Source organism: Carcharhinus amblyrhynchos, unplaced genomic scaffold (genome assembly GCF_965287045.1).
Source record: "Carcharhinus amblyrhynchos unplaced genomic scaffold, sCarAmb.v2.hapA chromosome_208, whole genome shotgun sequence".
In the NCBI taxonomy this organism is placed as follows: Eukaryota; Metazoa; Chordata; class Chondrichthyes; order Carcharhiniformes; family Carcharhinidae; genus Carcharhinus; species Carcharhinus amblyrhynchos.
Genome location: NW_027649948.1, coordinates 1 through 72,089, shown reverse-complemented (window position 1 = coordinate 72,089; position 72,089 = coordinate 1). Strand labels below are relative to the sequence as shown.

At 47.5% G+C, this 72,089-nt stretch overlaps 1 protein-coding gene across 1 annotated transcript; it reads right to left on the bottom strand.

The window, feature by feature from the left end:
* Window positions 1-27,321: 27,321 nt before the first annotated feature.
* Window positions 27,322-71,399, bottom strand: LOC145338877 (sodium-dependent neutral amino acid transporter SLC6A17-like; the record flags this gene model as incomplete). Its single annotated transcript, XM_080183279.1, has 9 exons — window positions 27,322-29,113; window positions 30,088-30,250; window positions 38,624-38,783; window positions 46,844-47,036; window positions 49,089-49,281; window positions 56,027-56,268; window positions 62,167-62,277; window positions 62,891-63,072; window positions 71,273-71,399. Coding segments are annotated over 9 exons (1,737 nt in total), but the record flags the coding sequence as incomplete, so codon positions are not given.
* Between the last annotated feature and the right edge of the window lie 690 nt (window positions 71,400-72,089).

Below are 72,089 nucleotides of genomic sequence, written 5' to 3'. Positions count from 1 at the left end.
ATGTTACTAGGATGTCTCAACATCGACAAAAGGACGAAGGGGCTGTGAATGGTGATCAGATCAGAATGTTTCAATGGCAGAACAAAAGTAAGTAGAGTGTCAAAGGGCAAAGTGAGACGTGACAGATTGTCTGAGTGGAGCGGGTAGCACGGGGTGGGGGGGTGTGGGGGGGACCGCAGTGGAGGGAAAAAGATAGAAAGAGAAATTGAAAAAGTGGAGAAATGTAAATTTTAAAGATCAAATCGAGGTAGAAGTTCATGCTCTGAAATTGTTGAACACAATGTTTAGCCCAGAAGGCTATAAAGTGCCCAATCGGAAGATGAGGTGCTGTTTCTTCAGTTTGCATTGGGCTTCATTATGATCTTCTCAGGATGATTTTCTGGACCATTACATTGAGGAACCAACTGGAGAGCAGGCCAGACTAGACATAAGAACATAAGAAATAGGAGCAGGAGTAGGCCATCTAGCCCCTCGAGCCTGCCCCGCCATTCAATAAGATCATGGCTGATCTGAAGTGGATTAGTTCCACTTTCCTGCTTTCTCCCCATAACCCTTAATTCCCTTGTCTATCAGAAACCTATCCACCCGTGACTTAAAAATATTTAGCGAGGTAGCCTCCACCACTTCAATGGGCAGAGAATTCCAGAGATTCACCACCCTTTGAGTGAAGAAGTTCCTCCTCAACTCTGATCTAAACTGCACCCCCCTTATCTTGAGGCTGTGCCATCTGGTCCTGCTGTCCTTTCTAAGCGGGAAGAATCTCTCTACCTCTACCCTATCCATCCCCTTCATTATCTTATACGTCTCTATAAGATCCCTCCTCATCCTTCTAAACTCCAATGAGTACAGGCCCAGTCAATTCAGTCTCTCTTCATAGTCCAATCCCCTCACCTCCGGTATCAGCCTAGTGAACCTCCTCTGCACTCCCTCCAAAGCCAAAATATCCTTGTGCAAGTGCGGCGACCAAAACTGCACACAGTACTCCAGCTGCAGCCTCACCAGTGCCTTGTACAGTTGCAGCAAGACCTCCCTGCTTCTATATTCTATCCCCCTCGTTATGAAGGCCAGCATCCCATTCGCCTTCCTGATCACCTGCTGCACCTGCAGACTGGGTTTTTGCGACTTGTGCACAAGGACCCCCAGATCCCTCTGCACCGTAGCATGCTGCAGCTTTTCGCCCTTTAAATAATAATCCCTCCTACTATTATTCCTGCCAAAGTGGATAACCTCACACTCGCTAACATTATACTCCATCTGCCAGGTCCTCGCCCACTCACTCAGCCTATCCAGATCCCTCTGCAGACTTTCCACACCCTCCACACAATTTGCTTTTCCACTTAATTTTGTGTCATCAGCAAATTTCGTCACCCTACACTCAGCCCCCTCCTCCAGATCATCTATATAAATGGTAAGCAGTTGAGGCCCCAGCACCGATCCCTGCGGCACTCCACTAGTCACCAACCGCCAACCAGAATAACACCCAGTGATACCAACTCTCTGCTTCCTATTAGACAACCAATCCTCTATCCACGCTAACATCTTACGCCCAACTCCGTGTACCCTAACCTTCTGAAGCAACCTTTTGTGAGGCACCTTATCAAAAGCCTTTTGGAAATCTAAAAACACCACATCCACTGGTTCCCCTCTGTCTACCGCACTAGTCACATCCGCATAGAAATCCAGTAAATTCGTCAAACACAACTTCCTCTTAACGAATCCATGCTGCGTCTGCTCGATCAAACCATTCCTTTCTAGGTGCCTCGCTATTTCTTCTTTGATGATGTATTCTAGCATTTTTCCAACTACCGACGTTAAACTAACCTGCCTATAATTCCCTGCCTCTTGTCTGCTACCTTTTTTAAACTGGGTGTTGCGTATGAGAAAGGAATAATTGACAATCTAGTTATGTGAGACCCCTTAGGGATGAATGATCATAACATGAAAGAATTCTTCACCATGTCATTAAGGGGAGGGTAATTGCCTTTCAGAGAACTAACATTCAACCAATCAAAGAGAAGTACCTTGCTTCATAATCTAGTTAAAGAGTGTATGAGAGTACCATCTGCTGACAGCAAACTTTATTGGTTCAATCAAAATAACCAAATAATCAAATTAGGGATGTCAGAAGTTGCAGCGAGACATTGACAGGATGTAAGACTGGGCGGAGAAGTGGCAGATGGACTTCAACCCAGATAAATCTGTAGTGGTCCATTTTGGCAGGACCAATGGGATGAAGGAGTACAATATGAAGGGTCAGACTCTTAGCAGTGTAGAGGATCAGAAGGATCTTGGGGTCCAGGTCCACAGACTCTTAAATCAGCCTCGCAGGTAGAGGATGTGGTCAAGAAGGCGTATGGTGTACTGGCCTTCATCAATCGAGGGATTGAGTTTAGGAGTCGGGAGGTAATGCTGCAGATTGATAAGACCCTTTTCAGACCCAACTTGGGGTACTGCGCGCAGTTCTGGTCGCCTCGTTACAAGAAAGATGTGGAAGCTATTGAAAAGGTGCAGAGGAGATTTACAAGGATGTTGCCTGGATTGGGTGGCATGCCTTATGAAGATATGTTGAGGGAACTCGGTCTTTTCTCCTTGGAGAGACGAAGGTTGAGAGGTAACCTGCTAGAGGTTTATAAAATGTTGAGAGATATAGATCGGGTGGATTCTCAGAGGCTATTTCCCCGGGCTGAAATGGTCGCTATGAGAGGACACAAGTTTAAGGTGCAGGGAAGCAAGTACAGAGGAGATGTTAGGGGTAAGTTTTTCACTCAGAGGGTGGTGAGTGAGTGGAATCGGCTGCCGTCGGTGGTGGTGGAGGTGAACTTGCTGGGGTCTTTTAAGAGACTCCTGGATGAGTATATGGGATCTAATGGGATTGGGAGTTATAGATGGGCCTAGTAGGTAGGGATATGATCAGCGCAACTTGTGGGCCGAAGGGTCAGTTTGTGCTGAAGTGTTCTATGTTGTAACCCCCTGAGACTGTCTCTTTAAAAAAGAAATGAGTAACTTTATTTATCTGACTATTTATCTAACTAGTTTATGTATCGAACTAACAGGGAATAGGTTAACTAAATGATTCACAAAGTGAATAAATCACTATTCTAATAGAAAGCTGTTTAGATAATTACAATTCCCACTTATTAACAAAAGAATGGAGTTTTTAATTTAATGCTGTCAGATTTGTTTACTTCCCAGAATCCTCTTTCTTCTGTTCTTCACGTTGTTAGGAGTTTTCTATAGGCCCCCAAATAGTAATAGAGATGTGGAGGAGGAAATGGCAAAGAAGATTATGGATAAGTATGAGGTCACATGGAGTTATCATGGGTGACTTTAACTTTCCAAATATTGATTGGAACCTTCATAGGTCGAATACATAGAACAGTACAGCACAAACAGGCCCTTCGGCCCACAAGTTGCGCCGATCACGTCTATACCTACTAAGCCATAGACCTATCTATAACCTCCAATCCCATTAGATCCCATATACTCATCCAGAAGTCTTTTAAAAGACCCCAGCGAGTTCGCCTCCACCACCACCACCGACGGCAGCCGATTCCATTTACTCACCACCCTCTGAGTGAAAAACTTACCCCTAACATCTCCTCTGTACTTGCTTCCCTGCACCTTAAATCTGTGTCCTCTCGTAGCGACCATTTCAGCCGGGGGAAATAGCCTCTGAGAATCCACCCTATCTATGCCTCTCAACATCTTATAAACCTCTATCAGGTCGCCTCTCAACCTTCGTCTCTCCAGGGAGAAGAGTCCCAGCTCCCTCAACCTATCTTCATAAGGCATGCCTCCCAATCCAGGCAACATCCTTGTAAATCTCCTCTGCACCCTTTCAATAGCTTCCACGTCCTTCCTATAGTGAGGCGACCAGAACTGCGCACAGTACTCCAAGTGGGGTCTGACAAGGGTCTTATAAAGAATAGTTTGGATGGGACATTTTTTGTCCCGTGTGTGCAGCAGAGTTTCCTGACACAATATGTGGATGAGCCGACAAGAGGTGGGACCACATTGGTCTTGGGACTGGGTAATGAACTGGGCCAAGTGTTAGATTTGTTTGTAAGAGAGCACTTTGGAGATAGTGACCACAATTCGGTATCCTTCATTATTGCAATGGAGAGGGATAGGGTCACACGACAGGGCAAGGTTTATAATTGGGGTAATTATGATGCGATTAGGGAGCATAGGATGGGAACAGAAACTGTCAGGTATGGGCACAAACGAAAAGTGGAGCTTTTTCAAGGAACAAATACAGCATGTCCTTGATAGGATGTCCCTGGCAGGCAGGGGGGAAATGGCCGAGTGAGGGAACCGTGGTTCACAGAGGAGGTTAAATGTCTTGTTAAGAGGAAAAAGGAAGCGTATTAAAGGATGAAAAAAAAGCAAGGTTCAGTTGGGTTACTTGAGTGTTACAAGGTGGCTAGGAATGAGTTAAAGGAAGGGCTTAGGAGAGCTAGGAGGGGACACGAGAAGTCCTTGGTGGGTCGGATAAAAGAAAACCCCGAGGCTTTTTACTCTTATGTGAGAAGTAAAAGAATGACCAGGGTGAGGTTAGGGCCAGTCAAGGATAGTAGTGGGAACTTGTGAATGGAGTCAGAAAAGATAGGTGAGGCGTTGAATGAATACTTTTCTTCAGTGTTTACTAAAGAGAGGGGCCATGTTTTTGAGGATGAGTGCATGATGCAGGCTGATAGGATGGAGGAGGTCAATGTTCTGAGGGAAGATGTATTAGCAACTTTGAAAAACCTGAGGGTGGATAAGTCCCCTGGGCTAGATGGGATGCATCCTAGGATACTTTGGGAGATAAAGGATAAGATTGCGGAGCCTTTAGCTTTGATCTTTGGGTCCTCACTGTCCACGGGGATAGTGCCAGAGGATAGGAGAGTGGTAAATGTTGTTCCTCCCTTCAAGAAAGGACATAGGAATGACCCTGGTAATTATAGGCCAGTTAGTCTTACTTCAGTAAGTTAATGGAAAGGGTCCTGAGAGATAGGATTTATGACCATTTGGAAAGATGCAGTTTAATCAGGGATAGTCAGCACAGTTTCATGAGGGGTAAGTCCTACCTATCAAATTTGATTGAATTCTTTGAGGAAGTAACTAAGTGTGTGGACGAAGGTAGAGTAGTTGATGTCGTAGACATGGATTTTAGTAAGGCGTTTGATAAGGTTCCCCATGGTAGGCTCATAAAGAAGATAAGGAGGTGTGGGATAGAGGGAAATTTGGCCGATTGGATAAGTAACTGGCTGTGTCATAGAAAAAAGTCTGACAACACCAGGTTTTAGTCCAACCTATTTATTTGATAATATACTCGCAAGCTTTCGGGGTTAGCCCCTTCGTCAGGTGAATGGAGAGTTCTGGCCTCAGACAGAGCATATAAAGAGGACATAGAAGACAGAGGGTGGTGGTGGAAGGAAAACTTTCAGACTGGAGGCCAGTTACCAGCGGTGTACCACAGGGATCAGTGCTGGGTCCCCTGCTATTTGTGATTTTTATCAATGACTTGGAAGAGGGGGCTGAAGGGCGGGTTAGTAGGTTTGCTGATGACACCAAGATTGGTCGAGTAGTGGATGAGATGGCAGGCAAAGAGACATTGATAGGATGCAGAGCTGGGCTGAAAAGTGGCCAATGGAGTTTAACCCTAATAAATGTGAGGTGATTCATTTTGGTAGAACAAACTTGAATGGAGATTACAGAGTCAACAGCAGGAGGAACAGGAGAGATCTTGGCGTTCATATCCACAGATCTCTGAAGGTGCCACTCAAATGAATAGAGCCGTGAAGAAGGCTTATAGTGTGTTAGCGTTTATTAACAGGGGCATTGAGTTTAAGAGCCGTGGGGTAATGCTGCAACTATACCGGACGTTGGTGAGACCACATTTGGGATATTGTGTGCAGTTCTGGTCACTTCTCTATAAGAAGGATGTGGGAGCATTGGAGAGAGTGCAGAGGAGATTTACTGGGATGCTGCCTGGTTTGGAGGGAAGGTCTTATGAGGAAAGATTGAGGGATCTGGGGCTTTTCTCTTTGGAGCAGAGGAGGATGAGAGGTGACTTAATAGAGGTTTATAAGATGATGAGGGGGATAGATAGGGTAGACATGCAGAGACTATTTCCTCGGGTGGATGTAGCTGTTACTTGTGGGCATAACTATAAGGTTCATGGTGGGAGATATAGGAGGGATTTCCGAGGTAGTTTCTTTACTCAGAGAGTGGTTGGGGTGTGGAATGCACTGCCTGCTGTGATAGTGGAGTCGGACACTTTAGGAACTTTCAAGCAGTTATTGGATAGGCACATGGAGCACACCAGAATGATAGGGAGTGTTTGATCTTGGGATTGGACATAGCTCGGCACAACATTGAAGGCCGAAGGGCCTGTACTGTGCTGTACTGTTCCATGTTCTATGAAACGAGGCTTTCTCTTAAGACATAACTTGTGGCTGTCACATTGTTTGTATCTCTCTCTCTCTCTCCCTGAGAGCTATGGCAGTTTTTAGCAGAGGCAGTTTTCTGGAGTGGTTTTATCCCCCACCTATCACATATCAAAATTTGTACAATAGGTTTGGTTAACAGGTTATCAAAATATAAAATTCAAATTTGATAGGCTGCTGTGATTCAAAGGCCTACTTGAACTTGATTGGTTAAAATTCAAAAACATGTTCTTATTCAAATGGTAAAGCCCGTTACCAAAGCAACCCTGTTGTTTTTGCCTCTCAATGTTCCACTCTGGGTACTGGGTGCATCTGTAGCTCTTCATTAAAATAAAAAACAAAACCACCTTTTAAAACAGACAATTTTACAACTCTTAGTGTTTTACAAGTAATGATAATTTTCACAAACATTAACTTCACAACAAGTTGGGTGATATAGTTGAGAGTGAGACTAGGTTCTTAAATCCAAATAAAGTAAACTATAATATTATGTGGTGTGAGTTGGCTATGATAGATTGGGAAATGTTACTTCACGTGATGATAGTGAATCGGTGATGGCAAATATTCAAGGAGTACATGGGTGAACTGTAACAATTGTTTAGTCCAGTCTGGCACAAAAGGAAAACTGGAAATGTGGCCAAACCATGGCTTACAAGGGAAATTAGAGATAATATTAGATCCAAGGGAGAGGCAGACAAATTGGCCAGAAAAAAATTAACAGACCTGAGGATTGCAAACAATCTGGCATTCAGCAAGGGTAGAGAAAGGGATTAAGGAAAAGGATTGAGTGACAGCAAGCTTGTGTGAAAAATAAAAGCTGGCTGTAAAAGTTTCCACTGGTGAAGAGGATTGGCGGATACAGAAACAGGGGAATTTATAATGGGGAACAAAAAAATTGGCTGACAAACTAAGTCTTTTTTTGATTTGTTAATGGGATGTGGGCATTAGTTCCTCATCCCTGAGAGTCAACCACATTGTTGTGATTCTGGAGTCACATGTAGGCCGGACAGGGTAAGGATGACAGATGTATTCCCTCAAGCACATTAGTGAATCAGGTGTGTTTTAACGATAATCGACAATGGTTTCATGGTCATCAGTAGATTCTTAATTCCAGATATTTTTTATTGAATTTAAATTTCACATCCACTGTAGTGAGATTTGAACCTGGTACCCAGAGCATTACCCTCTGTTTCTGGATTACGAGTCTAGTGACAATACCACTCTTGGATGTTTCGAGAGTAGCCTAGTGCTTCACGTCGTTTGTGTACACTTAAACTGGACCAGCTGATGGGCACCACGACAGCTCAGTGACTATCACTGTTAGCTGTGCAGATACATGGATTTGGGCCTGTGTCTGTGGGAGTTTGCGCATTCTTGCGTGGGTTTTCTCCGGGTGCTCCGGTTTCCTCCCACACCCCAAAGATGTGCTCTTAGGCTGATTGGTGTAACAAATTGTCCCTAAATTAGTATCCCCTCAATCTGGTTTCCAATGTGGACTGCCATAAGTGTAGGCAAAGGTCATGGGTGGAAGAGGGATTCACAATGTTGAAATGGTGGCGCGGGCTCGTTGGGCCGAAGGGCCTTTCTCCCATGCTGTGTTGTTCTTTGTTCTTTGTTCACTATGTCACTGCCTCCCTATATATACTTTGGTTCTGTCTTCACAAAGGAGGATATAAATAATGTCTCAGAAATGTTAGTGAACACAGGGTTTAGCAAGAGGGAGGAACTCCAGGAAATCTGTATTAGTTAAGAATGGTGTTGGGGAAATTGATGGGATTGAAGGCTTATAAATCCCCTGGGCCTGATACTGTACATTCCAGAGTACTTAATGAAATGGCCCAAGAAATAGTAGATGCATCAGTGGTCATCTTCCAAGGTTCCATAGACTCTGGAATAGTTCCTACAGACTGAAGGGTAGTGAACGTCACTCCAATATTTAAAAAGGGAGGTAGAGAGAAAATGGAATTATTGACCAGCCAGCCTGACATCAGTATTGGGAAGAATTCTAGAATCCATTATCAAAGATTTTCTAGCAGAGCACGTGGTAAACAGTGGCAGGATCAAACAGAGTCATCATGGATTTATGAAATGGAAATGAAACTTGATCAATCAACTGGATTTGTTTGAGGATATAATTAGTAGAGTTAATGGGGGGAGTCAGTAGATGTGGTTTATTTGGACTTTTAGAAAGCTTTTGACAAAGTCCCACATAAGAGATTAGTGCATAAAATTAAAACACATGGAATTGGGGGAAATGTAGAGAGGTGGACAGAAAACTGGTTGGCAGACAGGAAATAAAGAGTAGGAATTAATGGATCTTTTTCCAAATGGCAGGCAGCTACTAGTGATGTACTGCAGGAATCAGCCTAGTAAATCTCTGCGCTCTCTCTGTAGCAAGAAAATCCTTCCTCAAATAAGGAGTCTAAAGCTTCACACATTATTTCAGGTATAGCCTCTCCAAGGCTCTGTATAATTGCATCAAGACATCCCTGTTCTTGTATTCAAATCCTCTCACTATGAAGACCATCATTACGTTTGCTTTTCTAAATGCCTGCTGCATTTGCACACTCACCTTCAGTGACTAACCCTAACCCTAACCTGAACACTAACCCTAACCCTTACCCTAATACCTTAATACTCATTCAGCTTGGGTTAGGGTTAGGGTTAGGGTATTAGGGTTAGGGTTAGAGTATTAGGGTAAGGGTTAGGGTATTAGGGTTAGCGTTAGGGTTAGGGTATTAGGGTAATAGGGTTAGGGTTAGGCTTAGTCACTGAAGGTGAGTGTGCAAATGCAGCAGGCATTAAGAAAAGCAAACGTAATGATGGTCTTCATAGTGAGAGGATTTGAATACAAGAACAGGGATGTCTTGATGCAATTATACAGATCCTTGGAGAGGCTATACCTGAAATAATGTGTGAAGCTTTAGACTCCTTATCTGAGGAAGGATTTTCTTGCTAGCGAGGGAGTGCAGAGATTTACTAGGCTGATTCCTGGAATGGCAGGGCTGACTTATGAGGAGAGGTTGAGTCAGTTAGGATTATATTCACTGGAGTTCAGAAGAACGAGAAATGATCTCATAGAAACCTTTAAAATTCTAGCTGAAGTAGACAGGGTAGATGCAGGATGGATACAGGTAGACATTCTAGTACAGAGATAGGGAGAAATTTCTTCACCCAGAGAGTGGTCAGCATGTGGAATTCACTACTGCAGAAAGTAATTGAGATCAAAGCACTGAATGTTTCCAAGAAACGGTTAGATAGTTCTTGGGGTGAAAGGGAGCAAAGGATATGAGGGGCAGGTGAAGGCAGGATCAGATCATTAAGTTGGATGAACAGGCATGAACATAAAGAATGGTGAAGCAGGCTGGAAGGAGCCAATGGCCTCCTCCTGCTCCTATTTTCTAAGTTTCAATGAACGTCAGAGTTTAGGTCATCAGATTTATTGGGATTTGTGAATTTTCAGTCCTTTTCTAAGTGTTGTTCTCTCACTTGGAGAGGTAGTTCTGACTTTAGATACAGCATGGAATAAGCTGGAGGGGAAAGAGACAAACAAACATTGTGCACAAAATATAAAAATTTGGACTGGCTTTACTAGAGATTGAGGCACTGAGAATAATGAAGCTAGGAGCCGGGAGGGAAGATCTGAATGCCATCGTCACTGGAGCGAGTGAGCCTCTTGTCTGTTAACCCTGTTCCAACACTGAATGAAATCAGGGCACTATTCCAGCTTCCTACACTCACCATTGCCCTTCATTCCCTTTCATACCTCGAGAATACGGATTAGAGTGTTTATATTAGAGAGACTCCAAAATATTCAAACAGAGAATTGTGCAAATAGTTTCCAGATTACAGTCATGGAGATTTACAGCATGGAAACAGCTCTTTGGCCCAACCTGTCCATGCCATCCTTTTCTTTAAACTCCTAAGCTGGACCTGCATTTGGCCCATATCCCTCTATACCCATTGTACCCACATAAATATCAAAATGCTTTTTAAAAGATAAAATTGTACCTGCCCCTACAACAACCTCTGGCAGCTTGTTCCAGACACTCACCACCCTCTCTGTGAAAAAGTTGCCCCTCTGGGCACTTTTGTATCTCTCTCCTCTCACCTTAAACCTCTGCCCTTTAGTTTTAAACTCCCCTACCTTTGGGAAAAGATAGTGCCTAGCTACCTTATCTATGCCCCTCTTTACTTTATAGACCTCTGTAAGGTCACCCCTCAGCCATCTACACTCCAGAGAGAAAAGTCCCAGTCTATCCAGCCTCTCCTTATAACTCATAGAACATAGAACATTACAGCACAATACAGGCTCTTTGCCAACTGTGAAAACCAATCTAAAGCCCATCTAACCTACACTATTCCAATATCATCCGTATGTTTATCCAATGACCATTTAAATGCCCTTAATGTTGGCGAGTCCACTACTGTTGCAGGCAGGGCATTCCACACCCTTACTACTCTGAGTAAAGAACCTACCTCTGACATCTGTCCTATATTTATCACCCCTCAATTTAAAGCCATGCTCTCTCATGCTAGCCAACACCATCTGAGGAAAAAGACTCTCACTGTCCACCCTATCTAACTCAATCCATCAAGTCCCAGTAGCATCCTGGTAAATCTTTTCTGCACTCGTTCTAGTTTAATAATATCCTTTCTATAATAGGGTGACCAGAACAGTACACAGTATTCCAAGTGTGGCCTTACCAACCTCTTGTACAACTTCAATAAGACGTCCCAACTCCTGTATTCAATGTTCTGACCAATGAAACCAAGCATGCCGAATGCCTTCTTCACCACTCTGTCCACCTGTGCTCCACTTTCGAGGAGATTTGAAGATGTTCCCCGAGATCTCTTTGTTGTGTAATTCTCCCCAACGCCCTACCATTAACTGAGTAAATCCTGCCTGGTTCAATCTACCAAAATGCACCACCTCGCATTTATCCAAATTAAACTCCATCTGATATTCATCAGCCCACTGGCCCAATTGATCAAGATCCTGTTGCAATTGGAGGTAACTTTCTTCACTGTTCGCAATGCTACCAATCTTGGTGTCATCTGCAAACTTACTAACCATGCCTCCAATATTCTCATCCAAATCATTAATATAAATGACAAATAACAGTGGGCCCAGCACTGATCCCTGAGGCACACCGCTGGTCACAGGCCTCCAGTTTGAAAAACAACTCTCTACAACCACCCTCTGGCTTCTGTCAAGAAGCCAATTTTGTATCCATTTAGATCCCTCACCCTGGATCCTGTGAGATTTAACTTTATGCAACAAGCTACCATGCGGTACCTTGTCAAAGGCCTTGCTAATGTCCATGTAGACAACATCAACTGAACATAGAACATTACAGAGTAGAACAGGCCCTTCGGCCCACGATGTTGCGCCGATCAGTTAAAAAGCAATGACCCTCTAACCTAAACCAAACCCTTTCCATCCATAAACCTATCCACGGATCTCTTAAACACCCCCAAACTAGGCGCATTTACAACTGCAGCAGGCAGGGCATTCCAATCCCTCACCACCCTCTGGGTAAAGAACCTACCCCTGACATCCATCCTATAACTACCACCCCTTAATTTAAAGCTATGCCCCCTCGTGCTAGCTTTCTCCATCCGAGGAAAAAGGCTATCACTGTCCACCCTATCTAAACCTCTAATCATCTTATATGTTTCAATAAGGTCCCCTCTTAGCCGCCTTCTTTCTAACGAAAACAACCTCAGATCCCTCAGTCTCTCCTCATAGGACCTCCCCTCCATACCAGGCAACATCCTGGTAAACCTCCTCTGCACCCTCTCCAAAGCCTCCACATCCTTCCTATAATGTGGGGACCAGAACTGCACACAATACTCCAAGTGCGGCCGTACCAGAGTTGTGTACAGTTGCAACATGACGCTGCGGCTCCTAAATTCAATCCCCCTACCAATAAACACCAAGACACCATATGCCTTCCTAACAACCCTATCTACTTGATTCCCAACTTTCAGGGATCTATGTACACATACACCTAGATCCCTCTGTTCATCCACACTATTCAGAGTTCTATTGTTAGCCCTATACTCTACTCATCCGTTATTCCTGCCAAAGTGAATTACCTCACACTTTTCCGCATTAAACTCCATCCGCCACCTCTCGGCCCAGCTCTGCAACTTGTCCAAGTCTCCCTGTAAACTATGACACCCTTCCTCACTATCTACCACACCTCCGACTTTGGTGTCATCAGCAAATTTACTAATCCACCCAACTATACCCTCATCCAGATCATTTATAAAAATTACAAACAGCAGTGGCCCCAAAACAGATCCCTGAGGCACACCACTCGTAACTGAACTCCATGACGAATACTTACCATCAACCACCACCCTCTGTCTCCTATCAGCTAGCCAATTCCTGATCCAATTACCTAAATCACCCTCAATCCCATACATCTGCATTTTCTGCAGAAGCCTTCCATGGTGAACCTTATCAAACGCCTTACTAAAGTCCATATATACCACGTCAACTGCCTTACCCCCATCCACCTCTTTGGTCACTTTCTCAAAAAACTCAATAAGGTTAGTAAGGCACGACCTACCCTCCACAAAACCATGCTATCTCTAATCAATTCATTACTCTCCAAATAACTATAAATCCTATCCCTAATAATTTTTTCTAAAACCTTGCCCACAACAGAAGTAAGACTCACCGGTCTATAATTCCCGGGGAAGTCTCTGTTCCCCTTCTTAAACAATGGGACAACATTCGCTATCCTCCAATCTTCTGGCACTATACCGGTGACCAACGACGACCTGAAGATCAGAGCCAGAGGCTCTGCAATCGCCTCCCTTGCCTCCCAGAGAATCCTAGGGTAAATCCCGTCCGGCCCAGGGGACTTATCTATTTTCAAACCCTCAAGAATATCTAGCACATCCTCCTTATCAACTGCAATACTGTCCAGTTTACAACCCTGTAACCCAGTGTTCTCCACAGCTACATTTATGTCCCCCTGCGTGAACACCAAAGAGAAATATTGGTTCAATGCCTCTCCAATCTCTTCCGGTTCCACACATAACTTCCTACTGCTGTCTCTAACTGGCCCTAATCTTGCCCTAACCAACCTTTTGTTCTTAACATATCTATAGAATGCCTTAGGATTCTCCTTAATCCTATCAGCCAAAGTCTTCTCATGTCCTCTTTTAGCCCTTCTTAACTCACTCTTTAACTCCCTCCTAGCCAATCTAAAGCTTTCTGCACTGCCCTCATCTACCTTCTTGGTTACCCCTTCAAAAAACTCAATTAAATTTGTGAGATATGATTTTCCACTCACAAAGTCATGCTGACTGTCCCTAATTAGTACTTGTGTCTCTAAATGCCTGTAGATTCTGTCTCTCAAAATATCTTTCAACAATTTACCCACCACAGGTGTGAGGCTCACCGGCCTTTACTTCCCAGGTTGAATTAGTTACGCAGGGGAATGAGGTAATATTTGAGAAGAGAGAGTGGACACATTAGTGATCATTTTCCAGCATTCTATAGACTCTGGAAGAGTTCCAATGGATTGGAGGGTGGTTAATGTCACCCCACTTTTTAAAAAAAGGAGGGGAGCGAAAACATGGAATTATAGACCAATGGGTGGGGAATGCTGGAGTCAATTATTAAGGATGTAGTATCTGAGGATTTGGAAAGCGGTGACAGGATTGGTCCAAGTCAGCATGGATTCACTAAAGGGAAATCATGCTTGACAAATCCTCTGGAATTTTTTGAGGATGTGACCAGTGGAATGGACGAGGGTGAACCAGTGGATGTTGTGTATCTGGACTTTCAAAAGGCTTTTGATAAGGCCCCACACAAGATTAGTGAGCAAAATTAAAGCTCATGGTATTGTGGGTAATGTATTGATGTGGATAGTAAACTGTTGGCAGACAGAAGCAGAGAGTGGGAATAAATGGGTCCTTTTCAGAGTGGCAGGCTGTGACCAGTGGGGTACCGTAGGGCTCAGTGCTCGGACCCCAGCTATTCACAATATAATGATTTGGACAAAAGAATTAAATGCAATATTTCTAAATTTGCAGGTGACGTTTGGGCCCGATATCTAAGGAAGGATGTGCTGGCCTTGGAAGGGGCCCAGAAGAGGTTCACAAGAATGATCTCAGGAGTGAAGTGTTTGTGATATGAGGAGCAGTTGAGGAGTCTGGATCTATACTCAATGGAGGTTAGAAGGATGGGGGGATCTAATTGAAAGCTACAGAATACTGAGAGGCCTGGATTGAATAGACATGGAGCAGATGTTGCCACTGATAGGAGAGACCAGAACACGAGCGCACAACCTTAGAGTGAAGGGATGATGAGGAGGAATTTTTTTCAGCCAGAGAGTGGTGAATCTGTGGAACTCATTGTCACAGGGAATTGTGGAGGACAGGTCATTGAGTGTCTTTAAGACAGAGATAGATAGGCTCCTGATCAATACAGGAATCAAGGGTTACGGGGAGAAGGCAGGAAAATGGCAACGAGAATCATTTTAGCCATGATTGAATAGTGGAGCAGACTCGATGGGCTGAATGGACTAATACTGGTCCTATATCTCATGGTCTTATGGACACTAAACTGGACAGCAGTGTGTGTTGTGAGGAGGATGTTAAGAGGCTGCAGGGTGACTTGGACAGGCTAACTGAGTTGGCAAATGGGTGTGGAATAGACTGCCTGCTGTGATAGTGGAGTCAGACACTTTCAGAACTTTCAAGTGGTTATTGGAGAGGCACGTGGAGCACAGCAGAATGATAGGGAGTGGCATAACCTGATCTTGAGTTCAGACAGAGCTTGGCACAACATTGAGGGCCAAAGGGCCTGTACTGTGCTGTAATATTCTATGTTCTAAATACTTGGCAAATGCAACATAATGTGGATGAATGTGAGGTTACCCACTTTTATGCCAAAAACAGGAAGGAAGATTATTATCAGAAAGGTGGCAGTTTAGGAAAAGGGGAAGTGCGATGTGACCTGAGTGTCAAGGTGGAACAGTCACTGAAGGTTGGCATGCGGGTACAGCAGGTGGTGAGGAAAGCTAATGGCATGCTGGCCTTCATAGCAAGAGGGTTTGAGTAAAGGAGTGAGGATGTCTTGCTGCAGTTACACAGGGCCTTGGTGAGGCCACACCTTGAGTACTGTGTGCAGTTTTGGTCTCCTAGTCTGAGGAAGGACATTCTTGCTATTGAGGGAGTCCAGCGAAGGTTCACCAGACTGATTCCTGGAATGGCAGGACTGACATATGAAGAGAGACAGAATCAACTGGGCTTGTATTCACTGGAATGTAGAAGAACGAGAGGGAATCTCCTAGGAACATATAAAATCCTGATGAGACTGGACAGATTAGATGTAGGAAGAATCTTCCCAATTTTGAGGAAGTTCAGAACTAGGGGTCACAGTCTAAGAATAAGGGATAAGCCATTCAGGACTGAGATGAGGAAGAACTTCTTCACTCAGAGAGTTGTGAACCTGTGGAATTCTCTCCCACAGAAAACTGTTGGTGCGAGTTGGTTAGATATATTCAAGAGGGAGCTGGATGTGTCTCTTGTGACTAAAGAGATCAAGGGGTCTGGAGAGAAAGTGGGAGAAGATACTGAAACTATATAATGAACCATGACCATATTGAATGATGGTGCAGGCTGGATGGGCTGCTCCTGCACCCATTTTCAGTGTTTTTTTGAGATTTGCATCATCTGATGATTATTAAGCAAGGAGTGTCACGATGATACCAATCATGTACCAATCATTGGTCATTGAACAGAGAGAATCATAGATGCTTATCAGTATCAGTAAAGAAATGGTTTTGGGGAAATTAATGGGATCAAACATAAGAACATAAGAAATAGGAGCAGGAGTAGGCCATCCAGCCCTTCGAGCCTGCCCCGCCATTCAATAAGATCATGGCTGATCTGTCGTGGCTCAGTTCCATATTCCCGGCTTCTCCCCATAACCTTTAATCCCCTCGCTTCTCAAAAACCCATCCCAGAGTACTTAAGGAAGTGGCCCTGGAAATAGTAAATCCATTGGTGGTTATTTTCCAAAATTCTTTGGGCTCTGGAATAATTAAGATCGGAGGGTAGCTAATGTAAGCTCGCTACTCAAAAAGGGAGATAGAGAGAAAACAGGGAACTATAGACCAGTGAGCCTAACATCAGTACTGGGAAGTTGCTAGAGCTCATTATCAAGGATTTAGTAATTTGGCATTTGGAAGGCAGTGGGATAATCAGACAAAGTCAGCGTGGATTTACGAAAGGGAAATCATGCTTGATGAATCTATTGGCATTCTTTGAGGATGTAACTAGTCGAGTTGACTCAGGAAAACCAGTGGTTATAGTTTATTTAGACTTTCAGAAGGCTTTCAATAAGGTCTCACATAACAGACTACTATGTAAAGTTTTAAGAACGTGGGATTGTGGGGACTGTCCTGAAATGGACAGAAAGCTGGTTAGAGTCATAGAGGGTTTACAGCATAGAAACAGGCTCTTCAGCCCAACTTGCCCATGCTGTCTTGTTTTTTAACCACTAAGCTAGCCCCAGTTGCCTGCATTTGACACATATCCCTCTTTACCCAGTCAGGTTAGCAGATAGAAAGCAAAGAGTTGGCATGTTTTTTTTTCTCAGTCACTGCCTAGTGGGGTTTGGCAGGGATCTGTGCAGGGACCCCAACTTTTCACATTATATATTAATGATTTGGAAAAGGGAACTGAATGTACTATCTCCAAATTTGCAGATGATACAAAGTTGAGTGGGAGAGTGAAGAGATGCAGAGATTTGGACAGGTTAAGTGTGTGGGCATCTGCATGGAAATACAGTACAATGTGGATAAATGTGAGGTTATCCACTTTGGTAGCAATAACAGGAAGACAGATTATTACTTGAATGGGTATAAATTGAGAGAGGTGGATACTCAACAAGATCTTGGAGACCATGTGCATCAGTTGCTGAACATAAGCGCACAGGTACAGCAGATAATAAAGAAGGCAAATGATATGTTGGCTTTCATAGCAAGAGGGTTTGAATATAAGGATAGGGGTATTTTGTTGCAATTGTATAGGCATTGGTAAGGCCAAACCTGGAGTATTGTGCACAGTTTTAGTGTCCTTATGTGAGGAAGGATGTCCTTGCTATAGAGGGAACACAGCAAAGGTTTACCAGGCTGATTCCAGGGTGGAAAGTCTGTCATATGTAGAGAGACTAAGTCAGTTAGGATTATATTCACTAGAGTTTGGAAGAGTGAAAGGGGGTCTCATAGTAACTTATCAAATTCTAACAGGGTTTGACAGGGTAGATTCAGAATGAATGTTCCCAATGGTGGGGGAGTCCAGAACTGGGGTGGGGGGGGGGGCATAGTTTGAGGATAAGGGGTAAACCTTTTAGAACTGAGGTGGGGGGAAATTTCTTCACCCAGAGGGTGGGGAATGTGTGGAATTCACTCCCACAGAAAGTAGTTGAGGCCAAAACGTTGTCTGATTTCAAGAAGAAATTAGATATCGCTCTTGGGACTAAAGGGATCGAGGGATATGGGGGGAAGGGGGGAGTCAGGATACTGAATTTGATGATCAAGATGAATGATGGAGCAGCCTCGAAGGGCCGAATGGTCTACTCCTGCTTCTAGTTGTTTCCATGTTTCTAATCCAAAAGGTAACTCTGTAAACACAAACTCAAATACTTCTTTTAAAGTAACTCCAGCCATTTTGGCAGGAGTGTGTACCATCCAAAAGGCATGTTTTAGCAACTTCCCAAGACTCCTTCAACAGTACCTTCCAAATCTGTGACCTGTACTGATGTTCACTGCTGCTTCTATTGGCCATTGGAATCTGCTTTGGCTATTTCCTCTTTCTTCACAATGGTTATCTCAGCCTTCGTGTTGCCACGGATGTTTTAAACACTGCAACATCACGGGCTTTTCTCACCCAGAGAGAGTAACATGGTGAATTTTCCCCCAAATCCCCCAATCAGAAGCTAACATCACAAGCATTGTCTACTCGACCTGTCAGCAAAGATCTGCTTTGTTGGGGAGCAGATTCTGCCCCTTTAAGTCAGTGAGGACAATTTATTTGTGGACAAGGACTGCCGGTGTCCCAGCACAGTTATTCCTAGGCACTTCTGGCCTCATCTTGGGAACGGAATCGAGCTTCCCAGTGGAACATCAGAGGAAAATGGAACAAACTAGTTCATAAATGATAAGCACAGATCCACCATAAAAAGACAAGGAACCTCTTCAAACAATATACAAACAAGAACATTCTAACTCTTCCCATAGAATCATATATTAAATATACAATAAATATATACAGCACAAACAACAATAGCCTGAAAATATTCAGCGTAACATCTGCAAATTTCATAATTTAACATAATGTACACAGACATATACAGTTTCAATGTACAATAGAAATATCTTTAAACTATGACTATATTTTCTAAGTCACACAAATACCAAATTAGAATTCATTAATGGTCAATATGCTTCCTATAAAGACTAGAGGTGTAACAACTGCAGGTACATTTGATGGGGGAGGATCAGCTGCGAAGGATGAGTCCCAGGCAAGATTTAACAACAAAATCCATTAACTCCATGTGTGCTGGCAGCTCCTTGGGACTTTTTGCTTCTCTTGTTGCCCCTTTGCTTTGACCTTGGTCCCTGTGACCCTGAATGACTCTGTGACCCCAGGCACAGAAATATAAGGCAGATTGGCCAGCATATAAGTCATTGGGATTGTAATAGATAAACAACTCATAAAACAATTCACAAACTTTACATGGCATTGCTCATTCTCTCCTGTTCAACCTCTTTTCCCATACCATAAATTTTGACATTATTTTGTCTGACTTCTTTCTCTATTAAAATGATACACCGATGAAACCTGTCAACTTTTCTCTTTACAAGTTCCTCTTTTGACCTTTTAATAGTCACCCAGTAAAGGTTTAAATAGAGAATTCGTACTCTAGATGTGAACAGAGTAAAACACAGGGCACTAGGCCAAATATAAAGCTCATTCTGCTGATTGTTTGAATGAAGTGCTGTATTAGCTGGATGGTATTTCACTGCCAAGTCTACAGCATGGAATCCCTGGGAAAATACAAGGGTGATTGACACGAGACAGCTGGTAGTTACAACTAGTTGCATGTCTGGTGTCTCTATCCTGATGTGGGTATTCGGGTATGTGGTATTTCGGGTTAGCCCCGAAAGCTTGCGAGTATATTATCAAATAAATAGGTTGGGCTAAAACCTGGTGTTGTCAGACTTTTTACTGTCTCTATCCTGATCAATGTTGATATAGAGGGAGGAACAGTCAGCGTGGGCCCAGTGACTGCAAATAAGACATTGCTCAGCATAAAACACTAGTTCAGTGCCGGTAATCTTCTCACAATACTGCACCCTCTAGTGTACCATAAGAAGACTCACAACTCCAGGTTAAAATCTAACAGATTTAATTAGAATCATGAGCTTTCAGAGCGCTGCTTCTTTATCAAGTGAGTGCCACTTCCCTAAGGAAGGAGCAGCATTCCGAAAGCTCGTGATTCCAATTAAATCTGTTGGACTTTAACCTGGTGTTGTGAGGCTTCTTACTGTGTTCACCCCAGTCCAATGCCGGCACCTCCACATCATGGCCCTCTAGTGTACAGTACCCTCTACTGTACAGCTCAGACATTTCTTCCACACAGTTCAAAACCCAATGTCTTGGAAACTGAAACTGCTGGAATTCAGTAGCAGATCTGACAAATTCAGAAAATCCCAGAGACAGTCTCTGTCTCAAAGTTTGCCTCTTTCAGATACGTTCGAGCCAGCTTTAACATTCTAGAACGTTCTGCTTCTATTCTTTGTGGAATGCTGATCATATCTGGGGCTGTTTTTGGAGGCTTTTGATTTACTGGAATTAGCACCAGGATTGAGAAGTCCTAAGTCCATTTTCACACAGGTGGCTGTGAGGGGTCCTCGGTATTTTTCCTTCAGACTTGACAACAGCTTCACTGAAGCTGCTAATATCAGCAGCCAGAAAGCGGATTCTACCACCCCTCCTCCTCTTAAGCCAGCGGTAATCCCAGTTCAGGGCTGGCCACGAGTCAGGGGTCTCTCATATCTTTCCCAATGGCCATTCCACTGTGAGATAGTAAAGGTTAACAGAATTCACTGGGGAACAGCAGCAACCCTGAAAATCCCAGGACCTCAAACCTGGGTTTCCAAAGTCAGTGTGTCTCTATCAAATTCTGGAAATCAGCTAATAATCCTAGTCTAGAACAGATCGATCCCTGAAGCTTAGCCAGTCTGGTTAATTAAAGGATAAAATCTCCTTAGTCCCAGATAACCAGAGGTTACTCCCACTTTGAGGGGAAGAGCTGACTGGTGGTGAATTAACCTGAGGGTCACCACAACTCAGGTGAGGGGGTAAGGCTGAGAAGGCAGAGCCTTCATGAATAACCTCAGACGGAATGGGTATTAAACCCAAACTGTTGGCATCGCTCTGCATCACTAACCATCCAACTGAGCCAATCGACTCCAAATACTAGTTAACTAGTTGTACACTGGGTTAACTAGCACTGCACTGGGTTAACTGCCTATAGTACTAGGAACCATCTGTAGATACCCTAAAACACCACATACTAAATACTACTAACCCCACCGAGGGCTGTAAGAAGGTATTGCAAGAAACCTTTCTTGTCTCATTTCCAGCTTTCAACGTTATCTTAAAGTTTAAAGACTTCACCTGCTAGCTAATTCAATAGAAACTTTCAAACTGAAAATCTGTAGGGCTCTGGAGAAAGTGGAGGAGGAGTGGGACTGATTGGATAATCAGTAAACCAGCAAGAAGCATCTCCCCAGTTTGTGCTCTATGGCTCTATCACTGGGATATTTTACTGCACCTCTAGCAACAACAAAGTGCAATGAATGATTATATCTCACCCTTCGACTGTACAACTTATCAACACTTTAAAGCAGAAATCTAGAAATCTCTGAAAACATCAGGATTTGACTACACTAAGTCGAGAGAAATAGCAAAGGGAGGTTTGCACTGTGCTCGTTACCGTGTGCTAGACATTCACCAAACTCAAAAATAATTCCCTCCCCAAATACACTCAAACTATTTACCTAAAGTACCAATGACACACACAGGAACTTTTACTACTGACATTAAATGCGAGTTACGTCGATCTCTGAACATAATACACAATGCAACGATTATACATCAGCACCAGAAATTTGCTGCTAAATTGTTGGAATTGTTAATTCTCTGTTTTATGAGCTTTAATACTGCAGTTTGATTGGTCAGTGATGATCAGACTAGCTGCCATCAACAAGTCAATTGCTAAACGTGGAGGAAGTTTGGGAAAGTTTGCAGGACAAAGTTGGTGCTGCATGTTAATGCAGTGTGTGTGGCCCAGTGAGTGGGTGTCTCTCTCTCTCTCCCCCAGCAATGGCTGGATCCTTCTGTGGAAGGAGGGATGAAATTCAATTGGACATTGATTTGAGAAATGGCAGTTTGTATCAGATTTGATCCTGGAATAAATTCCCTGAGACAGGAAATTCATTCCAAGTTTACAAGAAACCAAAACAACTCAGGGTTTCACCTTAGAGAACTCCACATCCCATTAACACCCCAACCCTCAGTAATTTCATCTTCTCCTGAAAACAGGAACAGTTTTTCTGATTTTTTTAGTATTTATTAGTCACAAGTAAGGCTTACATTAACACTGCAATGAAGTTACTGTGAAATTCCCCTAGTCGCCACAGTCCAGCACCTGTTCGAATCAATGGACCTAACCAACACGTCTTTCAGCATGTGGGAGGAAATTGGAGCACCTGGAGGAAACCCACCCAGACACGGGGAGAACATGCAGACTCCGCACAGACAGTGACATAAGCCGGGAATCGAACCCGGGTCCCTGGAGCTGTGAGGCAACAGGCTAACCAGTGTCCCACCTTCCTCCTGTCGCACTTTCCCAGCCAGTCACATTCATGTCGGTCTAGACACTGACTGAAAAGAGCGATTTAATTGGCTCCTATTTGTTATTCCTTAGAGAGATTTAAAAATTCATTCATGGGATATGGCTGTCACTGTTTAGATTAGCATTCATTGCCCAACAGTAATTATCCTTCAGAAGGTGCTGGTGAGCTGCCTTCCTGAACCCATGGCAGGCCGTGAGCTGTAGATACACCCAGCGTGTTGTTAGGGAGGGAGGTGCAGGATTTTTCACCCAGATTTTGATCAGTATTTGCTTCTGAGTGCTGGAACTTTAGCTGCACCAACTCAGCATAACTCAGGAGTGCAGGTTATCACCCCATATCTGTCTGAATATCACACCTACAGGCGTTATGGGAACCACAGGATGTTTATCCCAGGGAATGGAGATGAACAAAAACTAGAAGAGGTAGTGAGTCTAAGAGGGTGAATGAAAGGAGGGAAAGTGGTGGGAGAGAGGGTGAGTGAGAGGAACAGAGAGTGAGTGAGCGAGGGGAACAGAGAGTGAGTGAGCGAGGGGAACAGAGAGTGAGTGAGTGAAGGGAACACAGAGAGAGTGAGCGAGGGGAACAGAGAGTGAGCGAGGGGAACAGAGAGTGAGCGAGGGGAACAGAGAGTGAGCGAGTGAGGGGAACAGAGAGTGAGTGAGCGAAGGGAACACAGAGAGAGTGAGCGAGGGGAACACAGAGAGAGTGAGCGAGGGGAACACAGGGAGAGTGAGTGAGGGGAACATAGAGAGAGTGAGCGAGGGGAACACAGAGAGAGTGAGCGAGGGGAACACAGAGAGAGTGAGCGAGGGGAACACAGAGAGAGTGAGCGAGGGGAACACAGAGAGAGTGAGCGAGGGGAACACAGAGAGTGAGCGAGGGGAACACAGGGAGAGTGAGTGAGGGGAACATAGAGAGAGTGAGCGAGGGGAACACAGGGAGAGTGAGTGAGGGGAACATAGAGAGAGTGAGCGAGGGAACACACAGAGAGTGAGCGAGGGGAACACAGGGAGAGTGAGCAAGGGGAACACTGAGAGAGGGTGAATGAGGGGAACACGGAGAGTGAGCGAGGGGAACACAGAGAGAGTGAGCGAGGGGAATACAGGGAGAGTGAGCGAGGGGAACACAGAGAGAGTGAGCGAGGGGAACATAGAGAGTGTGAGCGAGGGGAACACAGAGAGAGTGAGCGAGGGGAACACAGGGAGAGTGAGCGAGGGGAACACAGGGAGAGTGAGCGAGGGGAACACAGAGAGAGTGAGCGAGGGGAACACAGAGAGAGTGAGCAAGGGGAACACAGGGAGAGTGAGCGAGGGGAACACAGAGAGAGTGAGCGAGGGGAACACAGAGAGAGTGAGCAAGGGGAACACAGGGAGAGTGAGCGAGGGGAACACAGGGAGAGTGAGCGAGGGGAACACAGAGAGAGTGAGCGAGGGGAACACAGAGAGAGTGAGCAAGGGGAACACAGGGAGAGTGAGCGAGGGGAACACAGAGAGAGTGAGCGAGGGGAACACAGAGAGAGTGAGCGAGGGGAACACAGAGAGAGTGAGCAAGGGGAACACAGAGAGAGTGAGCGAGGGGAACACAGAGAGAGTGAGCGAGGGGAACACAGAGAGAGTGAGCGAGGGGAACACAGAGAGTGAGCGAGGGGAACACAGAGAGAGGGTGAATGAGGGGAACACAGGGAGAGTGAGCGAGGGGAACACAGAGAGAGTGAGTGAGGGGAACACAGGGAGAGTGAGCGAGGGGAACACAGGGAGAGTGAGCGAGGGGAACACAGGGAGAGTGAGCGAGGGGAACACAGGGAGAGTGAGCGAGGGGAACACAGGGAGAGAGTGAGCGAGGGGAACACAGAGAGAGTGAGCGAGGGGAACACAGAGAGAGTGAGCGAGGGGAACACAGAGAGAGGGTGAATGAGGGGAACACAGGGAGAGTGAGCGAGGGGAACACAGAGTGAGCGAGGGGAACACAGGGAGAGTGAGCGAGGGGAACACAGAGTGAGCGAGGGGAACACAGGGAGAGTGAGCGAGGGGAACACAGGGAGAGTGAGCGAGGGGAACACGGAGTGAGCGAGGGGAACACAGAGAGTGTGAGCGAGGGGAACACAGGGAGAGTGAGCGAGGGGAACACGGAGAGTGAGCGAGGGGAACACAGAGAGAGTGAGCAAGGGGAACACAGAGAGAGTGAGCGAGGGGAACACAGGGAGAGTGAGCGAGGGGAACACAGGGAGAGTGAGCGAGGGGAACATAGAGAGAGTGAGCGAGGGGAACACAGGGAGAGTGAGCGAGGGGAACACAGAGAGAGTGAGCGAGGGGAACACAGGGAGAGTGAGCAAGGGGAACACAGAGAGAGTGAGCGAGGGGAACATAGAGAGAGTGAGCGAGGGGAACACAGGGAGAGTGAGCGAGGGGAACACAGAGAGAGTGAGCGAGGGGAACACAGAGAGAGTGAGCAAGGGGAACACAGAGAGAGTGAGCGAGGGGAACACAGGGAGAGTGAGCGAGGGGAACACAGGGAGAGTGAGCAAGGGGAACACAGAGAGAGTGAGCGAGGGGAACACAGGGAGAGTGAGCGAGGGGAACACAGAGTGAGCGAGGGGAACACAGAGAGAGAGTGAGCGAGGGGAACACAGGGAGAGTGAGCGAGGGGAACACAGGGAGAGTGAGCAAGGGGAACACAGAGAGAGTGAGCGAGGGGAACACAGAGAGAGAGTGAGCGAGGGGAACACAGGGAGAGTGAGCGAGGGGAACACAGGGAGAGTGAGCGAGGGGAACACAGGGAGAGTGAGCAAGGGGAACACAGGGAGAGTGAGCGAGGGGAACACAGGGAGAGTGAGCGAGGGGAACACAGAGTGAGCGAGGGGAACACAGAGAGAGAGTGAGCGAGGGGAACACAGGGAGAGTGAGCGAGGGGAACACAGGGAGAGTGAGCGAGGGGAACACAGAGAGAGTGAGCGAGGGGAACACAGAGAGAGAGTGAGCGAGGGGAACACAGGGAGAGTGAGCGAGGGGAACACAGAGAGAGTGAGTGACGGGAACACAGGGAGAGGGTGAATGAGGGGAACAGAGAGAGGGTGAATGAGGAGAACAGAAGAAGGAGTGAAGAGGAGGGAAGGAGGGAGACGAGGGCAGTTGACCAGAAGAGAGGCTGACTGGAGAGATGAGTAGAGTTTGAGTGAAAGAAACGGAGTGGTTGAGACTGATTGATACAGTGATAAGTCTCAGAGGGACATGTTGCTGCAGAGAACGGAACCACAGCGAGCAATGCAAAAGCCCAAAGGGAGTTTGAGGGTCAGAGATCTGGATCCCTTCTTACTGGAGTAAAGGGGTCAAAGGTGCAAGTTTTTCCCTTCATTCCCAGAGGCGAAACTGGAAGGGAATCGCTGACTGATCATCCCAAATATGGGAAACGGGCAGAGTTTCAGCTTCCACCATAGGACTGACCCCAAAATCTAATCTGACAGACAGCACCCTAATGACAGCGCCATGCTGCCAGGGGCGCCGCATTGCCAGGAGTGCTGCGCTGCCGGAGATGCCGCGCTGCCGAGGGCGCTGCGCTGCTGAGGGTGCCGCACTGCCGAGGGCGCTGCGCTGCTGGGGGTGCCGCACTGCCGAGGGCGCTGCGCTGCTGAGGGTGCTGTGCTGCCGAGGGCGCTGCGCTGCTGGGGGTGCCGCACTGCCGAGGGCGCTGCGCTGCTGGGGGTGCCGCACTGCCGAGGGCGCTGCACTGCTGAGGGTGCCGCGCTGCCGAGGGCGCTGCGCTGCTGAGGGTGCCGCACTGCCGAGGGCGCTGCGCTGCTGGGGGTGCCGCACTGCCGAGGGCGCTGCGCTGCTGGGGGTGCCGCACTGCCGAGGGCGCTGCGCTGCTGGGGGTGCCGTCTGTCAGATGGATGAAAGATCGAGCACTCTGTCTGGTTTATGATTTTAAAAACAAATGTTTTCTAGGACACCCCCTGTTTGAACAATTTATATCCACGAGAGAATAGATGTTCGATCTTTCATCCCATTGACAGTCAGCACCCCAGGCAGTGCGGCGCCCTCGAGAGCTCAGCACCCCCGGCAGCGCAGCACCCCCGGCAGCGCGGCACCATTGAGACTGTGGCACCCCCAGCAGCGCGGCGCCCTTGAGACTGTGGCACCCCCAGCAGCGCAGCACCCCCGGCAGCACGGCACACCTGGCAGCGCGGCGCCCTTGAGAGTGTGGCACCCCTGGCAGTGTGGCACCCTCAGCAGCGCGGGGCCCCCGGCAGTGCGGTGCCCTTGAGAGTGTGGCACCCCCGGCAGCACTGAAGTGTCAGGTTAGATTTTGAGCTCAGTCTTCTGCAGTGGAACCTGAATCCCTATCCATCGCTAACAGGGGAAAGTGTTGCTGCTGAGTCAACGCCGTCCAACTGAGTGTTTCTGAGGGTAACTGGTTTGGGTCTGAAGTCACATTTTGGCCACGCCAGGTGAGGACAGCACACTTCCTTCCCTAAAGGATATTTCTGAACCAGTTAGTTCTTGTTATGACAATCTGGCAGGTTTATTGTCATTTTTACTGATATCAGCTTTTTATTCCCAGATTTTTATAAAACAGAAATCAAAATTTTTATCGGGAATTTGAACTTTTGCTCTGTGGAATATTAAAAACACTGTTCGGACTCAGGTGATGTGTCTATATTTACATTGTAGCTCTTACTATCACCAAGTCAATGAATCGTTGGACTGATTATTTGACTCGGTTATTTGCAAGGTTGATGCTGTGGACTGGCAGGAATGAGCATTCAAAGGGGAACAAAGGTGACCTGATGGCACAATGGTTAGCGCTGCTGCCACACAGTGCCAGGGTCCCGGGTTCAAGTCCAGCCTTGAGTCAAACTCCGGCCTCGGGTCACTGTCTGTGTGGAGTCTGCATGTTCTCCCTGTGTCTGCATGGGTTTCCTCTGGTTGATCCGGTTTCCTCCCACAGTCCAAAGCTGTGCATGATTGGTGAGTTGGCCATGATAAATTGTAGATTAGGGGGAATTAGTGGTGTAACTGCATTGGGTACAGGGATAGGCCTGGGTGAGATGCTCTGTCAGAGAGTTGGTGCAGACTTGATGGGCCGAATGGCCTCGTTTCGCACTGTAGGCATTCTATGAAGGTCGGGGTTCAGGGGAACAGTGATCATCAAGGAAAATGCAACTTCAATCACTTTTATTCGATTGAAAGTCCTTAACTGCTTGCTCTGGTTACAACTTGCTCAATCTGCCCACCCGCTACTGGCCTTTGTGCTTTGGTTGAGAGCCTTTGCTGGATTCTAAGTTGATGATATGTCGGGATTATTCTCCTCCAAGTAGTGTGCTTGCTGGGGACCTCACAGCCTGTGTCACTTATACAGAGATGACAACTCACTTGCACATATCAGGGTTAGTAATAAATCCATAAAAAACCAATTACTGGACAATGAATAGGGTCATTAATACAGCCTCAGTAATGGAAACAAAGGCAAATTCCAAATGGATGCAACATCTGTACTGACACATGGCTAGTACACACAACATCCATACTGACACATGGCTAGTACATGTGACACTTATACTGACACATGGCTAGTAAATGGAACTTCCATACTGATACATGGCTGGTGCACACAGCACCCATACTGACACACAGCTGTTATATGTAGTGCCTGTGTTGATATGTGGCATGTGCCGATACAGCCTAATATATTCAATATTTGTGCTAAACTGGGGCAAGTGTAGCAAGTGTGTGATTATTTGGGCAGCAAATGTGATATTTGTGCTGATCGGGTCCAGGGTTTGCATTTTCTGAAGAGTGTCTGCCTTGTCTTTACCGATTCAGATCTGCTGCTACAGGGCTGGAACCTTCAGCATTATCTGGAATCAAGGCTAATATACTTGTGTGTCAATGCCAGTTTAGTATATGTAGTGTATGTAGGGATAAAATATCAGTATATACAATATCTGCACTGATACAAGGCTGGTATATGTGGTATTTGTGCTATTACACGCATGTGTGTGTCAGTGTTGACATGGGCGGTATAGTGAGTGTCTGCTGATATATAGTCAGATTGTGACAGCGATTCCCATTGGTAGCATTGTATTTGCAGTGCCTGCACTGCTCCTGGTCCAACACTGGGACATGTCTATCATTAACTCGTTTACACAACTTGCATGAATCCTGTAACCAGTGGAGATCAATGTCAAATTGACCTGATTTCAATCCATGGCTTGAGTTATAGGTTATTTTCTCCAATTAAAATTCCTGATTAATCGTTGCACATCTTATTGTTTCAGTGTATATTACAGTGTATATTCAGTGTATATTTCACTGTATATTACAACTGCATTAGGTACTAACTCTGCCGTTTGATTCCACCTTACAGTTCTGATTCCGGGGTGCCAGCTGAAAGATAACCAATACCATATCGTCCGTTTGCAGCAGTCATTTCCAGAGGGGAGCTACTATCAGGTCCATTGTAGGAGCGATGGATGGGCATTGGTGAAGGTGTCTCACTGGGAGCCTTACTCAGAATGAACCTGGTCTCATCATGATCATCCAAATTGGACATATCTTTCATCATTCGGCCCCGCTTATATGAAACGGATAAAGTGTTGGACCCATCAGACACCAGGTGGAAGTGACGGACGATGAAGACAATGGGAATGGGGAGGATTCCCAGCACAATCAGACTAACGGTCACTCCAAGGGCCCAGCCAGGGAATATCAAGAACCTCTCCATCGCCTGCACAGAGAAAAAGAGATTCCATTTAGCAAGCAAATATACAATTAGACTATCTCAGGAATCTGGGCAATGCCAACTAACCTTCATTAACTCAGTGGCATCCGAAAACAGAAGCTAAACCAATGACCCTGCAGCTTCTCCTGCCCCATTACAAGCTTGGTGTTGACCACTGATATCACCAGCAACTCACTGACCACCCAGCTCCCAACACTGCCCTGAGCGTCCACCCCACCCCTCAGCTGCCCCATCCATACAACCTCTCAAAGCAACTTCCTCTCCCACTCACTGACAGACCAGCCCCTCCTTTCACAGACCTCCCTCCCATCAAAACATCTGTGTGATATGAGCCAGGTCGGGTACAGAGCAAGTGAGCAGTAGTAATAGGGGACTCGGTAGTTAAGAGGCACAGACAGGCGTTTCTGTGGCTGTGATCGAGACTCCAGGATGATGTGTTGCCTCCCTGGTGCCAGGGTCAAGGACGTCTCTGAGCGATTGCAGGACATTGTTAAGGGGGAGGGTGAGCAGCCAGAGGTCGTTGTATCAACAACATAGGTAGGAAAAGGGATGAGGTCTTGAAATGTGAATATAGAGAGTTAGGCAGAAGGCTAACATGCAGGACCTCGAAGGTAGTAATTTCAGGACAACGACCCATGCCCTGTGCTAGTGTGAGCAGGAATAGGAGGATTAGGCAGATGAATGCCTGGCTTGAGAGCTGATGCAGGGGGCAGGGATTTAGATTTTTGGATCAATTGGGATCTTTTCTGAGGAAGGACTGATCTGTTTAAGGGGGACGGGTTACATTTGAACTGGAGGGGGACTAATATCCTGGAGGGGAGATTTGCTAGAGCCACTCGGGAGGGTTTAAACTCGTTTGGCGGGGGGTGGGATCCAAAGTCTCACCCAATCACTTCTCACTGTAGTCCCTGAATGTAACCATTGGGTCCCCACATTGCTGTCAGAAATTCTCCTTTTACCTCCTCCATTATCCAGGCGTTATATCCAGGGGGAGTGATACCCATTTGAATAATGCTGGCCACCATCAAGATGACCATGGCCAGAGGGGAGACATACTTCCAGGTGTAATAGTAATATCTGTACGGAGTGAATCCCAACATCTCTGTCAATTCCTGCATGAACCTGCAAGAGAACATCAATAAATCTCACCACGATATCCAGCTGACTGCGTCAATCTCTGTTCACTATCAAGCGAGCAGTTAGAATTTAACAACATGTCTCCAACAAGGTTAAATATTGCACCAACATTGGAATGAAGGTTATACTTAGCCAAGCCGTTTGCAAACTGCTGCTTATAAGGACGGTTAGAATCAGGGAATCATACAGTGCAGAAGAAGCCCTTCAGCCCATTGAGTCTGCACTGACAAGCCAGAAACATCCGAACTTCCACCTAATCACATTTACCAGTGAGTAAAATACTAACCTAGGGGATCCATGGCCTAGTCTGCAGGGAGCGGTCAGAGGGCGGAGCTGAGCATCTCTGTCAGTAAAAAACTAACCTACCGGTGAAGGTGATTGGTGGTTGCGGGTCACATTTGCATAAGTGCAGTCACTGTGGCCAGAAGGTAATTTGTGGAGGAGCTGCTGTGAAGGGACACACACAAGGAAGAGGTGAGTTGAACTTCTTTTACCTTAAAAGGTCAATATAGCAGCTAGGGCAGTGGTATGCTCCTCCTGCCAGATGTGGGAAATTAGGGAGCAATCTAGTCTCCCTGACAACCTTGTCTGCAGGAAGTGTGTCCAGTTGCAGCTCCTTACAGATTGCATTGTTCAGTGGAAGCATCAGGTAGATTCACTGTGGAGCACACAGGAGGCAGAGAGTGTAATAGACACTAGTTACAGGGAGGTTGTCACAGTTCAGTTACGTAGATGGGTGACTGCCAGAAGAGGCAAGCAGATAGTGTAGGAGTCTCCTCTGGCTATTCCCCTTTCAAACAGGTATATCATTTTGGATACTGTTGAGGGAGATAGCCTGTTGGGGGAGATACCAGCAGCAGCCAGGCCTATGGCACCACACCTGGTTCTGCTGTAGAGCAGGGTTGGGTACAGAGCAAGCGAGCAGTAGTAATAGGGGACTCGGTAGTTAAGAGGCACAGACAGGCGTTTCTGTGGCTGTGATCGAGACTCCAGGATGATGTGTTGCCTCCCTGGTGCCAGGGTCAAGGACGTCTCTGAGTGATTGCAGGACATTGTTAAGGGGGAGGGTGAGCAGCCAGAGGTCGTTGTATCAACAACATAGGTAGGAAAAGGGATGAGGTCTTGAAATGTGAATATAGAGAGTTAGGCAGAAGGCTAACATGCAGGACCTCGAAGGTAGTAATTTCAGGACAACGACCCATGCCCTGTGCTAGTGAGAGTAGGAATAGGAGGATTAGGCAGATGAATGCCTGGCTTGAGAGCTGATGCAGGGGGCAGGGATTTAGATTTTTGGATAATTGGGATCTTTTCTGAGGAAGGACTGATCTGTTTAAGGGGGACGGGTTACATTTGAACTGGAGGGGGACTAATATCCTGGAGGGGAGATTTGCTAGAGCCACTCGGGAGGGTTTAAACTCGTTTGGCAGGGGGGTGGGATCCAAAGTAGTAGGGAGACAGAAGAGAAGTTTGAGGACAGCACAGAAGTTAAAGAGAGCACATTAATTAGTAAAGACAGTGTCAGTAATCCTAGTACCAGACGGATCAGATAGAAGCAAGACAGAGAGCAAGGGATGTCCAGATTAAACTGCATTTATTTCAATGCAAGAGGCCTGAAGGGCAAGGCCTCACTGTCCACTATGCCACCAAATCTTGCAAACTTATGAACCATGCCCCCTATATTCTCATCCAAATCATTAATATAAATGACAAATAACAGTGGGCCCAGCCCTGGATAATGAAGGAGGTAAATGAAGGAGAATTTCTGACAGAAATGTGAGGACACAATGGTTACATTCAGGGCATTGATGGGTAGGTGGGACTGGGATATTATAGCAATTACTGAAACATGGCTAAGGGGGGGGTAGGACTAGCAGCTCAATGTTCCAGGGTACAGATGCTACAGGAACAATAGAACAGGATGTAAGACAGGAGGGGACTTTTGATTAAAGAAAGCATCACAGCCATACTGAGGGGGGATATATCCAAGGGTTCGGCCACTGAGTCTGTACGGTTAGAACTGAGAAACAAGAAGGGGGAGATCACTTTGATAGGGTTGTGCTACAGGCCCCCAAACAGTCAGCGGGAAATTGAGGAGCAAATATGTAAGGAGATTCCAGATAGCTCCAAGAAAAATAGGATGGTAATAGAGATTTTAATTTTCCCAACATTGACTGGGACAGCCATCGTATTAGAGGGTTTGGATGGAGGGAAATTTGTTGAGTGTATTCAGGAGGAATTTCTCATTCAGTATGTGGATGGCCCAACTAGAGAGGGGGCAAAACTTGTCCTCCTCTTGGGAAATAAGGAAGGGCAGGTGAGAGAAGCGTTAGTGAGGGATCACTTTGGGACCAGTGACCATAATTCTAGTAGTTTTAAGATAGCGATGGAGAATGATAGGTCTGGCCCAAAAGTTACAATTCTAAATTGGGGCAAAGCCAATTTTGATGGTATCAGGCAGGAACTTTCAAAAGTTAATTGGGGGAGTCTGGGGGAAGACAAAGGGACGTCTGGTAAGTGATATGCTTTCAAAAATGTGTTAACTGGGGTTCAGGGTAAACACATCCCTCTTAAAGTGAAGGGCAAGGCTGGCAGAAGTCAGGAACCCAAGATCACTTGAGATATTGAGGCCTGGTCAAGAAGAAGAAAGAGGCACATGACGTGTATAGGCAGCTAGGATCAAGTGAATCCCTTGAAGAGTATAGAGGGTGTAGGAGTAGAGTTAAGAGAGAAATCAGGAGGGCAAAAAGGGGACACAAAATTGTTTTGGCAGATAAGGCAAAGGAGAATCCAAAGAGCTTCTACAGATACTTAAGGAGCAAGAGTAACAAGGGAGAAAATAGGGCCTCTTAAGGATTGACAAGGTCATCGATATGCAGATCTACAAGAGATGGGTGAGATCCTAAATGAATACTTCTCATCAGTATTTACTGTTGAGAAAAGCATGGATGTTAGAGAACTTGGGGAAATAGTGATGGTAAATAGTAATCCAGGATGTTGTGGGAGGCTAGAGAGGAAATTGCAACTCCCCTAGCCGAGATATTTGAATCATCGATACTCACAGGTGAGGTGCCTGAAGATTGGAGAATGGCAAATGTTGTGTCTTTGTTTAAAAAGGGCTGCAGGGAAAAGCCTGGGAACTACAGGCCAGTGAGCCTCACATCTATGGTGGGTAAATTGTTGGAAGGATTTTGAGACACAAGGACTGATTAGGGACAGTCAGCATGGCTTTGTGAGTGGAAAATCATGTCTCACAAATTTGATTGAGTTTTTTGAAGGAGTAACCAAGAAGGTAGATGAGGGGTGCAGTTGATGTTGTCTATACGAACTTTAGCAAGGCCTTTGGCAAGGTACCACATGGTAGGTTGTTGCATAAAGTTAAATCTTACAGGATCCAGGGTGAGCTATCTAAATGGATACAAAATTGGCTTCTTGACAGAAGCCAGAGGGTGGTTGTAGAGAGTTATTTTTCAAACTGGAGGCCTGTGACCAGCGGTGTGTCTCAGGGATCAGTGCTGGGCCCACTGTTATTTGTCATTTATATTAATGATTGAGATGAGAATATAGGAGGCATGGTTCATAAGTTTGCAGATGACACCAAGATTTGGTGGCATAGTGGACAGTGAAGAAAGTTATCTCCAATTGCAACGGGATCTTGATCAATTGGGCCAGTGGGCTGACGAATGGCTGATGGAGTTTAATTTAGACAAATGCGAGGTGATGCATTTTGATAGACTGAACCAGGGCAGGACTTACTCAGTTAATGGTAGGGCACTGGGGAGAGTTACAGAACAAAGAGATCTAGGGGTACAGGTTCATAGCTCCTTGGTCGATTGAGCCAGGGCAGGACTTACTCAGTTAATGGTCGGGGAGATGGTAGGATGTTGGTGAGAGTTACAGAACAAAGAGATCTAGGGGTACATGTTCATAGCTCCTTGAAAGTGGAGTCACAGGTGGACAGAGTGGTGAAGAAGGCATTCGGCATGCTTGGTTTCATTGTTGAAGTTGTACAAGACATTGGTAAGGCCAGGCTTGGAATACTGTGTGCAATTCTATCACCCTATTAAAGAAAGGATATTATTAAACTAGAAAAGAACATAGAACATAGAACATAACAGCGCAGAACAGGCCCTTCGGCCCACGATGTTGCGCCGACCAGTTAAAAAAAAACAACAACAATGACCCACTAACCTAAACCAATCCCTTTTCGTCCATAAACCTGTCTACAGACCTCTTAAACGCCCCCAAACTAGGCGCATTTACAACTGCAGCAGGCAGGGCATTCCAATCCCTCACCACCCTCTGGGTAAAGAACCTACCCCTGACATCCGTCCTATAACTACCCCCCCTTAGTTTAAAGCCATGCCCCCTCGTGCTAGATTTTTCCATCAGAGGAAAAAGGCTATCACTATCCACCTTATCCAAACCTCTAATCATCTTATATGTTTCAATAAGATCCCCTCTTAGCCGCCTTCTTTCCAGCGAAAACAACCCCAAATCCCTCAGCCTCTCCTCATAGGATCTCCCCTCCATACCAGGCAACATCCTGGTAAACCTCCTCTGCACCCTCTCCAAAGCCTCCACATCCTTCCTGTAATGTGGGGACCAGAACTGCACACAATACTCCAAGTGCGGCCGCACCAGAGTTGTGTACAGTTGCAACATAACGCTACGACTCCTAAATTCAAACCCCCTACCAATAAACGCCAAGACACTGTATGCCTTCTTAACAACCTTATCTACTTGATTCCCAACTTTCAGGGATCTATGTACACATACACCTAGATCCCTCTGCTCCTCCACACTATTCAAAGTCTTCCCGTTAGCCCTATACTCAACACATCTGTTATTCCTACCAAAGTGAATTACCTCACATTTCTCTGCATTAAACTCCATCCGCCACCTCTCGGCCCAGCTCTGCAAGAGTGCAGAAAAGATTTACTAGGATGCTACTGGGACTTGATGGATTGAATTATAAGGAGATGTTGAATAGACTGGGATGTTTTTCTCTGGAGCGTAGGAGGCTGAGGGGTGATCTTATAGAGGTCTATAAAATAATGAGGGGCACAGATCAGCTAGATAGTCAAGATCTTTCCCCAAAGGTAGGGAAGTCTAGAGGGCATAGGTTTAAGGTGAGAGGGGAGAGATACAAAAGAGGGGCAATTTTTTCACACAGAGGGTGGTGAATGATTGGAACAAGCTACCAGAGATAGTAGTAGAGGCTGGTATTTTAAAAAGCATTTAGACAGTTACATGGGTAAGTTGGATATAGAGGGATATGGGCCAAAAGCAGGAAGTTGGGATCAGCTTAGGGGTCTTTTAAAAAAAGGGGGCGGCTTGGACAAGTTGGGCCAAAGGGTCTGTTTCCATGCTGTAAACCTCCATGACTCTATAACCAACACTTAGCCCATTGCCCGAAAGGTTATGATGTGCCAAGTGCTCATCGAGGTACTTTTTAAAGAATGTGAGGGATCCCACCTCCACCACCCTCCCAGGCAGCACACTGCAGACCCTCACCATGCTCTGGGTAAAAATCTTTTCCTCTCAGCCCCCCAAACTTCCCACCCCTTACCTTGAACATATAGAAAACTATATAGAAAACTATATAAACTATATAGCCTATCTAGATAGGCTGGGCGAATGGGCCAGGAAATGGCAAATGGAATTTAATGTTGGCAAGTGGGACGTGGTCCACTTTGGTAGGAATAATGGTAGGAAGGATTATTACTTACGTGGCGAAAAACTGCAGCAGGCGACGGTGCAGAGGGGCCTCGGGGTCCTTGTGCATGAGTCGCAAAAACCCAGCCTGCGGGTGCAGCAGGTGGTCAGGAAGGCGAATGGGATGCTGGCCTTCATAGCGAGGGGGATTGAATATAAAAGTAGGGAGGTCTTGCTGCAGCTGTATAGGGCATTGGTGAGGCCGCAGCTGGAGTACTGTGTGCAGTTTTGGGCGCCGTACCTGCGCAAAGATATTTTGGCCTTGGAGGGAGTGCAGAGGAGGTTTACTAGGCGGATACCGGAGTTGAGGGGGTTGAGATATGAGGAGAGGCTGAATAAACTAGGCTTGTACTCGTTAGAGTTTCGAAGAATGAGGGGAGATCTCATTGAGACGTATAAGATGATGAATGGGATGGATAGGATAGAGGTGGAGAGACTCTTCCCGCTCAAAAAAGGCAGTAGGACTAGGGGGCACAGCCTCAAGATAAAAGGGGGGCGGTTTAGAACGGAGTTGAGGAGGAACTTCTTCACTCAAAGGGTGGTGAATCTCTGGAATTCTCTGCCCGTTGAAGTGGTGGAGGCTGCCTCTCTAAATATTTTTAAGACGCGGGTTGATGGGTTTTTGATGAGAGAGGGGATTAAGGGTTATGGGGAGAGGGCGGGAATGTGGAACTGAGCCACGACAGATCAGCTATGATCTTATTGAATGGCGGGGCAGGCTCGAAGGGCTAGATGGCCTACTCCTGCTCCTATTTCTTATGTTCTTATGTTCTTATGTTCTTAAAACACAGAAAATAGGTGCAGGAGAGGCCCTTTGGCTCTTTGAGCCTACACTACCATTCAGTATGATCATAGCTGATCATACACTTACAGTATTCCACTCCCATTTTCTAAAGTTGAAGTTTATTAATGTCACAAGTAGGCTTACATTAACACTGCAATGAAGTTACTGTGAAAATCTCTTTGTCGCCACACTCCAGCACCTGTTCATGTCAATGCACCTAACCTGCACATCTTTCGGACTGTGGGAGCAAACCGGAGCACCTGGAAGAAACCCATACAGACACAAGGAGAATGTGCAAACTCCACTCAGACAATAACCCAAGCCAGGAATCAAATCCAGATCCCTGGCACTGTGAGGCACCAGTGCTAACCACTTGCCACCATGGCACCCCAGGTGAGCATACCCTTTCTCTCCAGACCCCTTGATCCCTTTGGCCACAAGGGCCACATCCAGCTCCCTCTTGAAGATATCTAATCAACCGGCCCCCAACATCTCTCTGTGGGAGAGAATTCCACAGGTTCACAACTCTCTGAGTGAAGAAGTTCTTCCTCATCTCAATCCTGAATGACTTACCCCTTATTCTTAGACTGTGACCCCTAGTTCTGGACTTCCCCAACATCAGGAACATTCTTCCCACATCTAACCTGTCCAATCTCATCAGGATTTTATATGTTCCTAGGAGATTCCCTCTCGTTCTTCTACATTCCAGTGAGTACAAGCCCAGCTGATTCTGTCTCTCTTCATATGTCAGTCCTGCCATTCCAGGAATCAGTCTGGTGAACCTTCGCTGGACTCCCTCAATAGCAAGAATGTCCTTCCTCAGACTAGGAAACCAAAACTGCGCACAGTACTCAAGGTGTGGCCTCACCAAGGCCCTGTGTAACTGCAGCAAGACATCCTCACTGCTTTACTCAAACCCTATGTGCCCATGTGACTGACTCTTCAACTAAGGGGAACAGCTGCTCCTTATCCACACTGTCCATGTCTCTCATTATCTTATACACCTTGATTAGGTTGCCTCTCAGTCTTCTCTGCCCCAGCGAAAACAACCCAAGCCTATCCAACCTCTCTTTGTAACTTTAATGTCCCATCCCCGGCAGTGTCCTGGCGAACCTCCTCCTCGGCACCCCCTCCAGTACAATCACAGCCTTCCTATAATTGGTGACCAGAACTGCGCGCAGTACTCCAGCTGTGGCCTCACCAAAGTTCTCCAACTCCAACATGACTTCCCTACTTTTAAAGTTTATTATTCCCTTTCCTACCTTTTGTTTTGTCCTTGCTCCTCCTTCTGATTCCTCACATTGGTTCTCATCCCCCTGGCATGTTAGTTTAAACCCTCCCCAACCGCTCTAGTGAACAGTCCCCCTAGGTCATCAGTGCCAGTCCTGCCCAAGGATAACTCATCCAATTTGTACAAGTCCCACCTCCCCAAGAATTGGTCCCAAAGCCCCAGGAATCTGAAACCCTCCCCTGACACCTTCTCTTCAACCACATATTTATCCGATAAATCCTGTCATTCCTATTCTGACTGGCACATGGCACCGGTAGTAATCCTGAGATCACTACTTTTGAGGTCCAATTTTTTAACTTTCTTCCTAGCTCCCTGTATTCTGCTTTGGTCAAGGATGAGCCATAATCTCATAAAATGGCAGAAGAGGCTCAAGTGGCTGAAACGCCTCTTCCTGCTCCGACGTTCCTTGGAATTAAGGGAATTGGGATGAGGGTTGTACCGTGTGGAAAGGCCAGACAGAATAATGGGTTTAACGTGAATAATGGCATTAATCAGATGGACATCCTGGGATCTGTCTTTGTTCATCTATACACGACACATCCAGGTTCAAGGGTCAGAAGAAACTTACTTTTTTGTCCCATAAACCCACGAAACAGAGATGTTTTCCAAAATGACCACAACTGTGAGGGGTAACGTGGCAGAATAGTCATCGAACATTGTGACAAAGTAGTTTCCGGATCGTTGGACAAAAATGAGTCCGACAGAGAAAGCGATAATTGTGCAGCCAACTGTGGGAAGAGAGGAAATGAGTCAGGGTTTCAGAGCGTGGAAACTAAAAGCAATCAGAAATATTCACCAGAACCCTTTTTCGACATGGATAGTTCCAGGATGTGACAGTCTTTGTTTCACTCACATTCTCACTGCACCTCTCACAATCCATCGTCATCACAGCGCATTGTGAGGTTAGTTTATTATAGCAACTTTACAAAATTTTACCATCCAGTCCCAAAGATGTGCAGGTTAGGTGCATAGGCCATGCTAAATTCTCCCTCAGTGTAACCCGAACAGGCACCAGAGTGTGGCGACTAGGGGATTTTCACAGTAACTTCATTGCAGTGTTAATGTAAGCCTACTTGTGACTAATAAATAAACTTTAAACATCCTGAACAGAACTAAAGTATGATGTGGAGGTAATCCAATTGATGAGAGTCAAATGATTCCATCATTATTCTCTCACGGGATGTGGATTACTGGCTGGGCCAGCATTTATTGCGCATCCCTAATTATCTTCTACACAAGCCCCATGCTGAACCTCCCCCAGGAGCATCTGATGTCCTATATTCTCTGAGATTTAGAACAATGAAAGGTGACCTCATTGGGTCACAGTCACTGGATCAAAATCCTGGAATTCCCTCCCTAATGGCATTGTGGGTCAACCCACAGCACGGGGACTGCAGCAATTCAGGAAGGCAGCTCATCACCACCTTCTCAAGGGGTAACTAGGGATGGGCAATCAGTGTTGGCCAGCCAGCGACACCCAGGTCCCATGAATAAATTTTAAAAAGACAAGATTCTGAAGGGAATAAGAGATAAATGCTGTGGATATTGGAGCTCTGCAGCTCAGGTTCCAAAGAGGCTTCACATTGGACTCAAAACATTAACTTGTTGCTCTTTCACCACGGTCGCTAGTGGTGGAGGCAAACTCGCTGGGGTCTTTTAAGAGACTTCTGGATGAGTACATGGGATTTAATGAGATTGAGGGTTATAGACAGGCCTGGTAGGTATGGATATGATCAGCGCAACTTGTGGGCTGAAGGGCCTGTTTGTGCTGTAGTGTTCTATGTTCTATGTTTCCACGGAAACTGCCAGACCTGCTGAGTTTACAGTGAGAGAAACAGAGATAATGTTTCAAGTCTAACATGACTCTCGATTGGAAACGGAGAGAATCAGAAATGTGATGATTTAATGCTGCTTAAAAAGGGTGGGGGGGGGGGAGGGCAGGTGGAGCAAAACAAAAGGTCAGGACTGGGTTAGAGGTCAGGAAAGATTAAATGACAGATTTATATGGACACAAGACAAAGAGAGTGGCAATGATAGTACTAAAGACTAAAGCAGGTGTTAATAGTGGAACAAAGGACAGCACTGTCACAAAATGTTAACTCTGGGTGGGATTTCCCAGACCCTCCTGCCACTGGGAGCTTCCAGTCCAGGTTAACTTGTCTGATCTATCACAATAAGATCTGTCACATGAGGGCTGGAAAATTCAGCCCATGTTTCCCTCTCTACTGATGCTTCCAGACCTGCTGAGTTTTTCCAGCATTTCTGTATTTATTTCAGGATTCCACAGTATTTTGCTTTTATTTTAGAATGTGAAAGTTATTGCCACTGGCCGGGGAATCTAGAACCTACATCCTCAAAGAACAAAGAACAGTATAGCACAGGAACAAACCCTTCAGCTCTCCAAGCCTGTGCCTATCATGATGCCTTAACTAAATTTTAAAAACCCTTCTGCCCTTACTCGATCCATATCCTCTATTCCCTCCCTATTCAGGTACCCATCCAGATGCCTCTTAAATGTTGCGAATGTGCCTGCTTCCACCACCTCCTCTGGCAGCGTGTTTCAGGCACCCACTACTCTCTGTGTGAAAAACTTCACCCACACATTTCCTTTCAACTTTCTCCCTCTCATCTTGAAACTATGCCCCTTTTTAACTGACATTTCCACCCTGGGGAAAAACCTCTGACTATCCACCCTGTTTACGCCTCTCATAATTCTGTAGACGTCTATCAGGTCTTTCCTCAGCCTCTGTCTTTTCAGTGAAAACAATCCTAGTTTATTCAACTGCTCCTTATACCCAACACCTTCGAGACCAGGCAACATCCTGGTGAACCTTCTTTGCACTTTCTCCAAAGCTCCCAGGTCCATCAGGTAGTGTGGTGGCCAGGACTGCACTCAATACCCCAGATGTGGCCTAACCAAGGTTCATCTAGGTCATTCATTTTTATAAATGACCTAGATGAGAGTGTAGAAGGATGGGTGAGTAAATTTGCTGATGACACCAAAGTCGGAGGAGTTGTAGACAGTGAGGATGGATGTTACAGTTTGAAGAGGGACATAGATAAGCTGCAGAGCTGGGCTGAGAGGTGGCAAATGGAGTTTAATACGGAAAAGTGTGAGGTGATTCACTTTGGTAAGAGTAACAGGAGTACAGAATATAGGGCTAATGGAAGGACTCTTAGTAGTTTTGACGAGCAGAGACATCTCGGTGTACATGTGCATAGATCCCTGAAAGTTGGCACCCAGGTTGATAAGGTTGTTAAGAAGGCGTACGGTGTGTTAGCTTTTATTGGTAGAGGGACTGAATTTCGGAGCCGTGAGGTCATGTTGCAACTGTATTGCGTACAGTTCTGGTCGCCACATTATAAGAAAGATGTGGAGGCATTGGAAAGGGTGCAGAGGAGGTTTACCAGGATGTTGCCTGGTATGGTGGGAAGGTCTTATGAGGAAAGGCTGAGGGACTTGAGGTTGTTTTCGTTAGAAAGAAGAAGGTTAAGAGGTGACCTAATTGAGGCATACAAGATGATCAGAGGGTTAGATAGGGTGGACAGAGAGAGCCTTTTACCTCAGATGGTGATGGCTAACACGAGGGGACATAGCTTTAAATTAAGGGGTGGTAATTATAGGACGGATGTCAGAGGTAGGTTCTTTACTCAGAGGGTAGTAAGGGTGTGGAATGCCCTGCCTGCAGCAGTTGTGGACTCGCCAACTTTAAGGGCGTTCAAATGGTCAGTGGATAGGCATATGGATAACATTGGAATAGTTTAGGTTAGAGGGTCATAGAACATAGAACACTACAGCACAAACAGGCCCTTCGGCCCACAAGTTGCACTGATCACATCTATACCTACCAAGCCACAGAACAATCTGTAACTCCCAATCCCATTAGATCCCATATACTCATCCAGAAGACTTTTAAAAGACCCCAGCGAGTTCGCCTCCACCACCATCACCGACGGCAGCCGATTCCACTCACTCACCACCCTCTGAGTGAAAAACTTACCCCTAACATCTCCTCTGTACTTGCTTCCCTGCACCTTAAATCTGTGTCCTCTCGTAGTGACCATTTCAGCCCTGGGAAATAGCCTCCGAGAATCCACCCTATCTATTCCTCTCAACACTTTATAAACCTCTATCAGGTCGCCTCTCAACCTTCATCTCTCCAGGGAGAAGAGTCCCAGCTCCCTCAACCTATCTTCATAAGGCATGCCTCCCAATCCAGGCAACATCCTTGTAAATCTCCTCTGCACCCTCTCAATAGCTTCCACATCCTTCCTGTAGTGAGGCGACCAGAACTGCGCACAGTACTCCAAGTGGGGTCAGACAAGGGTCTTATAAAGTTGCAGCATTATCTCCTGACTCCTAAACTCAATCCCTCAATTAACGAAGGCCAGTACACCCTACGCCTTCTTGACCACATCCTCCACCTGCGAGGCTGATTTAAGAGTCCTATGGACCCGGACCCCAAGATCCTTCTGCTCTTCAACACAGCTAAGAGTCCTACCCTTGATATTGTATTCATTCATCCCATTGGACCTGCCAAAATGGACCACTACACATTTATCTGCGTTGAAGTCCATCTGCCACTTCTCTGCCCAGTCTTGCATCCTATCTATGTCTCGCTGCAACTTCTGACATCCCTCCAGACTATCCACAACACCACCAACCTTCGTATCGTCTGCGAACTTACTAACCCATCCCTCCACTTCCTCATCCAGGTCATTTATGAAAATGACAAACAGCAAGGGCCCTAGAACAGATCCCTGGGGCACTCCACTGGTGACCGACCTCCATGCAGAAAAAGACCCATCACAACCACTCTCTGCCTTCTGCAGGCAAGCCAGTTCTGGATCCACAAGGCCAAAGCCCCCTGGATCCCATGCCCTCTCACCTTCTCAAGAAGTCTTGCATGGGGGACCTTATCAAACGCCTTGCTGAAGTCCATGTACACCACATCCACCGCTCTTCCTTCGTCAATGTGCTCAGTCACATTCTCAAAGAACTCAACTAGGCTTGTAAGGCATGATCTGCCCTTGACAAAACCATGTTGACTATTTCTGATCATTCTAAACTTCTCCAAATGCTCATAAATCCTGTCCCTCAGAAGCCTCTCCGTCAACTTACCAACCACTGAGGTCAGACTCACCAGTCGGTAATTTCCCGGGCTATCCCTGTTCCCTTTCTTGAAAATAGGAACCACGTCCGCAATCCTCCGGAACCTCTCCTGTCTCCATTGACGACGCAAAGATCATCGCCAGGAGCTCTGCAATCACTTCCCTCACCTCCCACAGTAACCTGGGGTACATCCCACCCGGTCCCAGAGTAAGTGGTGTGATCAGCAAATTTGCTGATGACACCAAGATGGCTGGATTGGCGGGCAGTGAGGAGCAGTGTCTGGCAATACAACGGGATATTGATAGGCTGGTTGATTGGTCAGATACGTGGCAAATGGAGTTTAATCCGGATAAATGTGAGGTGATGCATTTTGGCCAGAATAATGTAGGGGGAAGTTATATGATAAAGGGTAAGCCCGTAAGGAGTATAGAATCGCAGCAAGACCTGGGGGTCCAAGTGCACAAGTCTTTGAAGGTGGCAGTGCAAGTGGAGAGTGTGGTGAAGAAAGCCTATGGTATGTTAGCCTTTATAGGAAGGGGTATAGAATATAAGAGCTGGAGTCTAATGTTGCAGTTGTACAGAACGTTGATTAGGCCGCATTTAGAGTACTGTGTCCAGTTCTGGTCACCTTACTACCGGAAGGATGTGGATACTCTGGAGAGAGTGCAGAGGAGGTTTACCAGGATGTTGCCTGGTATGGAAGGACTGGGGTATGAGGAAAGATTGAAGAAATTGGGGCTCTTTTCCCTTGAAAGACGCCGACTGAGGGGGGATCTAATAGAGGTATATAAGATTATGAAGGGTATAGATAGAGTAAACAGAGGTAAGCTATTTCCTATGATAGAGACACGTAGGACAAGGGGCCATGGACTTAAGGTGAGGGGGGAGAGGTACAACACAGATATTAGAGGGAGGTTTTTCACACAGAGGGTAGTGGGGGTATGGAATGCTCTGCCAAGTAAAGTGGTGGAGGCAAACACGCTAGAGTCCTTTAAGAGTAACTTAGACAGGCACATGACTGAGTTGGAGATGGGTGGATATAGGAGAACCTTTTAAATAAGGTTCATTAGCATTGGGGCGTCCCTGGTAATGTAAATGGATATGGTATGATAATAATGTTTTTCACTTTTCATTCACAGGTTTTAAGTCGGTCCACCTCGTGTCCAACGAGGGGCATACACGCGATGGGTCGTACTGGGACTGCTCTTGGTTGTTCGAGATTGGCCTAGTGCTTCATGTCATTAGTGTGTGCCTAAACTGGACCAGATACTGGGCAAGACGACAGCTCAGTGACTATCACTGTTTGCTGTGCAGACACATGGATTTGGGCCGGTGTCTGTGGGAGTTTGCGCATTCTCCCCGTGCTTGCGTGGGTTTTCTCCGGGTGCTCCGGTTTCCTCCCACACCCCGGGGATGTGCTGTTAGGCTGATTGGCAGGAATAAATTGTCCCTAAATCAGTTTCCCTCAATCTGGATGGCCATAAAACATTAGACAGGGGTCGTGGGGGGAGAGGGGGACTGGTGGTGTTGAGATGGCGGCGCGGGCTTGTTGGGCCGAAGGGCCTGTTTCCCGGGCTGATTTTGTTCTTTGTTCTTTATTTATCTATCTTCTTAGAATTTAAAAGTTCCAACACATCCTCTTTCTTAACATCCACATACTCAATCTTTTCAGTCTGCCGCAAATTAGATCGGTTCCACTGGTCGGCGCAACATCGAGGGCTGAAGGGCCTGTACTGCGCTGGAATGTTCTATGTAGCTGCAACATGATTTCCCAGCTCTTGTACTCAGTCCCCCGGCTGATGAAGGCAAGCATGCCAGGTGTCTTCTTAATCACTTTGGTCACCTTTGTTGCCACTTTTAGGGAACTGTGGACTTGCACGCCCAGCTCCCTCTGTATGTTAATATTCCTAAAGTTTCTGCCAATTACAGCATAATTCTCACCTAAATTTGATCCTCTAAAATACATCACTTCACATATATCTGGATTAGCACGCTGACACAGTGGTTAGCACTGCTGCCTCACAGTGCCAGGAACCTGGGTTCAATTCCGACCTCGGATGACTGTCTGTGAGGAGTTTGCATGTTCTCCCCATATCTGTGTGGGTTTCCTCCGGGTGCTCCAGTTTCCTTCACAGTCCAAAGAGTGGGTAGGAAATTGAAACCCAGAATCAGATGTGGTCATACTGAATGTTGGAGCAGGCTCGATGGGCCAAGTGGTTTCATATTACATAGAAACATAGAAGATCGGAGCAGGAGGAGGCCATTTGGCTCTTCGAGCCTGTTCGCCACTCATCATGACGATGGCTGAGCATTCACAATCATTGTTCCAGAACTGTTCCTATTTCTGATGCCCTTGTGTTCTGATTGGGCAGGACAGAGGGAACTTCACTCTGTCTCACTCATGGTTCAGTTGTTAGCCCTCCTGAACGAGGCAGAAGATTACGGGTTCAGTTCCAATTCCTGGACTAACTGGAAGAGAAGTCTTCACGCACATCCCATCCTCACTGACATGGCATTCCGGAATATCTGTGTAAAAGGGAAGGTGGAAGCTTGTACTTCTGCAGGATGGACTTGTGAGGCTGTACAAAGGTCTGCTCAGACCTCATTTGGAGGATTGTGAGCAGTTTTGTGCCCCGTATCTAAGGAAGGATGCGTTGGCCTTGGAAAGGGTCCAGAGGAGGTTCACAAGAATGATCCACGGAATGAAGAGCTTGTCCTATGAGGAACAGTTGAGGATTCTGGGTCTGTACTCGGTGGAGTTTAAAAGGATGAGGGGGAATCTTATTGAAACTTACAGGATACTGCGAGGCCTGAAAAGATTGGACGAGTAGGAAAAACTAGAACCAGAGGACACAACCTCAGGCTAAAGGGACGATCCTTTAAAACAGAGATGAGGAGGAATTTCTTCAGCCAAAGAGTGGTGACTCTGTGGAACTTTTTGCCACAGAAGGCTGTGGAAGTCAGGTCATTGACAGTCTTTAAGACAGAGATAAATAGATTCTTGATTAATAAGGAGATCAGAGGTTATGGAGAAAAAGCAGGAGAATGGGGATGAGAAAAATATCAGCCATGATTGAATGGAAGAGCAGACTCGATGGGCCGAGTGGCCTAATTCTGCTCCTATGTCTTATGGTCTTATGAGTGGCCATTTTCAGCCAGAAGTGCTGACTGGATGATCCATCTCGGTCTCCGCCAGTGGTTCCTAGCGTCGCAGATGCCAGTCTCCAGCCAATTCAATTCACTCCACATGGAGTGGCACAGTGCGCACTGGTTAGTACTACTGCCTCACGGCGCTAGGGACCCGGGTTTGATTCCAACTTGGGTCACTGTCTGTGTGGAGTTTGCACATTCTCTCCATATCTGCGTAGGTTTCCTCCCACAGTCCAAAGATGTGCAGGTTAGGTTGATTGGCCATGCTAAGTTGCCCCTCAGTATCAAGGAGATTAGCAGGATTAATACATAAGGTTACAGGAATAGAGCCTGGGTGGGATTGTGGTGGGTTCTGTGATATTGATACTGCAACGACAACACCGGCCATCTCAATGTTACAAACATTTTACAGAAATATACATCAAAGGTAAACTAAACAGGTCAAAATGCTAGAGAAATCTTGTTTGCTCCAAGACGTAACGGCAACTCCCCGGAACGCACGGAGGGTTTGTGCTGGGCTCTTACTTGTCAGAAACTCTTTGCGAATTTTGAATGTGTCGACGATTGGTGAGATGATTCCCTCCATGGTGCCCATCATACTGCCCAATCCCAGGTTAATCAGCATCAGGAAAAAGAGCACAGACCAGAAAGGTGATGCTGGGAAATGGGTCATGGCCTCGGTGAAGGCGATAAATGCCAGGCCTGTGCCCTGCACCGACTGCAAGAAATCAGAAAACCAAATCAATGCAGAAATTTAAACCTCATCACCACAGCCACCAAACAATATTAATAACAGAGCATCATCAACAGAATCTTTACGATTCTGACCAAAACAGATTGTGCTCATTTTCAATATGATTTTTTTACTCAAGGTTTTACTCAAAGTGAAGGAGTTGTCAGGGTGGATTTGGACAGGATGTTTCCTCTTGTGGGAGAATCTAGAACTGGGGGTCACTGTTTAAAAAGGGTCACCCAGTTAAAATGGAGCTGAGGCAAAGTATTTTCACTCAGAGTCACAGGGAGGGAGCCTGGCACAGGGAGTGGCAGGTACCAATATCTGGGAGTGGTCATAGTGACAGGAGATCTCTAGCACACTAGGAGATCAGGGCGTCTGCACAATGGCGTCCCAAGAACTCAGGAGCCACCTTTACTGGTAAGACTAGGCTCCACCCACTCCCCCTGCTGGTGGGAATCACATCCTGGTGCTTTTCTTTGGACTAGGTACCACAAGATTGCTTTTTTAAACTCGTCCAAAATTCAAGTCTGAAACTCTCTTGTTTAATCGCTCATTCAGCACTTGGAATCTTTTTGGTAAGATCGCCGGTTTTGGGAAAATTTCACCCATCATCTCACTACATAACTGAAACATAACCCCCTGTACATTTCTATTCAATTCCCCTCCTCTTTTATTAGCTTTCCTCATTCCTTGCTGTACCTGTTTACCAGTCTTTTGTGATTCATGCACTAAGATATCCAGATTCCTCTGCAATCTTTCACCATTAGGTATTAGGTTATCTTTTATTTTTCCTGCCGAAATGGACAATTTCACATTTGTCCACATTGGATTCCATTTGTTGAATCTTTGTCCACTCACTGAACATATCTAGATATTTTCATTGCCTCCTTATTTTCTCTTCACAATTTACTTTCCTGCCTATCTTTGTGTCATCAGCAAACTTGGAAATCATCCCAACCATTTCATCATTTAAGCCATTTATATAAACTGCCAAAGTTTGAGGTCCCAGCACTGATCTCTGTGCCACATCCTGCAACCTGAAAAAGACCCTCTGAATTCTACTCTCTGCTTCCTATTCACTAATCTTCTATCTGCGTCTATATATTACCTCCACAACATGAGCTTTTATAACCAACGTGGCAGCTTATCCTTTTGGAAATTTAAGTACAGCACATCCATCGGTTCCCCTTTATCCAGAACACCTGCTACTTCCTCAAAGAACACATGATTTCTCTTTCAGAATATTGGGGGTGATTTTCCCAAAAAGATTCTGAATGTTGAACTTGTGGGAAAACTGGAGTAATTTGGGCTTTTTTTTAGTGGGAGTTCAGAGAATCTCTCACACCAGTGTGAATATCATTAGATTTCAGGCGGTGGGGGCTATTCCCACCCAGGAGGCTGAAACCAGTGGGTCAGCGCGCATGTGTAGTGGCCCCAAACTGTCAGTCTCTCGTTTACTGACCAACTCGATACTGACCAACCCGGGACTCCCACAGTGCTGTTTCCTTAACCCGCCTGGCCAATCACGGGCCAGCCCCAAACCCCCCGCCCCTTCCTGTCTGGCGCCGATCTCCAGCCACAGCCGCCCCCACCCCCACCCCCACCCCCAACCCCAACCAACCAGCAGACAACACTTTGTATCATCTGCAAACTTGGAGATAATACATTCAGTTCCCACTTCCAGATCATTAATATATAATGTGAACAGTTGGGGTCCCAGCACAGATCCCTGTGGAACATCATTTTTCACTGCCTGCCAATCGGAAAAAGATCCATTTATGCCAACTCTTCGCTTCCTATCTGCTAACCAGCTTTCTATCCATCTCAACACATTACCTGTAATCACACTCAGATCCAGATATTGGTGAAACAACAGGATTTTATACAAATCACAATTAATCTTAACCCCTCCAACCAGACAAATTAAAAACATTTAAAATACCAATAGCAAAATATTTCATTTTTCATCTTTATCCCATTATTCATCCTCAATTCCCTCATTATTTCCCTCACGGCTGCTGCCTGGACACTCACCTTATCCAGCTCATCCTCCAGTTGACATGTATCCAGCCCAAGTTCACTGAAATGATCTTCCTTCACTGTCTTAATGACACTATACATCTCGGAGTAATCAGAGGCTGTGAGGTGCGAGAAGTTGATGTGTGGTGGAATCAGATCATGGCTCAGGACCTTGGAATTCAGGTATCCAATAATCTTTTCAGAATTTCTGTTAATAGAAAAATGGAGAAAGAAAGATCCAAACCATATCTTGTGGTGTCAAACACAGGGCAGTACTGAGCTTGGTGAAGTGTGTGGTCCGAATCCCATTCTCAACACTCAATGAGAGACTCAACCGCCAGAGAATCAATTTCATAACACTCCAAACACATCCCCTCAGTGCAACCAATCAGAGCTCATTGCTCCTTTAACCAAGAACATGGGACACAATTTAAAACAAGGAATAGAACATAGAACATAGAACATTACAGCGCAGAACAGGCCCTTCAGCCCACGATGTTGCGCCGACCAGTTAAAAAACAATGACCCACTAACCTAAACCAATCCCTTTTCGTCCATAAATCTCCATTTTAAGATGGCGACGAGAAATATTTTCTCTCGGAGGGTCAGGAACCTTTGGAACTCTCTTCTGCAGAGGGCAGCGGAAGCAGGATCAATGATTATTTTTAAGGCAGAGGGAGATTGATTATGAAAGTCAAAGGATTCAGGAATGTGGGATTGAAGCCACGATCAGATCAGCCACGATATTATTGAATAGTGGAGCAGGCTCAAGGCTGAATAGCCCACTCCTGCTTCTAATTCATACATTTGTATGCAACACAAGAAGTAGAAGCAGGAGTGGGCTAAATGATTGTAAAGCTTGTACTGTAATCAATACAAACTTAGGTTTCAATTCTACTTCCTGCCTGTTCCCCAAATCCCTTAATTCCCTGAGGCCGAAAATCTACTGATCTTAACCTGAAATGCATTCAATGATGAGGCAACCTCTCAGGCAGAATCGTACATTACAAGAAAGGCCCTTCGGCCCATTGAGTCTACACCGACAATAACCACCTCTAAAGTCACACGAATACCATTTTCCAGGACTTGTGTTCCTTTGGGATAGAGAATTCCAAACATTCACAACTCTTTGAGTGAAGTAATTTCCCCTTGTCTCAATCTAATAACCAACCCCGATACTATACAAAGATACAAATTTGGAGCAGGAATAGGGTACTCGGCCCATCGATCCTGCTCTGCCATTCGATAGGATCATGGCTGATCTAATCGTAACCTCAACTGCACATTCCTGTCTCCCCCGATAACCTTTCACCCCTTTGTTTATCAATAACCTAATACTCAGAGACTCTGCTTCCACTGCCTTTTACAAAAAGAGTTCCTGAAATTCAGCACATTCAGAAAACAAATTCTCCTCATCTTCTTCTTAAATATGAATCTCCACCAGCATTAGACAGGGTAGATGCAGGGAGGATGTTCCCGATGGTGGGGGAATCCAGAACCAGGGGTCACAGTCTGAGGATTCAGGGTAGACCATTTAGGATGGAGGTGAGGAGACATTTCTTCACCCAAAGAGTGGTGAGCCTGTGGAATTCATTACCACAGGAAGTAGTTAATGCCAAAACATTGAATGTATTCAAAAAGGCAGCTGGATATAGCACTTGGGGAGAATGGGATCAAAGATTATGGGGAGAAAGCAGGATGAGGCTATTGGGTTGGACAATCAGCCATGATTGTAATGATTGGTGCAGCAGGCTCAAAGGGCCAAATGGCCTTCTCCTGCTCCTATCTCCTATGTTTCTAAATGAGTGACCTCTTATTTTTAAACAGTGACCCCCAGTTCTAGATTCTCCCACAAGAGGAAACATCCTCTCCACATCCAACCTATCAATATCCCTCAGGGTTTTAAAGGTTGTGAACTCTAGTGGACATAAACCTAACCTCTCCAACTTTCCTCATAAGACAACCTTTCCAATCCTGGTATTATCCTGAGACTGTGTCGCTGTGTTTTAGATTTCCTGACCAATGAAGTGCATTTCTCTGTATCCACCCTCCTCCTCCCCTTCTTCTGACTTCCATGGAAAATAGACCCAATTTGCTAAACTTCTCAACATACGGCAATCCTATCATCCAAGGAACCAATTTCATGAACCTTTGCTGTATCTCCTCTATTACAATAAAGGTCAACATATTGTTTCCCTTCCTAATTGCTTGCTACAGTTGCTAATTTTCTGCATGTTTTTATGAACACATCCAAGTTCCTTTGAACATCAACACTTACTAGTTTCTCACCTTTTAAAATGTTTTTCTTTTCTATTCTTACAAGCAAAGTGAATAGCTTCACACTTCATATATTATAGTCCATCTGCCATCTTTTTACCCATGCTCTTAGCCTGTCCATTTCTCTCTGAAGCCCCTCTGTGTCCTCCCCACAGTTTATCTTCCCATCTAGCTTGGTATCATCAGCAAATATAAACACATCACCCTCTGACTCTGTGTCTGATCACTGATAAAGATTGTAAACAGCTAAGGTCCCCGTGCAGCATGGCTGGAGTTGCGGATAGCGATGAACATTGTCAGAGAATACAGCAGGATATAGATAGGCTGGAAAATTGGGCAGAGAAATGGCAGATGGAATTTAATCCAGATAAATGCAAAGTGATGCATTTTGTTAGAATTAACGTAGGGGGGAGTTACACAATAAATGGCAGAACCATCAAGAGTACAAACACACAAAGGGACCTGGGTGTGCAAGTCCACAGATCCTTGAATGTGGCAGCACAAGGGGGGAAGGAGGTGAAGAAGGCATATGCTTGGTTTATAGGTCAGGGTATAGAGTATAAAAATTGGCATCTGATGTTAGAGATGTATAGAACGCTGGTTATTATATTATCCGGACTCCATGGGCACTTACCTTCTAACTAAACTTAACCATTGCTGGGATTCGATTGGTTTCTAGTTTTGAGCTCTGAAACATGGATAGCAGTGGGAATGAGTGCAAGTTCTGAGATGGGATTAGGTGAAGAAACTCCTAACTGTACTGAGACACGTGGAACTTTAACAACATAACAGGAAGATTTAAACTGTGGCCACATTTACAAACCAACGGCAAGTAAATCAATGAGGAATCTTCAATCAAATGGATTTGATTGGGTACTGTTTACCAAAATGGATGACCTCACATTTACCAACATCGTACTCCATCTACCAGACCCTCGCCCACTCACTTAGATTATCTCCATCCCTTTGCAGACTTTCACCGTCCTCTGCACACTTTGCTCTTCTGCCCATCTTAGTGTCATCTGTGGATTTTGATACATCTTTGTATTCTCACTGGCTACAGGGGAGGTCCAATCTCTAAACTGTCTGTGCTTTATATGCTCTGTCTGAGGCCAGAACTCTCCATTCACCTGACGAAGAGGGTAACCCCTCGAAAGCTTGCGAGTATATTATCAAATAAATAGGTTGGACTAAAACCTGGTGTTGTCAGACTTTTTACTGTGTTTACGCCAGTCCAACGCCGGCATACCCACATCATACAGGGGAGGTCCCAGAGGATTGGAGAATAGCCAATGTTGTTCCTTTGTTTAAGAAGGGTAGCAAGATTAATCCAGGTAATTACAGGCCAGTGAGCCTTACATGAGCGGTAGGGAAATTATTGGAGAGGATTCTTCGAGACAGGATTTATTCCCACTTGGAAATAGATGGATGTATTAGTGAGGGGCAACATGGTTTTGTGAAGGGGAGGTCGTGTCTCAGGAACTTGATCGAGTTTTTCGAGAAAGTGACGAAGATGATTGATGAGGATAGGGCAGTGGGTGTTGTTTACGTGGACTTCAGTAAGACTTTTGACAAGGTCCCTCATGGCAGACTGGTGCAGAAGATGAAGCCACAGGGGATCAGAGATGAGCTGAAAAGCTGGATATAAAACTGGCTCAGTCAAAGAAGACAGAGGGTAGCAGTGGAAGGGTGCATTTCTGAATGGAGGGCTGTGACAAGTGGCTTTCCTCAGGGATCATTACTGGGACCTTTGCTGTTTGTAATATATATAAATGATTTGGAGGAAAATGTAACTGGATTGATTAGTAAGTTTGCAGACGACACAAAGGTTGGTGGATTTGCAGATAGCAATGAGGATCATCAGAGGATACAGCAGGATATAGATCCGTTGGAGACTTGGGCGGAGAGATGGCAGGTGGAGTTTAATCCGGACAAATGTGAGGTAATACATTTTGGAAGGCCTAATACAGATAGGAGATATACAGTAAATGGCAGAACCCTTAGGAGTATTGATAGGCAAAGGGACCTGGGTGTACAGGTACACAGGTCACTGAAAATAGCAATGCAGGTGGAGAAGGTAGTCAAGAACGCATACAGCATGTGTGCCTTCATCGGCCGGGGTATTGAGTTTAAAAATTGACAAGTCATGTTGCAGCTTTATAGAACCTTAGTTAGGCCGCACTTGGAATATAGTGTTCAATTCTGATTGCTTTGGAGAGGGTGCAGAAAAAATTTACTAGGATATTGCCTGGTATGGAGGGCATTAGCTATGAGGAGAGGTTGGAGAAACTTGGTTTGTTCTCACTGGAGTGACGGAGGTTGAGGGGAGACCCGATAGAAGTCTACAAGATTACAAGAGGCATGGACAGAGTGGATAGTCAGAAGCTTTTCCCCAGGGTGGAAGAGTCAATCATTAGGGAGGCACAGGTTTAAGGTGCAAGGGGCAAGTTTTAAAAGAGATGTACGAGGCAGATTTTTTACACAGAGAGTGGTGGGTGCCTGCTACTCGTTGCTGGGGGAGGCAGTGGAAGTGGATACGGTAGTGACTTTTAAGGGGCGTCTTGACAAGTACATGAATGAGATGGGAATAAAGGGATTTGGTCCCCAGAAGCGTAGAGGGTTTTAGTTAAGTTGGGCAGCACGGTTGGTGCAGGCTTGGAGGGCCAAAGGGCCTGTTCCTGTGCTGTAATTTTCTTTGTACACTTGGTCCCCAACTCCAAATCATCTATGTAAATTGTAAACTAGTAGAATAGATAAGGAGAACAAATGTATGTGTTGTTTTTAGATTTGCAGAAGGATTTTTATGAAGTATCTCATTAGAGATTAATGGGCAAAATTAAGCATATGGAATGGGAAAAAATATATTGGCATGGATCGAAAACCGGTTGACAGACAGGAAACAAAAAATGGGAATAAACGGGCCTTTTTCCGAGTGGCAGTCTAGGATTAGTGGGTATGGCAAGGATCAGTGCTGCGGTCCCTGCAGGGCACAACATAATATAAATGAACGAGGTAACTAAAATGTAACATTTCCAAGTTTGCTGACAATACAAAACTGGGCAGAATTGTAAATTGTGAGGAGGATGCAAGGAGGCTTCACGGTGATTTAGATAAGTTGAGTGAGTGGGCAAACACAGGACAGATGCAGTACAGTGTGGCTAAACATGAACTTTGGTGCGAAAATCAGAAAGGAAGAATATTATTTAAATGGTGATATATTGGGAAGTATGGATGTACAAACGGATCTGGGTGTCCTTGTATGCCACTCAATGAAAGTGGATAGGCAGGTGCAGCAAACAATGAGGAAGGAAAATGATATGTTGGCCTTCTTTACAAAGGGATTGAGTACAATAATAGCAATATCTTACTGCAGTTACAGAGCCTTAGTGAGATCACACCTGGAGTATTTTGTGCAGTTTTGGTCTCCCTACCTAAGGAAGGATGTACTTGTCATAGACCAAATGCAGCTACGGTTCACAAGACTGATACCAGGGTTGGCGGGACTGTCCTATGAGGAGAGATTGATTCGACTGAGTCAGTATTCACTAGCGTTTATAAGGATGAGAGCAGATCTAATTGAGACACATAAAATTCTAACAGGGCTGGACAGGCTAGATGCAGGGAGGATGTTTTCCCTGGCTGGGAAATCTAGAGTAAAAAGTCTGACAACACCAGGTTTTAGTCCAACCTATTTATTTGATAATATTCTCAAATTTATCAAATAAATAGGTTGGACTAAAACCTGGTGTTGTCAGACTTTTTACTGTGTTTACGCCAGTCCAACGCCGGCATACCCACATCATGGGAAATCTAGAACCAGGAACACAGTCTCAGGATACAGGGTAGACCCTTTAGGAATGAAATTAGGGAAAATTGCTTCATTCAAAGGATAGTGAATCTATGGAATTCTCCATCACAGAGCATGTGGAGGACAAGACACTGAATACACTCAAGAAAGAGATTTTTTTAGATTTTAATGGTATCAAGGGATGTGAAGAGAAAGCAGAAATATAGCACTGAGATTGCGGAACAGCCATGATCATACCGAATGGCAGAGCAGGTTTGAAGTGGCTTACTCCTGCATTGAGTTTTGATGTTTTTAAATGGAAGGTTCCTGAACGATGAGTACTGTTGGACACAAAGAGCCCATTCCTCACTGGCTGCTAACCTCTGAGCCTGCCCAATATCTCACCAAGTTCAAGAAATTCAACTCCTTTTTTCTTTATTTCTGGCATCAACCATTTGTAAAGATTTATTCTTTGCAATAACTGTATTAAAGTTACCAATAACCTCAAAGAAAATGCAGCAAAGTGGTCTACATGCAGCATTGAGAGAAACTCGGGCTGTATTGTGCCCCGTATAGTGTGACACACTCTGGCTGAGATTCAGAAGCTAATCTGAATACTTGCTGCACCAGCAAACATTTGGAATTCTCAATGATCCCAGCTGGGTTTCTGCTGTTTCAATGCAGTAACTCTGTGATTCGCTGAGCTCAAACCCAGTTATGTATCACCCTGTCTCATCCTCTCGCCCACATCACTGGCAGGTACCAAGGGGAATGAGGTGTTCCACATGTATGATTCACATCAGGTCAAAAAACTCTGGCTATCACCACTGTGTTCGGTTTAGATTCTGTTCCAACCATAAACTGTTCTATAAAGTTCTGACAAACTTACGTTATGACACATTTCTCATTCATCACATTAGCTTTGAATCCAAGGACTGCAAAAACCACGAGTGTTGCCAGGACAGAGGTGAAAAAATTAATGAAAGCAACAAGGGCTGCATCAAAGTGACAGTTGTTGTCTTTCTTGTTGTAACTTGAGAATGCGATGACTCCGCCAAACCCCAGACCAAGGGCAAAGAAGACTTGTGTAGCTGCTTCCCTCCATACCTGCGAATCCATCATCTTCTCCAGCTGTTAGACATACAAAAACAACACTGTACAGAATAGGCAGCTTAATGTCAAAACAAACTTCACTCCCCACATCAAAGGTCACAGCCTGGGTAAAGGTTAACTGATCACAGCTTGGGCTTCAGTGCTGGTCAAAGCAAGAAAGGAGTGATGATGACATGGTGTTCTTGAACTCAATGCCTGTCCTTTGACCCATGGGGAAAGTGCTTCTCCACAACCCCACATGGTGACCAGATATTTAGTGGCAGCATTTTACCAGAATCATTGTTTAAAAAAGAATTCTATCCTGGAATGTGGGCATCACTAACAAGGTCAGCATTTGTTGCCCATCCCTATTGCCCTCGAACTGAGTGACTTGCCCATTTCAGAGGACATTTTAAGAGTCAAAATATTGCTGTGGCTCTGGAGTCACATGTAGACCAGGCTGGGTAAGATCGACGGATTTCCTTCCCTAAAGGTCACGAGTGATGGGTTTTTATAAAATCAATGATGGTTGTCATGGTCACCATCAATAAAGTTCACTTTTTATTCCAGATTGATTTAATTCAATTTAAATTCCCACAACTAGCAAGACATATAAGATGATGAATGGGATGGATAGGATAGAGGTGGAGAGACTCTTCCCGCTCAAAAAAGACAGTAGGACTAGGGGGCACAGCCTCAAGATAAAGGGGGGCGGTTTAGAACGGAGTTGAGGAGGAACTTCTTCACTCAAAGGGTGGTGAATCTCTGGAATTCTCTGCCCATTGAAGTGGTGGAGGCTGCCTCGCTAAATATTTTTAAGAAGCGGGTTGATGGGTTTTTGATAAGAGAGGGGATTAAGGGTTATGGGGAGAGGGCGGGAATGTGGAACTGAGCAGCGACAGATCAGCCATGATCTTATTGAATGGCGGGGCAGGCTCGAAGGGCTAGATGGCCTACTCCTGCTCCTATTTCTTATGTTCTTATGTAGAGTACCGATCCAGTCCTCTGGGTAACTAATCCACTGACGTAGCCTCGATGCTCCTGTACCTCATCCACCCCCTCCCAGTCACATCCCCAATAGTCAACCCCCACATCCCAGACATCCGATCACTATCCCAGTGCCACGACACACCCCAACACCCATCCAAACCCTGTGCATAGTCATCCTAGTCCAGTGGGATAGCCTCTACGCTCCTGTACCTCGGCAAATAGTTTCCCAAAGTTATTTTTAAAATTGCACTGAGTTAAATTTACAAAATGATGGACTGGGATGGAATTCCCTTCTGTCACCTCCAATAGAACTGCCCATCCCCCAGTCTCTGACAAAACCCCAGGATCCCCCACTCAGTTCACCCACCCCCAACAATACCCCCAGAGTCCCCCACTCAGTTCACCCACCCCCGACAATACCCCCACAGTGTCCCCCACTCAGTTCACCCACCCCCGACAATACCCCCACAGTGTCCCCCACTCAGTTCACCCACCCCCGACAATACCCCCACAGTGTCCCCCACTCAGTTCACCCACCCCCGACAATACCCCCAGAGTCCCCCACTCAGTTCACCCACCCCCGACAATACCCCCACAGTGTCCCACACTCAGTTCACCCACCCCCGACAATACCCCCAGAGTCCCCCACTCAGTTCACCCACCCCCGACAATACCCCCACAGTGTCCCCCACTCAGTTCACCCACCCCCGACAATACCCCCACAGTGTCCCCCACTCAGTTCACCCACCCCCGACAATACCCCCAGAGTTCCCCACTCAGTTCACCCACCCCCGACAATACCCCCACAGTGTCCCCCACTCAGTTCACCCACCCCCGACAATACCCCCACAGTGTCCCCCACTCAGTTCACCCACCTCCGACAATACCCCCAGAGTCCCCCACTCAGTTCACCCACCTCCGACAATACCCCCAGAGTCCCCCACTCAGTTTACCCACCCCCGACAATACCCCCAGAGTCCCCCACTCAGTTCACCCACCCCCGACAATACCCCCACAGTGTCCCCCACTCAGTTCACCCACCCCCGACAATACCCCCAGAGTCCCCCACTCAGTTCACCCACCCCCGACAATACCCCCACAGTGTCCCCCACTCAGTTCACCCACCCCCGACAATACCCCCACAGTGTCCCCCACTCAGTTCACCCACGCTGACACCCCCACAGTGTCCCCCACTCAGTTCACCCACCCCGACACCCCCACAGTGTCCCCCACTCAGTACACCCACCCCGACACCCCCACAGTGTCCCCCACTCAGTTCACCCACCCTGACACCCCCACAGTGTCCCCCACTCAGTTCACCCACCCCGACACCCCCACAGTGTCCCCCACTCAGTTCACCCACCCCGACACCCCCACAGTGTCCCCCACTCAGTTCACCCACCCCGACACCCCCACAGTGTCCCCCACTCAGTACACCCATCCCGACACCCCCCCAGAGTCCCCCACTCAGTTCACCCACCCCCGACACCCCCACAGTGTCCCCCACTCAGTACACCCATCCCGACACCCCCCCAGAGTCCTCCACTCAGTTCACCCACCCCCGACACCCCCACAGTGTCCCCCACTCAGTTCACCCACCCCCGACAATACCCCCAGAGTCCCCCACTCAGTACACCCACCTCGACACCCCCACAGTGTCCCCCACTCAGTACACCCACCCTGACACCCCCACAGTGTCCCCCACTCAGTTCACCCACCCCGATACCCCCACAGTGTCCCCCACTCAGTACACCCACCCCGACACCCCCACAGTGTCCCCCACTCAGTTCACCCACCCCCGACACCCCCACAGAGTCCCCCACTCAGTACACCCACCCCGACACCCCCACAGTGTCCCCCACTCAGTTCACCCACCCCCGACAATACCCCCAGAGTCCCCACTCAGTTCACCCACCCCCGACAATACCCCCACAGTGTCCCCCACTCAGTTCACCCACCCCCGACAATACCCCCAGAGTCCCCCACTCAGTTCACCCACCCCCGACAATACCCCCAGAGTCCCCCACTCAGTTCACCCACCCCCGACAATACCCCCACAGTGTCCCCCACTCAGTTCACCCACCCCCGACAATACCCCCACAGTGTCCCCCACTCAGTTCACCCACCCCCGACAATACCCCCAGAGTCCCCCACTCAGTTCACCCACCCCCAACAATGCCCCCACAGTGTCCCCCACTCAGTACACCCACCCCGACACCCCCACAGTGTCCCCCACTCAGTTCACCCACCCTGACACCCCCACAGTGTCCCCCACTCAGTTCACGCACCCCGACACCCCCACAGTGTCCCCCACTCAGTTCACCCACCCCGACACCCCCACAGTGTCCCCCACTCAGTTCACCCACCCTGACACCCCCACAGTGTCCCCCACTCAGTTCACGCACCCCGACACCCCCACAGTGTCCCCCACTCAGTTCACCCACCCCAACACCCCCCCAGAGTCCCCCACTCAGTTCACCCACCCCCGACACCCCCACAGTGTCCCCCACTCAGTTCACCCACCCCCGACACCCCCACAGTGTCCCCCACTCAGTACACCCACCCCGACACCCCCACAGTGTCCCCCACTCAGTTCACCCACCCCGACACCCCCACAGTGTCCCCCACTCAGTTCACCCACCCCGACACCCCCACAGTGTCCCCCACTCAGTTCACCCACCCCGACACCCCCCCAGAGTCCCCCACTCAGTTCACCCACCCCGACACCCCCCCAGAGTCCCCCACTCAGTACACCCACCTCGACACCCCCACAGTGTCCCCCACTCAGTACACCCACCCCGACACCCCCACAGTGTCCCCCACTCAGTTCACCCACCCTGACACCCCCACAGTGTCCCCCACTCAGTTCACGCACCCCGACACCCCCACAGTGTCCCCCACTCAGTTCACCCACCCTGACACCCCCACAGTGTCCCCCACTCAGTTCACGCACCCCGACACCCCCACAGTGTCCCCCACTCAGTTCACCCACCCCGACACCCCCACAGTGTCCCCCACTCAGTACACCCACCCTGACACCCCCACAGTGTCCCCCACTCAGTTCACCCACCCTGACACCCCCACAGTGTCCCCCACTCAGTTCACCCACCCCGACACCCCCACAGTGTCCCCCACTCAGTTCACCCACCCCGACACCCCCACAGTGTCCCCCACTCAGTACACCCACCCCGACACCCCCACAGTGTCCCCCACTCAGTACACCCACCCCGACACCCCCACAGTGTCCCCCACTCAGTACACCCACCCCGACACCCCCACAGTGTCCCCCACTCAGTACACCCACCCCGACACCCCCACAGTGTCCCCCACTCAGTTCACCCACCCCCGACACCCCCACAGAGTGTCCCACTCAGTACACCCACGCCGACACCCCCCCCGAGTCCCCCACTCAGTTCACCCACCCCGACACCCCCCCCGAGTCCCCCACTCAGTACACCCACCCCGACACCCCCACAGTGTCCCCCACTCAGTACACCCACCCCAACACCCCCCCAGAGTCCCCCACTCAGTTCACCCACCCTGACACCCCCCCAGAGTCCCCCACTCAGTTCACCCACCCCGACACCCCCACAGTGTCCCCCACTCAGTTCACCCACCCCCGACACCCCCACAGTGTCCCCCACTCAGTTCACCCACCCCGACACCCCCACAGTGTCCCCCACTCAGTTCACCCACCCCAACACCCCCCCAGAGTCCCCCACTCAGTTCACCCACCCCCGACACCCCCACAGTGTCCCCCACTCAGTTCACCCACCCCCGACACCCCCACAGTGTCCCCCACTCAGTTCACCCACCCCGACACCCCCACAGTGTCCCCCACTCAGTTCACCCACCCCGACACCCCCACAGTGTCCCCCACTCAGTTCACCCACCCCAACACCCCCCCAGAGTCCCCCACTCAGTTCACCCACCCCCGACACCCCCACAGTGTCCCCCACTCAGTTCACCCACCCCGACACCCCCACAGTGTCCCCCACTCAGTTCACCCACCCCCGACACCCCCACAGTGTCCCCCACTCAGTTCACCCACCCCCGACACCCCCACAGTGTCCCCCACTCAGTTCACCCACCCCCGACAATACCCCCAGAGTCCCCCACTCAGTACACCCACCTCGACACCCCCACAGTGTCCCCCACTCAGTACACCCACCCCGACACCCCCACAGTGTCCCCCACTCAGTTCACCCACCCTGACACCCCCACAGTGACCCCCACTCAGTTCACCCACCCTGACACCCCCACAGTGTCCCCCACTCAGTTCACCCACCCCCGACACCCCCACAGTGTCCCCCACTCAGTTCTCCCACCCCGACACCCCCACAGTGTCCCCCACTCAGTTCACCCACCCCGACACCCTCACAGTGTCCCCCACTCAGTTCACCCACCCCGACACCCCCCCAGAGTCCCCCACTCAGTACACCCACCCCGACACCCCCACAGTGTCCCCCACTCAGTTCACCCACCCCGATACCCCCACAGTGTCCCCCACTCAGTTCACCCACCCCGATACCCCCACAGTGTCCCCCACTCAGTTCACCCACCCCGACACCCCCCCAGAGTCCCCCACTCAGTTCACCCACCCCGACACCCCCACAGTGTCCCCCACTCAGTACACCCACCCCGACACCCCCACAGTGTCCCCCACTCAGTTCACCCACCCCCGACACCCCCACAGTGTCCCCCACTCAGTACACCCACCCCGACACCCTCACATTGTCCCCCACTCAGTACACCCACGCCAACAGCCCCCCCCGTGTCCCCCACTCAGTACACCCCCCCTCTCCCAACCACATCCCCAAAGTCCACCCCCATGCCCAGATACCTGATCACTATCCCAGTGCCACCCCACACCCCAACACCCATCTGAACCCTGTGCCCAGTAATGCCCCAGAGGGGATGACAGACAACACTGCAGGGGCAGCATACCTTCGGTGTAAACATGTGAAGAATTCCATCAATTGAGCCTCGGAGGAGAAGACTTCGAATCAGGAAACAAATCAGAACGACATATGGAAACAGAGAACTGAAGTACATCACCTGGAGAGAGTGAAACAAATCAATGAAATTAGATCTACAGATTTACAAACGTGACTAATGTCACAAGCGACCATCAGAGGAATAACAAAAATATATTTCATTAGATACAAAATATTGAGTCCATCCAGTTTCAGAATCTGACTCCAAAATACAGACTAAAGCTCCCTCTACACTGTCCCATCAAACACTCCCAGGACAGGTACAGCACGGGGTTAGATACAGAGTAAAGCTCCCTCTACACTGTCCCATCAAACACTCCCAGGACAGGTACAGCACGGGGTTAGATACAGGGTAAAGCTCCCTCTACACTGTCCCCCCATCAAACACTCCCAGGACAGGTACAGCACGGGGTTAGATACAGAGTAAAGTTCCCTCTACACTGTCCCATCAAACACTCCCAGGACAGGTACAGCACGGGGTTAGATACAGGGTAAAGCTCCCTCTACACTGTCCCCCCATCAAACACTCCCAGGACAGGTACAGCACGGGGTTAGATACAGAGTAAAGTTCCCTCTACACTGTCCCCATCAAACTCTCCCAGGACAGGTACAGCACGGGGTTACATACAGAGTAAAGCTCCCTCTATACTTTGCAAATCAAAGTATGGACTTACCTTGCCAGATGATTGGATGCCTTTGATTGTACACAATCCTACAAGGAACCAGGCAGTGAATAGACACAGGGTCATCTTCCAGTTCAGACCGCCTCCTTCATTGATGTTATTAGCGATATTCAAAGTTTCTCTGTACCAGAAGTAGGTTGTAGCCGAACTTTTTTCACATTCTGGCTCCACAACTGGAGTGAGATACAATCACAGTTAGTAACAAATTCATACAGTGCAGAAAAGGCTCTTCCGCCCATCGAGTCTGCATTGACAATAATTACCACTTAAAGCCGGGCTAATCCTATTTTCCTGCACTTGTCCCATATCCTTCAATGTATTGATATTTGAAGTGCTGATCCAAATATATTACCCTCCGCACTCCCTTCCATTTTCATCTACATCATTTATGTTTATAACAAACAATAAGGATCCCAGTACATAGAACATAGAACATTCCAGCACAGTACAGGCCCGTCGGCCCTCGATGTTGTGCCGACCAGTGGAACCAATCTAAAGCCCATCTAACCTACACTATTCCAATGTTATCCATATGCCTATCCAATAACCATCTGAACGCCCTTAAAGTATTTTTTTCCCTTTTCATTCACAGGTTTTAAGTCGGTCCACCTCGTGTCCAACGAGGGGCATACACGTGATGGGTCGCACTGGGGCTGCTCTTGGTTGTTCGAGATTGGCCTAGTGCTTCATGTCGTTAGTGTGTGCCTAAACTGGACCAGATACTGGGCAAGACGACAGCTCAGTGACTATCACTGATAGCTGTGCAGACACATGGATTTGGGCCGGTGTCTGTGGGAGTTTGCGCATTCTCCCCGTGCTTGCGTGGGTTTTCTCCGGGTGCTCCGGTTTCCTCCCACACCCCAAAGATGTGCTGTTAGGCTGATTGGCAGGAATAAATTGTCCCTAAATCAGTTTCCCTCAATCTGGATGGCCATAAAACATTCGACAAGAGTCGTGGGTGGAGAGGGGGACTGGTGGTGTTGAGATGGCGGCGCGGGCTCGTTGGGCCGAAGGGCCTGTTTCCCGGGCCGGTTTTATTCTTTGTTCTTTGTATTCCACACCCTTACTACCCTCTGAGTAAAGAACCCATCTCTGACATCCGTCCTATAATTACCACCCTCTAATTTAATGCAATGTCCCCTCGTGTTAGCCGTCACCATCCGAGGAAAAAGGCTCTCACTGTCCACCCTATCTAACCCTCTGATCATCTTGTATGCCTCAATTAGGTCACCTCTTAACCTTCTTCACTCTAACGAAAACAACCTCAAGTCCCTCAGCCTTTCCTCATAAGACCTTCCCACCATACCAGGCAACATCCTGGTAAACCTCCTCTGCACCCTTTCCAATGCTTCCACATCTTTATTATAATGCGGTGACCAGAACTGTACGCAATACTCCAAGTGCTGTTTTGTACAGCTGCAACATGATCTCATGGCTCTGAAACTCAATCCCTCTACCAATAAAAGCTGCTGATCCTTCTGGTACACCACTGTTCACCGGCCTCCAGTCACTCAAACAGCCTTCTACCACAACTCTTTGTGTCCTATTACTGAGCCAGTTTCAGATCCATTTGAAGATTTCCCTGAATTCCAAGTGCTCTAACTTTCTCAATCAGTCTCCCATGTGGGACCTTGTCAAAAGCTTTGTGGTGACACAGTGGTTAAGCATTGCTGCCTCACAGTGCTGTGGACCCAGGTTTGATTCCAGTCTTGGGTCACTGTGTGGAGTTTGCACATTTTCCCTGTTTCTGTGCAGGTTTCCTCTGGGTGCTCTAGTTTCCTCCCACAGTCCAAAGATGTGCTGGTTAGACTGATTTTGCCATTCCCCTTAGGGAATAGAACCTGGGTGGGATTGTTGACAGTGCAGGCTTAATGGGCCAAATGGCCTCTTTCTGCTCTGTAAGGATTCTATGATTCTAAAATCCATAAAAATGGCATCAACTGAACTTCCCTCATCCACACATTTGGTCACATTTTCAAAAAATTCTAACAAATTTGTAATGCATGACCTCCCTCTGACAAAGCCATGCTGACTATCCGTAATTAATCTGTGCCTTTCCAAGTGGATACTACTTACCTGCTTCAGAATTTTCTCCAATAATTTTCCCTACCACTGACATGAGACTCACCGCTCGGTCATTTCCTGCCTCAACTCTATCACCTTTCTTGAAAAGTGGAACCACATTAACTATCCTAATGGGTCCAACTCTTTCCCTGGTTAACTTCTTCCCTTAATGTATTTTTAAAAATCTTACAATTCTTCCTAATCCTGTTCACAATTCCCTTTCCACGCCCCCGTTTTGCTTTCGGAAATTCCCTCCTCTTGTAGAGCTGAATTGCTCCCTCTGGATTTGTGGAAACCTTTTCTCTTCCTCAGTCACCCTGGATTGTTTGAGACGTCCACACCCCGATTTTCCCATTGCATTGCACCCGTTTTCAGGCACAAAAACAGGGTAAAGTTGGGTGAGAGGCCGTTAACGCGATTCACAGCCACGTCCACACAGATTGCCACTTTACTGAAGGCCGCACGATTGGGTTTGTACCCAAAACGGGCAAAACAGTGATTTAAATACATTTGCATATATTTAAATTGATTAATGAACTGCCCGCCCAACTTTATCAGCATTTCCCCCTTTACCGTCCCGTTGGCCAATCAGAAACAGCACAGCAGCTGGATTCAAGTCTGAATCGGGCCCTCCAGCTGCTGCAGGGCCAGTTCACAGCTTCCAACAGCTCCCTGACTCAGACCGGGGGGGGGAGCGGGGGGGCGGGGGGCGGGGGAGTGAGCGAGGCCAGATGGTTGTCCGTGGGGGGTGCAGAGGAGAGAATGGGGAAGATGTATCTCTGGTGGGTGGAGGGGGAGGGGGAGGGGGAGGGGGAGGTCCCATCGCTCACTGATTGGGGAGAGAGGAACAGATGGATCTCTTGGGGTGTGTGGGGGGGGGGGGGGGGGGAGGGGGTGTGGACATGAGGGCCCACTGCCACTCTGTGGGTGATCAGTCAGGTAGGGGGCAGATGGGGATTAGTCTGGGTAGCCAGGGGGGCTTGATAAGGGGGTCAGTGATGTGTGTGGGTAGTGGGGGGGTGGATAAGGGGGTCAGTGATGTGTGTGGGTAGTGGGGGGGTGGATAAGGGGGACAGTGATGTGTGTGGGTAGTGGGGGGGGTGGATAAGGGGGACAGTGATGTGTGTGGGTAGTGGGGGGGGTGGATAAGGGGGACAGTGATGTGTGTGGGTAGTGGGGGGGGTGGATAAGGGGGACAGTGATGTGTGTGGGTAGTGGGGGGGGTGGATAAGGGGGACAGTGATGTGTGTGGGTAGTGGGGGGGGTGGATAAGGGGGACAGTGATGTGTGTGGGTAGTGGGGGGGCTTGATAAGGGGGACAGTGACGTGTGTGGGTAGTGGGGGGTTGGATAAGGGGGACAGTGATGTGTGTGGGTAGTGGGGGGGGTGGATAAGGGGGACAGTGATGTGTGTGGGTAGTGGGGGGGTGGATAAGGGGGACAGTGATGTGTGTGGGTAGTGGGGGGGGTGGATAAGGGTGACAGTGATGTGTGTGGGTAGTGGGGGGGGTGGATAAGGGGGACAGTGATGTGTGTGGGTAGTGGGGGGGGGTGGATAAGGGGGACAGTGATGTGTGTGGGTAGTGGGGGGGTGGATAAGGGTGACAGTGATGTGTGTGGGTAGTGGGGGGGGTGGATAAGGGTGACAGTGATGTGTGTGGGTAGTGGGGGGGGGTGGATAAGGGTGACAGTGATGTGTGTGGGTAGTGGGGGGGGTGGATAAGGGTGACAGTGATGTGTGTGGGTAGTGGGGGGGGGTGGATAAGGGTGACAGTGATGTGTGTGGGTAGTGGGGCTGGGTGGATAAGGGTGACAGTGATGTGTGCGGGTAGTGGGGCTGGGTGGATAAGGGTGACAGTGATGTGTGTGGGTAGTGGGGCTGGGTGGATAAGGGGGACAGTGATGTGTGCGGGTAGTGGGGCTGGGTGGATAAGGGTGACAGTGATGTGTGTGTGCACCATCGCTCCCGGGCCACTTTCTGTAGCCTGGGAATGATCTCACACAAGCACACTTCTTCACATTCTTTTCTAACTGTGCGTGCGCAGTTCAGAGCTCCGATCGTTTTGGCTGTGCTAAGTCCCGCCCACAGTGCGAATGGACTGGAGATTTTTTTCCAAGACTGAGTGCGCACGGTGGCACCTGAAAGCAGATTTCTAAGTCAGATCTGCATCACGCCCAGATTCAGCACTTAGAATGAAAATGGTAAAATCGGGCCCCCAGTGTTAGTGTCATCACCAACTTTATTAAGTGTGAAAACTATTTTATTGTCCAATGTTTGTGTGGTTCCCTTTGTCCAGACATTAAATCATGGACTGTGCAGGCAGCCGTATATCTGAAATTGTCCTGCACCAGTGCTGACAGCACTCAGACAAATCTGCTCTGGGAGTCTGCATGTTCTCCCCGTGTCTGTGTGGGTTTCCTCTGGGTGCTGTGGTTTCCTCCCACACTCCAAAGATGTGCAGGTTAGGTGGATTGGCCACAGTAAAGTCTGCGAGTGTTGATTGGGAAAAGCTCTGACTCCTTGCAACCTTTCATTGCACGAAACCACTAAATGAAATTTAAGTGAAGGAGAGATTCTGAATGGTGAAGGGGAAGAGGCTCCACTGGGGATAGTGTGGGGATTTTTAATTTATTAATGTCAAAAGTAGGCTTACATTAACACTGCAATGAAGTTACCGTGAAAAGTTTCTGGGAGACTTTGGGGGTGATTCTCTGGGGCCGTGAGTCCCAGCTGGGAACCCTGATGGTGTTGAATTGGGCAAAAGGGCCAAATCGGGATTTGTGTTGGGCAACAAATCTGTTGCGAGATCCCTCCCCTGCTGCCCCTGCCCCTCTGCCCCTCCCCCCTGCTGCCCCTGCCCCTCCCCTGCTGCCCCTACCCCCCGCTGCCCCTGCCCCTCCCCCACTGTCCCTGCCCCTCTGCCCCTCCCCCACTGCCCCTGCCCCTCTGCCCCTCCCCTGCTGCCCCTGCCCCTCTGCCCCTCCCCTGCTGCCCCTGCCCCTCTGCCCCTCCCCTGCTGCCCCTACCCCCCGCTGCCCCTACCCCTCTGCCCCTGCCCCTCTGCCCCTCCCCTGCTGCCCCTACCCCTCTGCCCCTCCCCTGCTGCCCCTACCCCTCTGCCCCTGCCCTGCTGCCCCTGCCCCTCTGCCCCTCCCCTGCTGCCCCTACCCCCCGCTGCCCCTACCCCTCTTCCCCTCCCCCGCTGCCCCACTGCCCCTCCCCCGCTGCCCCCTGCCTCACTGCTCCTTCCCTGCTGCCCCCCCCCCTGCTGCCCCTACCCCTCTGCCCCTCCCCCGCTGCCCCTTCCCTGCTGCCCCTGCCCCTCCCCCGCTGCCCCTTCCCTGCTGCGTCTGACCCTCCCCCACTGCCCCCTCCGCCCTGCTGCCTGACCCAAAACGGGGCAAGAACCTGATCCCAGATGCTTTAAATTCATTTCCATTGATCAGCGGGTTTGAGGCTGGACGCTCTGACCACCCAGTGGTGTTAATTAGTGTAGAAATTGACAAGCAGGAACCGATACCTTGGACATCTTGGTGTGGGGGGAATGTGGGGGCGGGGGGAGGGGTGAGGAGGTAGTAGATCCAGTGCCACTGGGGTCCTCTACTGCTGCCAAGCTGCAGAGGGAGAATCCTTCAAAGGCTCTCGGGGGTTAAGGGAGCTCAGACTGGCGGGGAAAGAGTTAACGTTGGAGCTCTCACCCAGAATGGGGGTCTCCTGTTTCTTTCCTGCCCTGGGAACCATGGAAATCCCTCCAGAAGCTGCTCTGAGGCAGCTTTCTGGATAAAAGCTGTCTGTGTTCTGTCAAACATTTGAAGAACGTGGTCTCATTAAAATCCATGTCCCCTGAACATCTGGGTCACAGCAGCATCCATTGGACAGGAGGGATTGCCCTTGGGTGACCTCAGAATTCCCAGGAGTTCAGAAACCTTGGTGAAGTATTTTGATTGACAGCTTTACTGCAGATCAAGCACTTCATTGTTGGTACAATCAGTTCAAGCTCCATTAACCCTGAAGTGCTTCTTCTTTTCACCACACCTGTTCTGTCTGGCCCCATTTTTAAATACCGGAGCTATTTTCAAGTCTCTGTCCTTTTTAAGAAAGCAAATGTGTTCCAATTCTGTTTTTTGAAATGACTGACTGTCAGCAATGTTTCTCACCGAACCTATAAGAACATAAGAACATAAGAAATAGGAGCAGGAGTAGGCCATCCAGCCCCTCGAGCCTGCCCCGCCATTCAATAAGATCATGGCTGATCTGTCGTGGCTCAGTTCCACATTCCCGCCCTCTCCCCATCAACCTGTTAGCTTCTTATTACTGATTATCCCTCAATGTATTTTTTAAATCTCTGAGATAGAGGAAGAGACAGGGTAGAGACTGAGGGGTGATTTAATTGAGGGCTCTGGTTCAGTGGATACAGGAGGATCTGTTTTTAAGTGCAGAGGATTCACTGGGGCAGAGGTTAAAACTGATAGGCTGAAGGAGGCTGAGGGATTAAAGAGGGGTTGAGCAAAAATATTTGAATCAGAAAATGGGAGTTGGCAGGTGGGGATTGGGGGAATGGGTGGGGTGAGGGGGTGGCAGGGAGGGTGGCAGGTGTGGCACAGATAGTGCATGGTTAGTCATTAGAAGTACCTTCATCTATGGGACACCTGCCATGGGCTGATAAATGACTTTTTATTATCTGGCAATCATCTGATGGGCTGAATGGCCATGTCCTCTGACATTATGTTCTATAAATCCACAGCCAATCTCCTCACTTCATTCAACAAGACCCCCAGAAGGACTATTCATTTCCGTCCCATAGTCTATCAAAATCATTTGGCCAATGACAGTAAAATGAGGATGCAGAATCTTGTCCACATGGACATTGCCAGTGAAATTAGCCATTCTGGGACATGATCAGGTGTTCTGCAAGAACAAAAGTCTTATGATGGTTTTCTCATCCTTTTCAGCAGTTATGAGTGAGTTGGTGGGCAACTTTGGCCATGCTAAATTCTCTCTGGTCACTCAGAGATATACAATGACTAGTGTTGGAGTAACTCACTTTCCCTGTGTGGGGAGTGCTTGCATTCCAACGATTCAATGAGATTGGAAACTTCTGAGGTTTCATATGAGCTAATCTGTACACAAGCTCAAAACCCGACTGCACTGTACCACCCTGACACTGGGTACAATTTCAGATCTACACCGCGTTCTATTATCATGGGTTTGTGTGAAAGACAGAGTTATTCAGATGTCGTCATGGGGAAAAGGTTTAAATCAATGATGTCACACATTTTAAATGGATATTGCGTGGAATAGCTGATGAGTTTTGTAATGAACTACAATTTTGGAGAGCAGTTCAGTTCAGTTTTTTTCTGGGTTCTTGCAGTAGTAGACACAGAGAGTTAAATCCACACTTGTAACTCCAAAAGGTTGGTCTCATAAAAGATCAAAGGTGTAATGTTTCCTGAGTTAATGGGAGACTGGATTCTTTTGTCTTCAGTTATTCAGAGAGAAGGAAAAGCAGGAAGTGTTGCAGAACGTCAGCTGAGTGTTGACTCGGGAGCCGTGCACTTCTGGCACCTCGGGCCCACTGTGATTTGTGTGGGGACATGGTTTCACCTTTACAGTGATCGAATCCCACCTAAGCAGACTGCAGCAATCCATCGTGGCCCCGGGCAGAGGGGGAGAGGGTGGGGGCCCCGTTATTAGTAACACTTTGCTGGTTAATGTGGAAGATGTTGTTACATCACCAACAGGGGCTATGAGTCCAAAGGTCAAAGGACATCCACCTATCTGAACTTCTGGCCTGTTTGCTCATTGGCTGGTTTTATTTTCTCAATTCTGATCAGAAAGCTGCGCTGAGCAAAGGGCAGAAACTAACAACCCCTCCATCAGGAGGCAAAGCTTCTCATCTTCACACACTAAACACAGCCTGAAAAATACAAACACTGGCAAACTATTTCTTCAAGATTTGTTCCCAGTCTCTGGGACAGCACAGACTCGCAAATCTAAACTTCAACCAAAAGAAAACTGAACGACGGTCTACAAGGCAACACTAACTCTGACTCCTACTGTTTACTGCTGGCCGTTAGTGGAAGTGATGAGGGAAGTACCCCAACGCTCCAATTATGTTCACATTTTTATTATAGAACAAACTATCCCTTTAGTGTCCATTAATCTAAACTCAACGAAGCAGGCCGAGTGGGGACCCAACCTGGAATCTCAACATTGAAGAGGAGGAAGAGCTGGAAAAGACAGAAATAGGGGGCGCAGAATGACTCTGAGGTTGGGAGTCACCCATCCCAAATCAAACAGCTTACTTACTGGTTGAGGTGCCATTGGTGATTAAAGGACACTCACTCCAGGGAAGAGGAGATTGGAATGATTTAAAAAAATAGAAAATACTCCAACCGATGATGACATTGTAATAAAGTCCAACGAAGAAACAAACCTGGGGGAAAGAAGAGAAAACTCCAACTGAGTAATGAACACAAGAGTGAGAATATAGGAAGGAGAGAGGGGGTATTGGGTTGGGGAAGTTGAGAATGGTTGGTCAATGTCATTGTTAGAGACAATGGGTTTGTCGGATTACAAACTGGGAGAACACAGGAGAAGTGGCTGAAACTGAGTTAATGAGCCAGACGGCAGGGATTGGCAAATACTATCCAGGAAAAGATCCATGCCTTGTTTTGTCACCAGACTTAGATCCATTTTTAAAAATTCATTTGTGGGACATGGGCGTCTCTGGCTAGGCCAGCATTTTTTGCCCATCCACAGTTGCCGTTGTCCTTGGCGGGCAGTTGAAAGTCAACCACATCGCTGTGGCTCTGGAGTCACATGTAGGCCAGACCAGGATAAGGACAGCAGATTTCCTTCCCTAAAGGACATTAATGAACCAGATGGGTTTTTCTGACAATCGACAATGGTTTCATAGTCATCAGTAGATTCTTAATTCCAGACATTTTTTATTGAATTCAAATTTCACCATTTGCTGTGGTGGGATTCGAACCCAGGTCCCCAGAATATTAGCTGAGTTTCTGGATTAATAGTCTAGTGATAATACCACTGAACCATCACCTCCTCATTTAAGAAGAGTTAAGGGAGGAGGAAGGAGGTGCGCAAAGTGGAGAGGAGGAGGTGG